General features: G+C 40.0%; 5 protein-coding genes across 8 annotated transcripts; 3 read left to right on the forward strand and 2 right to left on the reverse strand.

The window, feature by feature from the left end:
* Positions 1 to 266: 266 nt before the first annotated feature.
* Positions 267 to 9,206, forward strand: LOC144708328 (protein RRC1-like). 2 transcript variants are annotated; one of them, XM_078581572.1, is made up of 18 exons: positions 267 to 470; positions 730 to 839; positions 910 to 1,045; positions 1,188 to 1,233; positions 3,492 to 3,552; positions 4,131 to 4,268; positions 4,447 to 4,566; positions 4,698 to 4,863; positions 5,100 to 5,212; positions 5,343 to 5,414; positions 5,733 to 5,954; positions 6,039 to 6,097; positions 6,231 to 6,312; positions 6,792 to 6,929; positions 7,169 to 7,393; positions 7,791 to 8,488; positions 8,555 to 8,718; positions 8,829 to 9,206. In XM_078581572.1, the coding sequence occupies exons 2-18, from the start codon at positions 765 to 767 to the stop codon at positions 9,044 to 9,046; spliced, it is 2,733 nt and encodes a 910-aa protein (XP_078437698.1). In that variant the 5' UTR covers positions 267 to 470; positions 730 to 764; the 3' UTR covers positions 9,047 to 9,206. The 2 variants fall into 2 exon arrangements, with proteins under 2 accessions (XP_078437698.1, XP_078437700.1); XM_078581574.1 differs by lacking the exons at positions 267 to 470; positions 730 to 839; positions 1,188 to 1,233 and having other exon boundaries at positions 904 to 1,045.
* Positions 9,207 to 29,650: 20,444 nt separating this feature from the next.
* LOC144708456 (DnaJ/Hsp40 cysteine-rich domain superfamily protein) lies at positions 29,651 to 33,895 on the forward strand. Of its 3 annotated transcripts, none has more exons than XR_013582788.1 (4): positions 29,651 to 29,894; positions 32,439 to 32,588; positions 33,258 to 33,443; positions 33,510 to 33,895. XR_013582788.1 is itself a non-coding variant. In XM_078581787.1 (3 exons), the coding sequence occupies exons 1-3, from the start codon at positions 29,715 to 29,717 to the stop codon at positions 33,342 to 33,344; spliced, it is 417 nt and encodes a 138-aa protein (XP_078437913.1). In that variant the 5' UTR covers positions 29,651 to 29,714; the 3' UTR covers positions 33,345 to 33,481. The 3 variants fall into 3 exon arrangements, 1 of the variants encoding a protein (XP_078437913.1); XR_013582787.1 differs by having other exon boundaries at positions 33,526 to 33,895; XM_078581787.1 differs by lacking the exon at positions 33,510 to 33,895 and having other exon boundaries at positions 33,258 to 33,481.
* Positions 33,896 to 41,476: 7,581 nt separating this feature from the next.
* On the forward strand, positions 41,477 to 45,362 carry LOC144708380 (Serinc-domain containing serine and sphingolipid biosynthesis protein). The gene is made up of 6 exons (XM_078581650.1): positions 41,477 to 41,817; positions 42,756 to 42,995; positions 43,215 to 43,326; positions 43,529 to 43,703; positions 43,791 to 44,031; positions 44,946 to 45,362. Exons 1-6 carry the CDS (start codon positions 41,634 to 41,636, stop codon positions 45,251 to 45,253), a joined length of 1,260 nt encoding a protein of 419 aa, XP_078437776.1. The 5' UTR covers positions 41,477 to 41,633; the 3' UTR covers positions 45,254 to 45,362.
* Positions 45,363 to 53,736: 8,374 nt separating this feature from the next.
* On the reverse strand, positions 53,737 to 69,459 carry LOC144708779 (DNA-directed RNA polymerase 3, chloroplastic-like). Its single transcript, XM_078582216.1, has 21 exons — positions 69,290 to 69,459; positions 67,595 to 67,792; positions 66,076 to 67,084; positions 65,798 to 65,971; positions 65,564 to 65,697; positions 65,112 to 65,178; positions 64,943 to 65,001; positions 64,415 to 64,532; positions 58,828 to 58,941; positions 58,617 to 58,748; positions 57,243 to 57,659; positions 56,548 to 56,598; positions 56,391 to 56,461; positions 56,230 to 56,314; positions 55,985 to 56,137; positions 55,829 to 55,903; positions 55,664 to 55,753; positions 55,430 to 55,477; positions 55,220 to 55,334; positions 54,368 to 54,471; positions 53,737 to 54,281 (listed from the first exon to the last, which is right to left on the reverse strand). Exons 1-21 carry the CDS (start codon positions 69,457 to 69,459, stop codon positions 54,171 to 54,173), a joined length of 3,495 nt encoding a protein of 1,164 aa, XP_078438342.1. The 3' UTR covers positions 53,737 to 54,170.
* LOC144708561 (uncharacterized) lies at positions 62,126 to 64,175 on the reverse strand. The gene is made up of 2 exons (XM_078581947.1): positions 62,628 to 64,175; positions 62,126 to 62,289 (listed from the first exon to the last, which is right to left on the reverse strand). The coding sequence occupies exons 1-2, from the start codon at positions 63,760 to 63,762 to the stop codon at positions 62,261 to 62,263; spliced, it is 1,164 nt and encodes a 387-aa protein (XP_078438073.1). The 5' UTR covers positions 63,763 to 64,175; the 3' UTR covers positions 62,126 to 62,260.
* Positions 69,460 to 70,732: the final 1,273 nt, after the last annotated feature.

The following is a 70,732-nucleotide window of genomic DNA, read 5'->3' on the forward strand; positions in this document are numbered from 1 at the left end:
TACATATAGAGAGAGATACATACACATAGACATACATATAGATAGGAAGAAATACAGATTTATATTGATAGATACATAGAGAGAGATACATACATACAAATAGACAGACATATAGACAAACAGAAAGATATATATATATATATATATTGGATAAACAGTGAAACGGATAGATAGATAATAGATAGAGAGATAGATAGCCATATAGATAGAGAGATGGATGAGTAGATGGATAGATTGAAGAGAGTTTTTGGGCCAGGCAAGAAAGCCCACAACAAAGGTAGGAAGGATTGCTCTCTACAGGTTTGTTCTTCTCTGCCGAGAGAGAGCGATCGAAGACTTCCCGGCAGCGCGCCGAACGATCCCTTTCGCGCTCCTGCTCCACAAATCTCGCCCCTCTGATCATCTTCTCTCCATTAATTGCGTCGTTTGAAGCTCTGTGATCCGTGAAATCCACCTCTTCATTGTTTAGGGTTTGTTCATGACCCGGTTTATATTGATCCTTCTTTCGGTTCATGCTGATTCTTTTTATGTTGGCCTTTCGGGTTAATTTAGGTTATTTTCACGGCGTTTTTTATTTTTCATTCTTCTTATGTTTGTCGCTCGATTCAATTTAGTTTTTGTTGATTACGTGGATTATACTGGTTCTTCTTGTATTAGGCTTCCGATTTTTGGTTTCTGCGATGAAATATCCACGTTACTGAGCTGTACCGGTTCTGTTTTTGTGGCTAGATCTTGCTCCTTTATAGCTTTTCACCGGAATAAGGATGAGCTCTTTTTCGATTACCCGGAAGAAAACTCCTTTTCAGAAACACAAGGAAGAGGAGGAGGCGAAGAAAAAGGTGCGGAGTTTTATAATCGAAAATTTCTTATTTTTTTGTTGAAACTGTTCAAATAATGGGGTTTCTTCAGAGAGACGAGGAAGAAAATGCTAGATTGTATCAAGAGTTTGTGGAATCTTTCCAAGGAGATAGTGGACCTGGGTCCAAAGCGTTTGTCCGAGGCGGGTTGATAAACCCTAATGACAGGCACAAGGAGGACTCTGAAGGTGCGTTAATGGAATATTTTCTCACTCTTTTTCCTTATTTTTCGGATTATTTTTTTATAGTTTTAGAGGATATATGTTGTTTTCTGTTTATATGAATAATTTAATAAAAGAGCGGGCCTCTCTATTCATTCGACAATGGCAGGTGGAAATTCAAAAGATGGGATATCTGTTCCAAAGAAGGGCAGTAGGTAATTGAACGCAGTTGATTTTGAAGAGAGAAGTCCTCATGCTTGGGTTATTCCCTTCATAGAGTTGCCAGCTTCCTGTTATATTTATTATCATTTTTGAAATTGAAAGTGTTAGCTGTTTTCCATCACATATAAGTTGCAGATCTGTAATTGTTCATAAATGAAGTTACTCTTCCATACTTGTTGGTACTTTGTTCTCTGTTATATAATACTTGCCTATAAAAAGTTGGAATTCACTCTGAGGATTAAAGACAAAGCCTCATGATCTTAATATGTCTTAATTTGTTTGGGAATCTGGAAAAATCTGCGTTCAAGAATCGTCTAGGTAAAGTAATATTTGTCATATACTTCTTTTCGATCCATTTTTACACTTATATACTTAATTTGGATAATACTTATGAACATGAAATTACACCAAGGAGGTATAAGCATGGTGAATACCGCAGAGGCTGATATTACCGAAGGCTTTTTTGCCATTCATTTGGCGATTTTGGAGTGAGTTCTGTGTCCAAATAAACATTTATTTTGTTATTCTTTGTAGAGGATTTCTCAGAATATCTAATGTTGAGTCGCTCCTTGCTCTATGTTCCCAAAAGAAGCAAGACTTCTTGCCACTCATCATTAACACAGATCCTGCGACTGAGAAACTTCTGTAGAGTTTTTTTTGCTTTCAATAATGAAAATTTTCAAATTAAGAGTATTCCAGTTCCCTCTTTGGTCATATCTTCTTCAATTTAATCATTTCTACGTTCCCCCTTTTGTGGGCACCCTTGACTATGTGAGTAAGGCCATAACAAAACACGTACCAATTAAGCGATGCTATTTATGCTTTTCTCAAGTCTGGAGAATTACTTTTTGAAAGTCGGGAGAAATATTTTAATTTTCTTTTCGATGTTGTAATCAAAACGACTTTATTTGCTCAGTTTTAGCCATAATTCAGGGGACTCCCTATGGTGAAATTGCTAGATTGATTTCCGACTGTCCAATCTACTTGGACCTGTTTCCGCTCTCATTGGATGTCTGTAATCTTGATTGAGGATAGCCAATTCTGCTTTAAGTACTTCTAAAGACCGACACAATTGTGTAAACAATGTTGAAAAAGAATAAACTATGTTCATTACATCTCTTTATCGATAGAAGAAGGGTTCAAATCTGTCGCAGTTGACATCCCGATTCCAACCTTTGCATCGTAGTAACTTGGACAGACCATGGTCTCCCACCTTGCTTACTTTTTCAAAATAATTTGAGATATTTGTCCTCATTTTCTCTTGGCCGTTTTACCTGTTCTACTGTCAGAGATTTGTCAAATGGTTCTACTTTGTCTTTTTGAATTCTACTATCATGTTCACTAGGCAGTCATAAATAACTTTCATGATGAACCAGGACACAGCAATTCTTTTCAGATCGCCGTTCTTCTGAATGATGTTATTACCACAATACCAAAGTTTATTTGGGTCGATCACTGATTCCAGGTGATCTTTCCCATTCCTTTCAAAAAAATAATCAAAGTTTACTCCCAAGCCCTATTATGGTGACAATTGAATGCCAAACTGTAATGCGATCCTTTCATTTGATTGCACCCACACTAGTGAATTTCAGATGATGAGATATGTCCCTGATCGGAGTCTTGAACAATCTGATGTAATTAACGATATTCCTTGAAGAAACCATAGTAACAATATGATGCCACAATCCTGTACAATATGAGTACCTTGGAGATGAACCTTTTTTATGCCATCAGCTTTAACCTTCAGATTAACTCTGTGGTTTATTTTATCCGTTAAACCATTCATATAATGATGCTCTAGTCATCCCTATCTGTCATTAATTTGGAGACCAGAACAATCTTTTCAGTTAATAGCTAATCGATTGTTTTTAACAAGAGTATGATAACTGAATCATCCATCGTTTAGATGGTTGAACAACCGTAGTAATGCATTGTAAAAAAATACAGTTATCAAGAATTCAGTCTTTTTTAGAAAATAATTGAACACCAATAAGAGAGTATCAGAGATGATTTCATGATGTTGTTTTTGCTCTGTGAAAAAAGCTAGTATTTTTATTCAAACTTATGTATCAAATCTTGTGTTAGTTCAGTAGATCATTTATTGACTCTTTTCTCTTCCTATGAGATGGTTTCAGTTTGCATTCGTTCTTTTCTGGCCGACTAGTGGGGCAAGTGTGCAACATGATATTTTTGTTTGCTAACGTTCGTCTTCCTTTTAAAACGGAATCCTGGTGGTGTATTGTTCTTTCAGATATGTGCCATCCTTCATACCACCTCCTTTGTCTAATAAAGGGAGAGAACCCGAGAGGAAGGTCAGTTCTGTATGGCATTTTTGTTAGTTCTCTCCTGATAGTCTTCTTTGACAGTATGTGCTCGTTTCTGTAAAAAATATTTAAATCGTCTTTCAATCCATTTCACTATGTTCACGTCATCATTTCATTATGTGGCGACGCATTACTTTTTCCTTGTGCCTGCAAATGATTTATTTTTTTATTTATTCTTACTCCACTTTTTTATTATCTGTGTCGGTATTTCTAGCTCAAAATATAAGAGGTTCGTTAAATTTTTTATGCTTTCTCACTGCATCATCATAAACATCAGATTATTAAAGCTTGAAGTTATCAATTTCCCCATAGTCTGTGTAGAAATAAGATTAAAACCCTAAGGAAGATGTCTTGAATGAAAGATACGGGCGAAAGCTCTGATTTGTTTCTTATTTATCCATTTGTAATTATCTTATTGGTGGTTTTTTCTCAAAATATAAGTAGCTCATCGAATCTCACACGTTTTCTTTCCGCACTCTTTATAGGGTTTTGTGTTTTGGTAATTTTTTTTTCAGTGAAAAAAAAACAAGTGCTTGAAATGGAACTACTTTCTCTTTTTTTTATAGAAAGAAGATGAGAAACCAAAGGAAAAGGACAAGGGAAAGCCAAGGAACATCGACCATTTCCTGGAGGAACTGAAGATGGAGCAGGAGAGGAGGGAAAAGCGTGATCAAAAACGTGATGGGCGGCAGGACATTTCCGTTGTAAGAAATCCTTGTTAAATTTTGACCTCAAGAAATATTGCCCTTAGATATTGTTATTGTTTCCCTTGTGCTCTGGTGCATTGGTGTTATGATTGAAGTATAGCTGATCTCATTGTACTCATGGGCTGTATAGTTTACAACAGTGTGTATTGAACTCATTTCTTTGTTGATTCTTCAGCCGGTCAGCCGTTTTGATGAACTCCCAGATGAGTTTGATCCGAGTGGAAAGTTTGCTGGATCATTTGATGACGGAGACCCCCAAACTACAAACCTTTACGTTGGGAACCTTTCACCTCAGGTAGTGATCTCTTGTTTAATACTTAGCTTGTGCAGACATTTATAATATGAGATTTAGTTTGTTCAAAAAAATAATAATAATATGAGATTTAGTTGTATTGTGCTGGTTTTGATTTATTCTTTTGTTTGTAGGTGGATGAAAACTTTCTGTTACGGACTTTTGGTCGATTCGGGCCCATCGCAAGTGTGAAGATAATGTGGCCCCGAACCGACGAAGAAAAACGGAGGCAAAGAAATTGCGGGTTTGTTGCCTTCATGAATAGGGTGGATGGGCAAGCTGCCAAGGATGAGATGCAAGGTTTGACTTTATTGCTGTTTTTTTAGGATTTTTAAATTTCGCAGCCAGTTTGCTTTTATCAAGTTCATTAATTAAAATCATTCACATTTTGTTCAGTTCATTATTTATAAATTTCTTGGCAAAATGCCATCTTCATAAATCTTTTCATTAGAAATTGGCCCGGAGTACTTATAGTTATCGATTTATACTTTCAGTCTTCTTATATTTTATCTTTTATGTGATTTTTTTTCCTTCAGGTGTTGTGGTTTACGGCTACGAGTTGAAAATTGGCTGGGGGAAGTCTGTATCTCTTCCTTCTCAGGCCCTACCTGCTCCTCCTCCCGGGCACATGGCTATCAGAAATAAGGAGGTAGTTGTTGGTCTTTTTATTATTATTCACTCCTGTCCTATTTATGAATTTTATTGTATTTTGTCGCATGCAGAGTTTTTTGGGTTTTTTTTCTTATGTCTTAAACGGCTAAATATATGTTTAATGGCAGGGCAATACCGTTGTTTTATCTGGTCCTGACGCTCAGCCAGTTACTGCAGTGGCGACACAAAACTCTGAGCTGGTACATATTTCTTGAATTATTAAAAAATTTAGTGTTACGTCCCTTACTGAACATTGTTTTTTCAAAGTTTCAACCAAAAGTTGTTTACACGTTGAAATTTCTGCACTTGTGAAATGATAATTGGTATTTTTCAGAATTAGTAAGTTTTCGTGTATTTCTTCAAGGAAAATGGCTCTTTATCAATATTTGCTGACAGAACTTCTGTAATTTTCTTGCTGCCAGTGTAAATACGCTTGTGATTTCCTATCGAGTAAGATGTCTTCGTTGTTTTTTCTTTGCCTGTGAGTTGACCATTTCTTATCTGTATGTTTTATGTAGGTTCTTACCCCAAATGTCCCTGATATTATAGTTGTACCCCCAGAAGATGACCATCTTAGACATGTTATTGACACAATGGCTCTTTATGTCCTCGATGGGGGATGTTCATTTGAACAAGCTATAATGGAGAGAGGTCGTGGAATCCCACTTTTCAGTTTTCTATTCGAACTTGCTTCAAAAGAGCACACCTACTACGTCTGGAGGCTCTACTCGTTTGCTCAGGTTATCTTTCTTGCTTTTTGATTCAGCTTTAGTTTCTTTTTAGGATCTGTCGTGAGCAATGATTTTAGTATGTTTAATATCCAGGGTGATACTCTTCAGCGATGGCGAACAGAGCCTTTTATTATGATAACTGGCAGTGGAAGGTACATTTTCGCATTGTTTTGTTTAGGAAACGTAATTCTTTTGGTATCCCCACAAAAAACCTGTCAGATAGAAAGTGATTTTCAATCTCATTTTTTTCACGTAGCAAGTTTCTGTTTTGGAAATTTTATTCAGGTGGATTCCTCCTCCGTTATCTACCCACAGTCCAGACCATGAGAAAGAGGCTGGCACAACATATGCCGCTGGAAGAAGCAGGGTATCTATCTCTTCTTTCCACACCCGATGTACCTTGAATTGTTTGATTGAGCTTTTATTGGGCTGGTCCAATAAGGGCATGTTAGTCATTCGGAGTCTATGTAGAGTCATAGATAAATAGATAGATTCATAGATTGATGTATGGATACATACCTAGATAGATTGATTGATTCATTGATAGGTAGATGGATTGCCAGATCGATAGGTATCTAGATAGGTAGATTGATTCATAGATAGGTACCAAGATAGATAGAACGAATCATAGATAGGTAGATGGATAGACAGACAGATAGTCACCTAGATAGATAGACGTATAGATCAGTAGATAGGGCTGTATGCACTGCTCTGGATTTTCGTCATCTCCTTCGTGCATCTAAACTCTATATTTCCTAAAGATGCCACTTCTGGGATCATAATTTTATTCTTTCTCATTTTCCTTAAGCTCTTTGTATTTATCAATTTGAGTTGTTATTCTTGCAGCGTGCTGAGTTAGAGCGCACGTTGACAGACCAGCAAAGGGACGAATTTGAGGATATGCTTCGTGCCCTGACGCTGGAGCGGAACCTTATAATGGTCGCCATGGGCTTTGCATTGGACAATGCTGATGCTGCTAGTGAGGTAAGTCAAGCATTCTTATTCCGATGATATTGGGTATGACAGGGGTATTTATATCATTTTCCATATTGGTAATTTCCCTTTAAATATGAGCCAAGATATCGTTGAATTTGGCAAGTGATCCTACCATTGAAATGACTTGAATATCCCTAATCGGGGTTGGGGATCCTTACAGCTTCCTTTCTTTGCAAACAGGATGATTTATGTTTTTGATATAAATATCTTTCTATTTAATTCTCCAGATTGTGGAAATTTTGACGGAATCACTGACGTTAAAGGAGACGCCTATACCAACTAAAGTCGCCAGACTTATGCTGGTCTCAGATATTCTGCATAACAGTAGCGCCCCAGTGAAAAATGCTTCAGCATATCGAACCAAGTTTGAGTCAACTCTCCCAGACATCATGGAAAGCTTCAACGATCTTTACTGCAGCATCACGGGAAGAATCACAGCAGAAGCCCTCAAGGTAGTTTTCTTAGTCTTTTGTCCCTAGTTGTGAAACTAAATCTGGAGTAAATACTGTTTTCCCCACCCTATTTCTGTGAAATACTAATGTCAGTTGTGAAACGACAGGCAACTAATGTCACGTATAGGACACAACTCCATAGTTCAAGCTCTTACTTTTGTCTTCCGTTCCCTATTAAACAGAATAAGTTGATTCTAATTCGTATTCATCTTTGATATTGTTCCTGATCCCAATGAAAATGATACGCTATCCCTTTTTGGGTTAGGAGAGACGAGAGATCCAAATGTTTGTTTTATCATGAGGAAGAAAATAAAGAATCGGTTGACACTATAGAAGAAAGAACTAGAATCAAACGTTAATCTCAGTTATAAAATAACATTTTCGCCTACGATTGCAGGAACGAGTTCTGAAGGTTCTTCAAGTATGGTCTGACTGGTTCCTCTTCTCCGATGCGTATGTGAGTGGACTACGATCAACGTTCCTCCGGCCCGGGAGCTCAGGGGTGACCCTTTTCCACTCCATCTGCGGCGACGCGCCCGATCTGAGTGCCCGGGTCGCGACTAGAGAAGAAAAGCTCAGTGGCATTAACAGAGTCGACCAAGATGCCGCATTGGCTGTCGGCAAGGGGGCGGCGATGAAGGAGCTGCTGGGCCTCCCGCTACCGGAGCTCGAGAAAAGATGCAGACATAATGGGCTCTCTCTATGTGGTGGACGGGAGATTATGGTTGCTAGATTGCTCTATCTCGAAGAGGCCGAGAAGCAGCGGGTCATCGAACAAGACGAGGAGTTGAAGTACGGGCAGAGCTACTCTGGCCGCAGAGGCGAGAGCAAGGCAGAGTCGAGCCGTGGACCTCCTCCTCCTTCCTTTAATGGCAGGCGCAGCGAGGAACGCATTCCGTTGCAGCCCGAGTCTAGGGTTTTGGGAGCGAAGAAAGAGAAGGCTGACCCCATTCTCGTGTCCAAATGGGCCGAGGACGATGTTAGTGACGACGATGGTAGGGGAAACGAGAAAGACCTCGGTCTCGGTTACTCCTCATCCGGGAGCGAGGGAGGCGGTACCGATCTGGCATCCGGTGTCATCACTGAGGAACAGAGGTTGGTAGTAGCTGGTCAATTTTTTTTCTTCCTCTTATTTTTTAAAAACTTTTTTCTTTTGATCAGGCAAAAATTGAGGCGACTGGAGGTGGCTGTGATGGAGTACCGAGAGTCTCTGGAAGAACAAGGCGTCAGAAACGCCGATGAGATCGAGCGGAGAGTGGCGCAGCACCGGCGACTGTTGAAGTCAGAATTTGGCTTGGCAGAATCCGGTGAAGATTCAAGATGCAGTGAGTGCTAATTACACGCTTTGTATAGAGATGGGGATTTAGGGTTTAAGGTTTAGGGTTTCGGCTGTTCTCTTCATAGAGGGAGGAATCTAATTTCTGTTGGTATGCAGAGAGGTCTTATGCTGACCAGAGCCGGAGGAGCGATGGCAGTGCGGCCAAGGTGGGGGAGCCGCCGAGGAAACGTCAACGGAGCCGGAGCCCTGGACGGAGGTCGGTGGGCCCGAGAGACCGAGAACGGGGACTAGAAAAGAGCGGGAGTAGAGAGAGAGATGACCAAGACAGGACCAAGGAGAGAGAAGGAAACAGGAGGAGGAGAGGATCAAAGTAGGCCCTCCGTCGTCTACGTGTCCATTTTTCTCAATTACTTGCATAGTTGACTTTTTGAGTAGTGTTTTGTTATTTCATCTTCTGTCTAAGACCCCTTCTCTACTTATGTAGAGAGAGAAACTAGAGAGATGGTATATGGCAAGAGTGGGCGTAGTTGCAAATGGAAGGTACAGAGAGAGATGAGGGCTTGAGTTTCTTATTAATAGCTGGGTTTATTTTATCTTTACATTAACCTCATAGGAGAAATTAGATTCCATTGGGTTCCAAATTACCTCCTCAAGACAACTCCGGCGAACAGACAACTGTTTTTCAAGGCACATAATCAGATGGTCAACATGAGAGAAGCATATCATTATCAAGTGATATTTGGGGATACCATAAGAGTATTTCAGTAGGCATGTGATGTTTTTGAATAAAAAAGCTTTGAAGAAAAAAACTTTTCCTGGAAGGGCTTCATCATAACCTTTTTTGCATCACCTAGCTTTGTGACAATAACATGAGGATGGATTTTACAATGAAGATGCAAGTTCTAAGGAAAGGATAATATAAAGATTTTTGTGGAGAAATGACTCATGAATAACTATGTGACTCAGTGAAATGATACTTGGACAGAAGTTCTTCTATGCCACTTAACATTAAAGAATGAAAAAAATGGAATATAATACAAGTGAATGTAAATTTAATAGTATTAAAGAACTAGCTGCAAGGGAGCTCAAGGACTATCCAAAGTCCTCAGGAAGTTTAATAATCCGTGGCGATTTATAAATTCAAAAAAAGTTATATGGATCCTTCAGTGATAAAAATGAAAAATCAACTTCTGAACCTTTAGATTTGCAATGATGTTTTCATGGATTTACAAGGACATTTAAATTAGGAGCACGAAACATTTTCATTTATGGTGTTTGATTGCTCAATGGCCACTTAGGTATCATTCCTATCTTTATATCTCAATGATCAACCTTTTCATTCTTTTATAAAATTGGAAAATTAAAAATCAAAATCTCTGAGTCCTTCAATTTTGACCTTTCATCATAAATTTACACAAATCAGAATATGAAATATTCCAATGAAGTATTCCACTACCATTTTAAAATAATGTATAATACATATACATATCTCTTTATATATTAAACTCAATGCATAATTATAATGATTCTATAAGTTGGAACATGGTTTCCTTATTCTTCAATTTATCCGGTTCCTCATGAAGCAAGATATTATATAATTAAATATATAAATATCTTACTTAATAGCGAGATTATTTATATATTTGCCCAAATATTAATGATAACATAACGAATCAAATAATTGACTTCCAAGTTCTCCAAAATCAATTTGAGCAGCTAATTCAATGATTCATAATATTATATTTTGTCACCTTTTAAGAATATTTATGTCATGAATTTCCCATGTGAATCATGTCACATATGATGCTTTCATTGGTGGACAAAATCAAAGTTATCCAAAATGATTTCAAGGCTTGAGAGAAAGAATTTTTATTTTATTTTGTATTCTTCACTCTTATTCCTACTGATTTGCTGAGCTTGTTGAAAGCAGATGAGAGTCCCTGAATTAAAGTTCACACTTACGAATATCCCTGATTCCTGTTGATTCTAAGAACATTCTTGACAATTCACACTCAACTCCAGAGGTGAGCAAACCAATGTTTGAAAGTTAACTCTCTTGAAAGATATTCATTTTTTGTCATCTGTTTTGGTAATTATTTGTTGTTGTTATTGTAGATCTTGATGAAATTTATTCAATTCAGAAGAATTATTTAATACCCCGTCAATCTAGTATAATAAGGAGCTTATTTTGTGTTGAAATAAAAACAATCAGTGGGTTGAAGATTCACATCGTCGATCTACTGACAAGTGAGCTATCTTGATACTTGAAGGCAAGACCAAATATTTCCCTAAAGTTTGTCACTGAAGCTAAGTGTAATGATATATTCAGTAAGAACTGAAATCTTACTGAATTAAAGAAACAGACATCACTTGAAGGTATTTATTCTTGTCCAATAAACAGGAACCAATTTAGTGTACTGTTAACATGATTACAGTGAATCTATCATTGACCAAATCGTACGGCCCTTAAATCTAGTAACACTTTACAATTTTCATGGAATTTGCTTTGTGTTATTTCCAAAGTAGAAGATGTTTCCTTTGATAGTTAATTCTTGTCACCTAAAACAAGGGGACTAGCTGAGGTGAGTTGAGTAATAGGGACTAAATTTGTATATTTTTCTTTCTCTCACTCATAAATTGGTTGGAAATTTAGGAATAGGAGCGGAAGTGAATGTTCACCAAGATAATTAAATTCGGGACTGCCTAAATTAGTTTCAACTGAGTCAAACTACGTTAAAATCAAACAGTTAATTATGTACATGATAGTTTATGAAAACTTAATTGGAAAACGGATGCTAAAAATTTAGTTTCTATTGATTTTTTAGAACTCCAAAATCCCAATTGTGAAAATTTTGTACATGCATTCACTTTGAAGTTTTTGATGCTTAAAAATTCATATTAGTGTAGTGTGAACTAATGACCCAGGTATGCACAATTCAGGCGTCCTAACTATTTTGAGGCCTTTACATCAGGATCAATTTTAATGTGATTCTTTTCCACTTTATTTTCATGTAAAATTTAGCATACATAAGTTAGAAATTAATGGATATAAGTTGTATTAAACATTTTTTTTTTCTATGGCATCAAGTAAATGCCTCTAAGGATTTTAATGGATAGCCTAAGACATATAAGTTCTATACATGTGAAGTTTTATACACAACATTCCTCACAAAACATTCCAGAAAGTTCATAGCTAACACTCATGAACAAACATTAAATTTACGATTGCATTGGTGCCATAGAATAAAATTAATGAAAATAAGTTGTATTAAACATTTTTTTATTCTATGGCATCAAGTAAATGCCTCTAAGGATTTTAATGGATAGCCTAAGACATATAAGTTCTATACATGTGAAGTTTTATACACAACATTCCTCACAAAACATTCCGGAAAGTTCATAGCTAACACTCATGAACAAACATTAAATTTACGATTGCATTGGTGCCTAAATGAATTTACTTTGGGCCTCAATAAATGAATTTACTTTTATTAATTTTAATGATTCTAAATTTTAAAATGTTTTGTAAGCTTATGATTGCTTACATTTGAACCTTAAACTATGTTCAATTTTGTTAAAAAAGTGAATATTTTTTAGTAATTATATGGCCTCTTACCAATCACACAATCCACATCTCATTCATACTTAACTAATATGTCATATTTATAATTATTCATGTGTAATATTAATAATGAAATCTAAGGACATAGTCAATAATGACCTCTAAAACAAATATTACATAAAAGGAACTCCTATTTGTTAATCCAAACGCTGAAAATTTCTGTGCATAATATTTGAGAAGGATATAAAAATGTATGGACAGAATATCATTATGTACACTTTCTCATTTGATGAGGGTGGTTAATTGTGTGACCATTTGTGTTGAGACATTAAAGAAAGATTGTAGGTGCTCTTTAGGGAAAGAATTTGCTTAGTTGATTTGTATGAATTTCTGGCTGGAATTTCCTTGACTCATAACAAAGTTAACAATGTAAATCATGGTATAGATTGACTCAATCTGAACTTGATTGTGTAGGAGCAGACTGAATAAAATGGATATTAAAACCAAAAACTTACATCCAAACGCCCTTGAACAGATCAAATCAATAATTTCTTGCTTCCTTGAATGAGTACCTTAAACCAGTTTAGATATCTGGGTTCTAGGTGTATCCATGAAATCTTCCGAGCACTAGAACTCCTCTTCGCTCCCTCAAATTTCTGGAGCACAGTTAGAGGAATCAAATAAGAGATCTCGTTCTCTTAAAAATCTGTGGATAAGTCTAATGAGAAAATTTTAAGTACATGACTCATAATGACTTATGACAAAGTGTATTCTATCTTGACTTTGTTTTCACTCTTTTGATGGGAATGAAGAGTGGCCCATCTATTTATACTTTCCATGTAATTTTCTTCAAATTCGTTGAGAAAATTTCATAGAACTCCCCAAACTTAGAATATTAATAACATCAAATTAGATCCACAAAATTATGATTTTTACTTCTCTTTTAACACATATTTTTATATTTGCACTAGAATTATTCACCATTTAAGGATAAAATGATAAATTTATGATTTATTTTCCTAAGCTCTATTTTTTTATATTTTATTGATTTTTGAGACTAACCCTACTCGACTCTTAGAGTCAAGTGGATTTCTAACATTGTCTTGGAGTTTTATTTGAAAAACAGGACTTAGGTAAATACAATGGTGAATTTGAGATACAAATGGGAGGAAAATAGAAACATAATCCATCTAATAGATAATAAGAGGTGGCCCGATACACAACAAGCCCATTCAAACCTCCACAAAGATCGGATCAACTAATGGCAATAATTGTGGAACTAACCCAAAATTTAAATTTGAAAGGCCTATTTTCAAATCTGGGAGGGAGGGAACGTGGGTTCAGGTTGGAAATCAAAAGATCCTAGCCTCCAAACCCCTTGAATTAAATCCAACGACTGGGAGAGTTAGGGCACTTCTATTTATTCCCTTATCCCCTCTCTTTGTATCTCATCTTGGATTTCTTCTCTCAACTTATTTTTAAAGGCCTAGGTGCATTAGATTTATTTTATATATTCTTTTCGTACAAGATTATGGGAGAGAGAGTTCAAGGGTGATCAAGATTCTGGACAAAGATCACCACTTTACACTTGGTGGAAGTGACTACAAGGTTTGTGTGATCTCCTGAATTTTTGATTTAATTTTTTTCACATTTTTTTATACTTAATTTAGCCTAGACTTCAAGCTTTCCAAAGCATCAAATGACACTGAAAAATTCCTCTTGTAGCAAAAATTACAGTTTTTTCATTCTACTACCCACCTATAGGAGCACCACCACCCAAAAATTATGGCCAAAGGTTTTATTTAATGTTAAATCTTATTTTTTGCCCTAAAAATTCCCTAATAATTCCTAATATAAATTATATTTAATTATTAGAAGTTATATAAAAATAAATAAATATGTCTTTCATTTATTTAGTAGTTTTGACTAGTTTTCATTTATTTCATTAATTTTTCCTATTTAAAAATACTTAAAAATCCATAAAAATATAAATCATCTAAAATAATTATTTTCAAATATATTTTAATTAAAATTTCCTCTCTCATTACCTGCTCCTAGTAGATTCGACCCTTATCCTATTCTAAATAAGGAAAATTTGATAAATATTGTTGCATAAAGCAACAATATTTAACCTAAATTATGGAGTATCAAGTATATCCACCAATGTTAAAAATCATATACATATGACTGTCTAGGTCTATGTTTCAATGTAGCTAATAACTCTAATAGCTGAATCACCTGCATTGGCCAATGTTAATAGTTAATTATATCAGCAAGTAGATTAATTAATGAATGATTAATTTAACTGAATTGATGGGTTGAGTTGCCAACACTTGGGTTGCCAAGATATGCCTTGTGCTCTACAAGATCCAAAGGCGCATGTTGGCTCCTGATCATTTGCTATGTACTTCTGTATCTTCATTTGTGTGCCACTCAAAAATGACTTAGGTTATGATCAACTCTCAAACCCTAATTTATCATTCTAATAATTACTAATGTGTGGCAGAAATAAGGTGAGCACCTTATTTGATATTTCTATTACCTTGGCAAATATTTAACTACATATTCCTCCTCAATTCAATCTCTTATGGGAAAGTTAAATGATCCCATTTAGATCATATAACGACATTGTAGACTTCTTTCTGCATCTGAGAAAAATTATTTAGAGACTCATGGTTAGAGAATCATATGTGATAATCAAAACACAACAATCACTTGATAATGCCTTTATTTTAATATGCTTAAAGACCATTTACAAAACCATGAGATTAATCAACCTGATTGATGTTAGGTTTATTACCATTCAAGAATTTCCCCAAAGATCACCAACTATCTATCCTTAATGTCTATTGGATCGGCCATACTCATTACATGAGCGAGACTAGAAAGAAGCTCATTCTTTCTAGATATTTTGATGTCTTCCTCGAGTATATTTCTAATAAAAATACTTAAAAAATTTGTTAAAAGACTAGTTATCGTCATATTTTTTAATCAGTACATATATTCATGGACTTTATTTATAAGCATCAAGTGTGTATTAAAATTTATATGTGTTATCAATACAATTTTCAAATAAGTGTGAATTGTACGATTGGCTTGATGGCCATATAAATTTCCAAAATTTTTATTATTAGTCCTGCTAAAAATCTCAGTGGAGAAGGAGAAGAAGAACTTCCATTTCATTTCACATGGAAAAGTTACATCGAGGACCCTATTTAGGGTTTTCATAAGGTTCCAGAATCGAGGAGAGAGAAAAAGACCTAGGCCGATAATGGGTCATAAGTAATTACAGCATATGGGCCCAGGAAGGAGAAAGGACTTAAGTAAAGGCCCAATTCAAGTTAAACATAAAGAAACAAAAGAAAAGAAGATAAAGAGGGAAAAAGGAAGAAAGAAAGAAGAGAGATGGCGAGAGATGGGATAGTGAGGGGCCGATCTCCCACTTCCGACACCCCCCCTCAAGCTGGTGCACAGATGCTTCTAATGCCCAGCTTGCTGGTCACCTGTCTCAGGAGAGTGCCCGAAACGCCTTTGGTCAAGATGTCGGCCCGCTGCTCAGCTGATCGTACATGTTCTAGCTGTATTATGCCACTGTCCACCTTCCTCCTTATGAAATGCCTGTTGATTCCAAAGTGCTTCGTCCTGTCATGGTGCACTGGGTTTAGACAGATTGCAATAGCAGCACTGCTGTCACTCTTCATTTCTGCAGGCCCTTTGCTAGGACAACCAAGTTCAACGAGGAGATTCCGTAACCACACGGCTTCGCAGATTCCTTTCAAGAGCGCTCTGAATTCAGCTTCTACGCTAGAGAGAGCAATCTCCTTCTGTTTTTTGCTTCTCCAGGTTACAAGGTTTCCCCCCAAGAAAGCACAATATGCTGATGTCGAAATCCTGTCGACCAACGAGCCTCCAAGGTCAGCATCTGTATAAACCTCCAGTTTCATTCCCCCATGCTTCTTGAAGAACAGTCCATGTCCTAGTGTAGCTTTTGGATATGCTAAAACTCTTTGCCCAGCTTGCCAATGAGACTCCCTTGGACTGTGCATAAACTGACTGAGAACTCCCACAGCATAAGCAATGTCTGGCCTCGTATGATTCAGATAGATGAGTCTTCCTATCAGTCTTTGGTACCTCCCTTGATTCATCGGTGGGTCCTGATCATCCAACTTCAGTCTTGTATTTGGATCCATCGGAGTAACAGAGGGCTTACAATCACTCATCCCCGTTTCCTTCAGTAAGTCCAGGGTATACTTATGCTGTGAAATAAATATTCCATCGCTTGAATATGCAACTTCTATGCCCAGAAAGTATCTCAGTTGTCCCAGTGATTTGATCTCAAATTTAGTAGCTAGTTTCTTGCTCAATGCCTGGTTTGCGTCCTCATCATCACCTGTAATAATTATATCATCCACATAGACTAACAAAATTGATACTTTGCCCGATTTATCCTTCTTGACAAATAGTGCGTGATCATTATAGCACTGATGATAGCCCATGTCTATTACTGCTCTGGAGAATTTCTCAAACCAAGCCCTTGGGGACTGTTTCAGTCCATACAGACTTTTCTTTAGCTTACAAACTTTATTCTTATCCTCCTCATAGTAACCTGGCGGCAATTCCATGTAAACTTCTTCTTCTAGGTCTCCATGAAGGAAGGCATTCTTTACGTCATACTGTTGCATTTCCGAATCAAAGTTGGCAGCTAGGGCTATTAATACTCTTACTGTGTTAAGCTTTTCCAATGGAGCAAAGGTCTCTTCATAGTCTATACCATATTCTTGCGTGTAGCCCTTTGCAACTAGTCGTGCTTTAGCTTTTTCTTGTCCAGTGTCCGAATTATATTTCTCTGTATAAACCCACTTGCAGCCGACTGTCTTCTTTCCTTTGGAAAGTTCTACTAGATCCCACGTATCATTCTTTAGTAGGGCCTCCATTTCCTCGTCCATGGCTTTCTTCCATCTCCTTTCCTTCAGCGCTTCTCTCCAACTCCGTGGAACTTCCCCCCCTTGGATCAATGAGAGGAAACCCTGGTATTCCTCACTAATCCCTTGATACTCCAGGAAGTTTGCCAAGGAGTAACCTCCTAGTTTTACACAGGCTCTTCTTCCCTTCCTCAATGCTATAGGATCTGTGTAGTCCATCACTCTAGATTCCTCTGTCCCTTGTCCTTTTCCTCTCTGGTCATTTTCTGTTGAAGGTCCCTCAATTTGCATTTCCTGTTCCTGAAGACTAACGTCAGCAGTAATGTCTTCACTTTCCCTTGCGTCATCGTCAACTTCATGTCTTTCTAATTCTCCCATTTCCTCAAGCGCTCCTTGTTCTTCCAGTTCCTTCTCTATTGGTTCCAAATCAGTTTTCTTAAACCATCCAAGTGCAGGTAGATAATCCTGTTGAGATTCTTCATTGTTCTTAATACTTGCTGAATTTTCCTGAATCTTGAAATATCTCTCATCCTCATGAAAGGTTACATTCACGGAGACAAAAAATCGCCTACTAGGGGGGTGGTAACACTTATATCCTTTCTGAGTTTGAGAATATCCAACAAATACACATTTCACAGATCTCGGACTGAATTTATCTCTAGGCCTCTCTTCATGAACAAATGCAGTACAACCAAATATTCTTGGTTGAAGTCCTGTTCTGAAGGACAGATTTGGAAAAAATGACTCCAATAGATCTACTGAGCTTCTTTCTCCCAGTACATGTGAGGGTAGTCTATTGATGATATGTACGGCAGTACTTATAGCTTCACTCCATAGATATTTAGGCACATTGTTATGAATTAGTAACGCTCTTGTCATAGACATGATGTACCCAATTTTCCTTTTTGCTACCCCATTTTGTTCAGGAGTATATGCACAAGATGATTGATGTACTATCCCCTTTTCCTTAAAGAACTCTGATAATATTCTGTTGAAAAAATCTTTAGCATTATCCGATCTGAAAATTTTAACCTTGGTCTCAAACTGTCTTTCAACCATCCTTATATAGTCTTTTACTACTTGTGTTACTTCTGATTTAGACTTTAATGAGTATACCCATGTCGCTCGAGTACAATCATCTACAAACACTATGAACTACTTTCCTCCATTAATAGATACAGTAGCAGATGGCCCCCACATATCACAATGAACCAGTAGAAAGGGCTGTTTCTTTCTCTCACTTTTCCCATTATATGATGATCTCTTATGTTTTGCCAGTTGGCAGGTTTCACATCTAAATTTAGATCTCAAACTAGACTTCCCAATGTTTGGAAACATTTCCCGCAAGAATTCAAAAGATAGATGTCTAAGCCTACAATGCCAAAGTCTCACTTGCTCCAATGCTTCTGCATCATCCCGTACTTCATCTCCTTCCACTTGTAATGCCGCTCCAACCATGTCCCCAATTCGCAGCAATCCATTCTTCACTTCAGAAACTGAAATCCTCCTTCTTGCTCTCTTATCAAATAGAAAACTTCCGTCAGAATCAAGATAAAACCCACAATTTACATGTTTTACTAGTTTTTGGGGACAAATTAGTTGAGCCTTCAATCCTGGGACATGTAATACATTTTTCATAAACCCCAGATTTCCAAACTTAATTTCACCATAACCTGAGACAGATAGGATTTCCCCCCTGCAGTGTAAACAACTTTATATCGTGGGCAATAATTATAAGTATGGAACTTACTTTTGTTTGGGGTCATGTGATCTGTGGCCCCTGTGTCAAGGATCCAGTCATCATTAACTAAAGTCAAATGAATAAAGGACTCACCGGTTCCTGCAAAGGAGGTAAAACTGATCTTCCCTTTCAGTTCTTCAATTTCTTCAAATTTCTTCTTCAAGGCCAGAATTACTTCTTCATTATTCTTTTCCCTTTTTTCTTCTTCATCTTTGTGACATTCTTCTTGATCCGATTCTTCTCCTTTTGCTACATATGCCTTCTCGAATTTGGGTCTTCCATGCTTCTTCCAGCATTTCTCTTCAACATGCCCCTTTCTTCCACAATAATTACATTCCACGTTGAGTCTTCTAGGTCCTCTCCATTCTGATCTTTCTCCTGAATCTTGATTTCTTCTATGCCCAAGTCCCTTTTCATCACTTTTTACGTTTCTGTTTTTGGTGTTGGCCAACAGTCCAACTCCATCTCCATTTCTTTCCTCTGATCCGAAGCCACGCAGCGATTCTTCGTCCAACACAATCTGAACTGCCTCCTCTAGACTTGGAACTTTCTCCCGATTGAGAATTTGGCTCCTTAATGCATCATATTCACTGTTCAGACCTAAAAGAAACTTGAATAACCTGTCCATATGGATATACTTCCACTCACTTGATTCTTTAACCGGTCTGAGATGGTCCAATTCCATCCACAGAGATTGTAACTCTTCATAATAATCAGAAACTGACCTCTCCCCCTGACGGAGGGTCCATATGCAGTGAGTTAACTCACAACTCCGATATGTGGTGCTCTTCTTGGGGGCACTTTTCTTCAAGAATGACCATACCTGAAATGATGTCTTCATATATCTCATCTTAGGTCGCTGATCGTGTTTCATGCTACCTAAGAGAGACACAAGAGCAAGTCTATCATCCCTTCTCCACTTTTCATAATTCGGATCAGAGGGTTTCATCTCTTTATCCAGATGATTCTCCAATCCTCTCAAGCTTAGGGTCAATTCAACCAGTTGGCCCCAACCCTCAAAATTCTTCCCATCAAATTTAAGGGACTCAGACACTGGGGGAATCAGTACAGTGCTCCCACTGCCTTCTTCCATCTCTTCTTCTTCACCTTTACTACTTCTAGGGTTTTCAGAACCCTTACTAGCCATACCAAAACCCTCGAACTTCTCCTCAACAGCTTCGATCGCTCAAATCGACCGCAGCCTGTCCGGAAAATCTCCCTGGTCGGCAGCAGATCTGCGACCTACCTTCAGCAGCAGCAGTCGACGCCCTTGCTCCCGCTCGTCCTGCTACAGGTCCGACCTTGGCCCAACCCGGCGCTCTAATACCATGCTAAAAATCTCAGTGGAGAAGGAGAAGAAGAACTTCCATTTCATTTCACATGGAAAAGTTACATCGAGGACCCTATTTAGGGTTTTCAGAAGGTTCCAGAATCGAGGAGAGAGAAAAAGACCTAGGCCGATAATGGGTCATAAGTAATTACAGCATATGGGCCCAGGAAGGAGAAAGGACTTAAGTAAAGGCCCATTTCAAGTTAAACATAAAGAAACAAAAGAAAAGAAGATAAAGAGGGAAAAAGGAAGAAAGAAAGAAGAGAGATGGCGAGAGATGGGATAGTGAGGGGTCGATCTCCCACTTCCGACAAGTCCTAGTATGTGAGATGTCCATCAAACCTTGCAGATGTATGGTTTAAGTTAGATTTTAACTGATAATAGGATTCAAAGCAGTCCTTTATGAAATATAGTAACAAGTCCACAAGATCAGATACATTAAAAATAACAAATATGATTAGATCACAAGATTGGATTTTCCTCCCATAAGTTTTAAATGAAAAAAATTCATTAAGCCTAGAGGACATTAAGTCCTAAGTATTAACCACCCATGAAACCCTTCTATTTAAGAGACCCTCTTATCAAATACTCTTTTCTCCTTTGGCACCTCCCTTCCTTGTATGAACGAAAATTCTGAAAATAGCCACAAGGATCTTTGGTGTTGTTGATATAAAAGAAGATGAGGATATTTGACATGCTGAGGACCACCTCAATAGGACTAGAGGCTAGATATTTGTCTAGTTAAAAAAATACTTGATCAAAGAGCCAGCTAGTTTCAATCACATGCAAGGCAATGATAATAATATATTTATTTTAAAATTTTCTCTAAGGTGCGATTTAATTTGTCTCTAATGTTGCTGTTGTTGAATATTGAATTGTTCTGATTTCTCTTTCTACCCACCCATATTTCTATACATATAAACACCTATTTGATTATACATCTATACTCAATACACATGCACACACACATATAGATATTTATTCAATACACATATTTGCTTACCATGGATTCAATATCAAAAACTTTAATGCAATATCTAAAAGAACAGTCAAATTCATCATATTGTTGAGGTACACACCATCTATGCTGGTAAAAACTACTCATTGATGCATTATTACTTTTGCTTAGAGGGACTTTGATAATTACCTACTAAAATAAAAATATAAACAAAGTCTCTCTGCAAGATATATGCTTCGTGAGAAGCATGCATCAATCATTTTCAAATAAAATGACAGGAAGATTCATGTTTTAAATGTGGGTTGTTGAAGATCCATTTTTGAAATTGCTTTTTTGCGGTGACTAGGGCTGGCAAGTCAGAGATCCTCGTATGACTAGAGGAGACAATGTCAATCTTACTGTCTCTCCATGCTCTTACCTCTATCTCTATCTGTCTACATGTACCTTCTCCGTCTCCTTTATATTTACCATTTCCGGGAATGAGTCGTTACTGGATAATATAATGTGTATATACACACATTGGAGTGGGATTAAAATGACACACAATTAAGTCTAAAATAATTCAACACTTCAAAGGTTAGCCCTCTAATAAAACTCACCCTCTTCTTTTATGCTCCCCTTATTGCATTAATGACTAAAGAAAAAAATTAAATTAAAAAAACTAAGAGCCAGGAATTACAATCCACCTTCCAGGAGCATTTGCAAGATTTTTTTCTCTCCTCAATTACTTTCCACATCCCAGATTCTCTCTTCTTGCCTATGCTTCACCATGTTTTGATCCACCCTCTCAAACTCATGAAGCTTAATCGAATGGCGCAAGAGAGAGAGAGAGAGAGAGAGAGAGAGAGAGAGAGAGAAAATAAATATTTCATAGATAGCTATTAGTGACCGTTTCTAACATAGAGTCAACCATAAATTAGTGAGAAAATTGATGATTTAAAGACAAAATACCTTTTATCCATCAAATGACTTCATATTTAATCAATGAAGTATAACATCTTTTTTTCTTAACATATAAGCCTCTAAATATTCTCCTAATGGCTTTTCATGGGGTTGGCTTGGTCACACAAACATTTTCTAAAAAGGAAAATGTATCTCAGTATTCATCCATCAACACATAAACATCCCACATCCACTATAAACATTGACAGGTAAAGCATGTTAAGAATTGAACATCTCATTCCTCTTTGTAATGCCTTAACATCCTTAACCACAAAACATTCTCTAGAATATCAGGATCCAAATGGAGTAGGAAGAAAATATTGATGATGAAAATGGATCATAGAACCATCATAGAATCATTACTTTCAAACGAAATGTTGATTACGTGATATAGAAATATTTTCAGCATTTTTTTATACTAATGGAACATTGAAGCATAGAAGGAGACAAGAAAAGGCTGAGGTTAAGATATCCAAAGGAAAAAAAATTAAAAACATGAAGAAAAAATTCAGCGCATGGTATTTGTTCACCGAATGAATAATAACAAATTGGCAAGCTTACAAAAGCTATAAGGGAATACCACTTACAGTGAAGCCCTCTTTGTGAGGACATGTAAATCAACAACCATTATTATGAGCTATCTTAAGGAATCAGCCTACCTTTATGATGGCAACTGATTCATGTTAGATATTATGTGGCCATCAAGCCAATCCCACATCTATATTATTTTAATGTTTATTTAACTAAAATGGTATACATTATCACTAATGTGTGATGTTTATAATGAAGTCCTTAAATACATGCAATGACCTAGTGAACTATGACCTGATCGTGATCACTAGTCTTTGAAAGGGTATGCTAAATATTTCCATAAGGATTACTAAAAAAGGATATTAAACTATCTAGAAAGAATGACATGATTTGGTCCCACTTATATGATAAGTATGGCTGATCTAGTGGCCATTGCTATAAAACCATTTCGGACAGAAAGTGGGTGCTCTTTAGGGAAATAGTTCACTATATTTGATATGTATAAATCCATGGGTGGTATTGTACCTAAACATCAACCAGGTTGATTCATGTCATGATCATGCAAGTACTCCTTAGCCTTGAGATGTCAAAGACATCTTGTGACTGGACGACTATCTTTTGATTATGATTCAGGAGCCCTTAATCAGATGATTCAAATAAATATTAGCTCAGATAAAAAAAGAAATTAATATTACCAAGATGGAATCATAATTTAATAATAAATGGGGACACAGACTCGAGGAAGAAGATGCATCAAATCATGGTCAAGTTAGTGGACATATTGAAGAAGACATTCTCCAATGATCCTTGTTATGCATTAGTAATAACTGGAATGATATATGAGGTTTTGATGATTAACCAAAATCGAAGGTTTCTGATAATATCATGTGGATGAATGACGATAAATATATGTTAACTGATAATGATAAGAGAGTTCATTTACTACTCTATACCCTCTAGAGCACAAGGTGTTGCTTGGCACGTCATGAGCTGGCAACTTAAGATAAGAATTGGATAAAATAAATCCTTGATTAATTAATCTATATGCCAATATATTTGATTAATAAAGTTGGTCAATATGTGTTATTGGTCCATTAAAACTATTAATTAGACTAATATATGGGTCTAGAGGGTGACACACACAAGATGTATGAACGTTGATGGATATAATTAACTTACAATGACAATTAATATGTATTAACAAATGGGGCTCATTTTAGGTTCCTAATGGAAACAAATCATGCAGTCATTCTAACACATGATTCTTCAATCAAAAAAATAAAACTATGAACTTATTTATATTTGTAAACATAAGTATGATGATGAGTACGGGTCAAATCCCAAAAGAGCAAGGGTTGAATTGTTTAGAATGGTAAACTGGGTTAAACTAGGTCAAAGCAGAATGCAAATAGAGGTAAGAATTAATATAATATTTATCAAAATAAATTTTATAATTATTCTAATCCAATAAAGCCAAAATATCTCAATATCAAGTTAAAAAACCAATGATCAAGACAACTCATGTGACTCTGTTGACCAAATTAACTCATTAATTTTCAACAGAAACTTTTCAAAATTATTATATTTTCAGAAAGAGGATAATGTAAGTATTAATTAAAAATTTTGTAATTTTTAAATAAGAAGAAAATAGATGGAGAATTCAAAGCATGGAATTTGACCAACTCATTGAGTTTAGGTAAATTTTGGGTTAAGATGGTTACATAATTTTATGAATATTATATTTTGAGAAACTACAGAAATAAAGGATAATTATCATGTGAACTGGGAATTTTTTTAGACCATAGAAATTAATATTAATTTTTCAAAGTAAAGGCTTTATCATAAAAATTAATATTAATAATTAGATGATGTAATTTGGTGGTTTGAATACCATACTATGGATCTCAATGGAATTCTTATTATTATATATCAAAGTAAAGAGGACTCAAGGCTGCGTCTGCTAAGACCAAAAGTGATAGATTTGGTTAACTGAGGTTATCAAAGTGACCAAATTTGGTAGAATGCATCTAGAAAAATGTCACTGAAGGTTGGTGCAAAAAAATGTGGCAAAACTTGATGAAAAATTGTGAAGATTCAATCAAAATCTCTATTTTTTATAATCTAATTGAAATTTTGGCTCATTCTAAATCAAAACAAAAAACTACATCTTTCCAACCCAAAACCCCAAAAATTCAGCCATAAATCAAGTTCAAAGCTTTTCAATCTCCTTATTCTTTTCTTTTGATGTGTTATGACGTGTTGATGATGATTCTCCATCTGCTTGTGATAGATTGCCAAGAACTTTTCACCAAGACAAGCATCAACAATTCAACAATACTAATCACTCTATTCTTAACAAAAGAAACATGACTACACAATCGATCAATGATTTTTTAGGAATCTCTCTAATAAAGAGAGAAAAAAACTTAAACATACTCATATGGATGTGAGAGATCTTGGTCGTTCATTTCTTGTAACAAAACTGGACGATCTAGATGATGCCACATGGCATCACACAAGAGGCATCATCTACATCATGTGGTCCATATTGAGGTCCAAGTCTTGATCGTTAGATCATCATCCAATGACTCGTGTTCTTCCATGGTACCAGCATAGAACTTAGAAATAGTAATCCCATGTATAAATATTCAAATTTCTGGAAAAGTATAATACTAAAATCAGTACAAATTAAATCATCTTAGCCTCCTACCCTATGCCACATAGGTGATGCACTGGGCTCATGTAGTTGTGTTGGCTGGGTAGAACGCCTCTGCATTGCTATATCCACGTCAGCTGCTGCCTTTAACTTTTTAAAAACTTTTTAGGCCATAAAAATCATTTAAAAAGTTCACAACTTTTAATTTATAGGCATTTTAAAAATGAAATTGTCTCCATGATACCTGAAATAAATAATTAAAAATAAAAATAATTAGTTTACAGTAATCACCAGTTTGAATTGAAAACTCAAACTAGAACAACTTTTATTCTTCTAATCTTCCCTTCATAGAGAGAGGCTATGAGAGAGAGAGAGAGGATATGAGAGAAAGATAGACTATTAGAGAAAGAGAGAGAGAGAGAGGATATGAGAGAAAGAGAGACTATGAGAGAAAGAGAAAGAGAGGGAAAGAAAGAGACTATGAGAGAAAGAGAGGGAGAGAGAAAATCTATGAAAGACAAAGAGAGAGACTTAGAGAGAGAGATAGAGATATAAAGAGAGAGAGCGATAGAGAGACAGATATAGAAGGGGAGATAGCGAGAGATAGAGACAAAGATGGAGAAAGAGATAGAGAGAAAGATACAAAGAAAGATAGAGAGAGAGAGAGAGAAAGATAGAGAGAGTTAGAGAGAGAGATAGAGAGAGAGAGAGATAGAGAGGGAGAAAGATAGAGAGAGAGAAAGATAAAGAGAGAGAGAAAGATAGAGATAGAGAGAGAGAAAGATAGAGAGAGATAGAGAGAGAGAAAGATAGAGCGAGCGGTAGAGAGAAAGATAGAGAGAGAGATAGAAAGATAGATAGAGATAGATAGAGAGAGATATATACAGATAGAGATAGATAGATAGAGAGAGATTGAGAGAGAGATAGAGAGAAAGATAGAGAGAGAGAGATAGAGAGACATAGATAGATAGAGAGAAAGATGGAGAGAGAGAGATAGATAGATAGATAGAGAGATAGAGAGATAGAGAGAGATAGATAGAGAGCTGATAAGTCAAATTTTAGGGCTTTTATGTCGTTTTGATTCAGACTTAACCAACAATATTTATGAAAATTTTCCGCTTAAATACTCTATAATTAATATAGGGAAGTAATGGGTCGATCCACAGAGAGGAACAAATTTAATTTTAGAATTTCTTCTCAAGCTTGGGGTGAAGACAATGATTTTAAAAGTGGAACATATAATTTCTTCTGGGATTTTTTTAGATTTTTATGTAACATTTATAATTTCCTATGATTTAAGTTGAAGAAAAAATACAAAGAAAAATACAAAATAATATTTTTGCACTATTTTTCATATTTTTTCTTAACAAAATAAATAAAAAATAAATAGTTTTAGAATTTTCTGGAATTTAATTTACACCAAAAAACCACTATAAATATTAAAAACGAGATTTATAGATTTTTTAAGAATTGTCTTAGGTGTTGAAATGACTGTAAATTGATTGTATGAATTTTCTGGGTTTTTTCTAATTTGTTTTGAATTTTTAAATGCAGAAATTAATTTTCTTTTTATTTCTCTGATTTTTACTATTTTTTATAATTTTTAAATACTAAAAATATGCTATTTACCTACTACGGCGATCACTGGCGACGGTGGCGGAGCGGCGGCGGCAGCGGCGGAGTGGCGGCGGCAGCAGGCCAGATGGGCCGGCGGGTCAGCCCACTAAGGTTAGCCCAATTTGGCTAAGTGAAGACTTAGCCGAATGGGGTTAACCCCTATTGGGCTTAACCCTATGGTCAGGACTTAGCCGATTTGGCTAAGTCCTGCACAGGGCTACCCTGTGCCCTGCGGTCGTGTCCGATGCCCGCGCGTGGAATGGCGGACAGAGGGTTGTCCCTGCCGCACGGGCACGACACCGCACAATGGCGGCTAGAGGACAGACATTTTGAGTTTTGAAAGGATAAAAATGATATTTTAATGCGATTATTTTTTGGAATTCGAAGTAGAGAATGTTTGAGGATCTAGAACGAGAAAGGAAGATATTTTAGAGGGAGAAATAATCGTGTTTAGAAAGAGAAAAGGTTGAAATGAGAGGATAGAGAGAGAAAATGAAGAGATGGTAAAGAGAGAGTTTGTGAGGGAATTTGAAGGTGTAAATGAAGGAGTTTTTTAATAAAAATTTCAGGGGATGAACTATGGATATGGATGGTCTATAGAGAGAAAGAACTAATTCTAGAGAGAGAACAGACAGGAATGAGGACATAGAGAGAGAGAAAATGAAGAGAGAGTGTAGGAGTTAGATAGAATTTGAAAGTGTAAGTGAAGGATTTTTTATGAAAATTTTAGGGGACGAACTATGGATATGTATGAAGGACTAGAGAGAGAGAAAACCTATTCTAGAGAGATAAAGTAGAGAAAATGAGTGTTTAGAGCGGGAAAGTGATGAATTTTAAGGGTAAATGGATGAGAAATGATGGAGAAAGTAGAAATCTAAGATCATAAAGCCTCAAATGCAAGTTTACTGACCCTCAATGCTTCTTCTCAAGTATATATCCTTATATTTCACCAGGATCAGGCGTTTTTCAATGCAAACAAGAGATGAGATTAAGAGAAAACTTCTGTAAGCTTACATTAAGCAGGTTGAACAACGGGGATTCTGAAAAATGCCTTGTCCTTCTGGCCAGCCACTTGCTAGAGCATGTCCAGAATGAGGGGAAATGGAGAAAAAGTCTATTTATGTATTTGGAGAATTACTAAAATACCCTTTGGGCATTTTCTATTATCTTTTCCTGCCATTTTGCATCTTTTTCTCCATTGATTGGGAGTTTCCCCTTTTAATATTTAGCTTCTTTCTTTATAAGGCTTTTGAGAGCCCAATGGACAGGTCAGATGGTGGCCCATCTTCCTCAGATTTCTCTTTTGAAGGTCAACAACTCCACTTGATCCTTTCAAGCCTCTTTGTAGAATCACTAAGGTCACATAAGTTCTCCAACTCTTCAAGAGTTACCATCTTCTCATTCTTGTAAATTTCTGTACATGTGAAACTATAGAATACTCATCAGTACTATAATTGCTTGACTTCAAAGAAGTCAAGGAGTTAAGTAAAAAATAACCATGATGTGCAAAAATTAGAATTTATAGCTAGTGCATAAATATTTAGTTAATTAGAGTGATAACATGATAAATTCTAAATTAATAATACCAAACCATATAAAATCTATAAAAATATACATGTAGTTATCATGTTATCAAGAGAGATAGAGAAAGCTAGAGAGAGATAGAGAGAGATAGAGAGAGATAGAGAGAGAGATAGAGAGAGAAAGATAAAGAGAAATAGAGAGAGAGAGAGAGTTAGAGACAAGGAGAGAGAGAGAGATAGAGAGAGTTAGAGACAAAGATAGAGAGAGATATATATAGAGAGAGAGTTAGAGACAAAGATAGAGAGAGATATAGAGAGAGATAGAGAGAGTTAGAGACAAAGATAGAGAGAGATATAGAGAGAGAGAGATAGAGAGAGTCAGAGACAAAGATAGAGAGAGATATAGAGAGAGAGTTAGAGACAAAGATATAGAGAGATATAGAGAGAGATAGAGATAGAGAGAGTTAGAGAGAGAAAGAGAAAGAGAGAGAGATAGAGAGAGATAGAGAGAGATAGAGACAAAGATAGAGAGAGGGAGAGATAGAGAGATAGAGAGAGATAGAGACAAAGATAGAGAGAGGGAGAGATAGAGAGAGAAAGAGAGAGAGAGAGAGAGAGAGAGAGAGAGAGAGAGAGAGAGAGAGAGTTAGAGACAAAGATAGAGAGAGAGATATAGAGAGAGTTCGAGAAGATAGAGAGAGAGAGATAGAGAGAGAGTTAGAGAAGATAGAGAGAGATAGAGAGAGAAAGAGAGAGAGAGAGAGAGAGAGAGAGAGAGAGAGAGAGAGAGAGAGAGAGAGAGAGAGAGAGAGAGAGAGAGAGAGAGAGAGAGAGAGAGAGAGAGAGAGAGAGAGAGAGAGAGAGAGAGAGAGAGAGAGAGAGAGAGAGAGAGAGAGAGAGAGAGAGAGAGAGAGAGAGAGAGAGAGAGAGAGAGAGAGAGAGAGAGAGTGTGTGTGTGTGAGAGAGATAGATATATATATATATATATATATATATATATATATATATATATATATATATAGAGAGAGAGAGAGAGAGAGAGAGAGAGATATATATCTAATTCGGTCCCCAACTCGGTCTGACCGCTGACCGCGTTTTTCCTACCAAAGATCAGGACTCGGTCATTCACGACTCCCCCAAAAAAAACAAAAAAACAAAAACAAAAAAAAGCAGAATAAACGCTTTTTATTCCGCCCGAAACGCCGTCGGAAGCAAAGATTAAAGATACCAGAGCACCTCTAAGCTTCAGCCCTTCCTTCAATGGCGATCTGCTGCTCCTGCGGCCGCTTCCCCGCCCGCTTATCCTGCCCCCGATCTCCATCTCGCGTCTTCCGCCGTCGGATCCCCATTGCCGTGGCCGCCAAGGGCTCCGTTCTCGACTCTCCCGAGAGCCCCTCCGAGTTCGTCAAGAGGATGGAGCAGACCTGGCTCATCTCTCAGGTTTGATTCCCCCTTTTTTTGTCTTTTTTTTTCTCCTCAATTTGACCTTTTTTGGCAGTTTTTCTCCCCGAATTGAAGAACAATCGCTTTGTGTTTGTTCTTCATTTTGATATTATATCCCGGGTTTTAGAAAATATTTGATTTCTGGCTCATCTCTCAGGTTTGATTTTCCCGTTTTCTGTCTTTTTTACTTGTTGATTTGACGCTTTTTTTGACAGTTTGTCTCCCCTGATCGAAGAACAATCCTCGATTGATGTTCTCCTCTTTCAAGAGTTTTTTTTAAAAAAATTTCTCCCGTTCGAAGAGCTATCGCTTTATGGTTATTCTTGGTTCCGATGTTATATCCCGGGTTTTAGAAAATTTTTGATTACTGGCTCTCTCTCTCAGGTTTGATTTTCCCGTTTTTTGTCTTTTTTACTCGTTAATTTGACGGATTTTTCTCTTCTGATCGATGAGCGATCGTCGATTGCTTGTTCTTCTGTCCGACAGTATTCTCCTTGTTCAAGAGTTTTTTTGTTTAAATATGTCCTGTTCTCAGAACGATCGCTGTATGTTTGTTCTTTATTCCAATATTGTATCCGGGGGTTTAAAACTATTTGATTTCTGGCTCTCTCAGGTTTGATTTTCCATTTTTCTGTACTTTTTTCCTCGTTAGTTTGACCTTTTTTGACAGTTTTTCTCCCCTGATCGGAGAACAATCCTCGATTAATTGTTCTCCTCGTTTAAGATTTTTTTAAAAAGAATTTCTCCCGTTCGAAGAACAATCGCTTTATGTTTGTTCTTGATTCCAATATTATATCCCGGGTCTTTGAAAATAGTTGATTTCTGGCTCATCTCTCAGGTTTGATTCTCCTCTTTTTGTCTCTTTTTCTCGATAATTTGACAGTTTTTCTTCCCTGATCGACGAACGATTGTCGATTGATTATTCTTCGGCCCGAGAGTATTCTCCTCGTTTTAGAGTTTTTTTTTTCTTTGAGCTCTTCTGTTCGAAGCTCTATCGATGTATGTTTGTTCTTGATTCCTATGTTTTAAAAAATTATTTGATTTCTGTTGATCGAAGAACAATCGTCTATTGGTTGTTCTTCGGTTCGAGAGTACTATCGGCGTTTTACAGTTTTCTTTTATTTCTTGTGTTCGAAGATCAATCGCTATATGTTTGTTCTTGATTCCGATATTATTTCCCGGGTTTAAGAATTATTCGATTTATTAAAGAATTGTTTGGTTTTAGAAATTTTCAAATACAGTCGTCAATTGGGTTGCTCTTCAATCCAAGACTATTACCCGCGTTTTAGAGATTTTTTATTCGTCTTTATCGAAGAACAATTGTCAGTTTATTGTTCTTTCATCCAGGAGTATTAACCGCTTTTATAATTTTATTTTATTTCTCTTGTCCGAAAGAAATTCAATGTAATTTTTTTTCGATTTTAGTTTTTTTATGTCTTGATCGGAGAAAATCATCAACTGATTGTTCTTCAATCCAAAAATAATTGGGCGAATTTTAAAATTTTGTGTCCTAGATAATTCAATATTCTAACCGGCGAACAATTTGGGCATTATGCTAATATTAGTATTCCTCCTCGTGCAGTATGAATATTTTTTTGATGATTTTCCACTAAAATACCCAATCCTTTTTCTCTGTTATATTTATTATATTCAAATTGTGTCGTTTTTAAATAGTATTTAGAAAAAGGCTAGGAGAAATCATCAGATCAAAATGTGGTATTTTCATTTCTGTGGAAAATGGATTGGGAAACAAACAATGAGCCAGGCTTTAGAAATCAATGAGAGATGGGGACTCTACTGAACTAGAAATATGAAAGAGCCTAGAAATAAAAGAGCAAATAAAGAAATTGGGAACTTTGCTGAATTAGAAAATGGAGAAAATAAATCTAATCATAAATAGAGATATAGATATAGATAGAGATAGAGATATAGATATAGATGGAGATAGAGATAGAGATATAGATATAGATAGAGATAGAGATAGAGATAGAGATAGAGATAGAGATAGAGATAGAGATAGAGATAGAGATAGAGATAGAGATAGAGATAGAGATAGAGATAGAGATAGAGATAGAGATAGAGATAGAGATAGAGATAGAGATAGAGATAGAGATAGAGATAGAGATAGAGATATAGATAGAGATAGAGATAGAGATAGAGATAGAGATATAGATAGAGATAGAGATAGAGATAGAGGTAGAGGTAGAGGTAGAGGTAGAGGTAGAGGTAGAGGTAGAGGTAGAGGTATAGGTAGAGGTAGAGGTAGAGGTAGAGGTAGAGGTAGAGGTAGAGATAGAGATAGAGATAGAGATAGAGATAGAGATAGAAATAGAGATAGAGATAGAGATGGATATTAGGAACTTTGTTGAGTTCAAGATCCTGCCTAAGTCCAGTAAAGGTTAATAGCACGCTTGCTATTGATTATAGCTTAACAATGTTTACTGGTTTGTTAAACGTTAATTTTTCTCTTGAGTTTTCATGTAATGAACTAGATTATCCGATACATAAAGTTAGATTTTTATTCTGATGGGTGGTAATCAGCAACCGGGGCCGATTCCGTGTTCTTCGTGCGCGTCGAAGGGACACATGGAGTGCAAGTGGTGCGGTGGGACCGGGTTCTTCATCATCGGCGACAACATGCTATGCGAGTTTCCGTCGAGGAACACAACCTGCGTTATCTGCGCCGGCAAGGTTATCTCTCTCTCATCTCTCTACCCATTATTTTGTTTCTCTATCTATATTTCTCTTATGGTGCAGGATTTCTTCCACTCAGTATCCCTTTTCTCCTCTTGTGGATCTCTCTCTAGCTTCCAATCAGTTTCCATCTTTCTCTCTCTACCTCATTTACATCCCCATCTATCCTCCCTCTTCCCCCACTATGTCTGTCTCTATTCTTGTTCCTCTCTCCTCTTTCTCCTTTAATCTCCATTAGACATGGTCGTTCTGTTCTTTTTGTGCGAATTGTTCGTTCTATTCGGTTTTACGAACAGAAAAACAAATTCGAACAGAACATCGCACAGACCCGTGTGCAGTTCTTTTGTTCGCTTTGTGCAAATTTTGTTCTAGTTTTGTGCGAATGTGCAAATTTTGTTCGTTTTTGGGAAAAAAAGACCAGAACAAAGAACGAGGACCTGTGAGGTTCTTTTGTGCTAATTTTTTGTTCGTTTAAAACGAACAGAACAGAACAACCATGTCTACTCTCCATTGATTTTCTCTCTCTTTGCATGTGAAGTCACTATTTCAATCCATTCACTTTCTCTCTCTATCTCTCTCTAGATCTATTTATCCCGCTCTGCTCTTTCTAGTTACTTCTGGGAAATGTGTTAAAGTGGGTAAAGTTTACCATGGACTCTGTTGCAGGGTTCAAAATCCTGCCCAGACTGCAAAGGAACAGGATTCAGAGCCAAGTGGCTCGGCCAGCCCCCCGCGAAGCCTCATGATGTATGAACATCATCTATACCATGATATGACATGTACATCATCTCTCTCTCATGTACACACGATGAGGAGTACCGCCGTGCCGGGAGATTTATACTACATTCTTATGTAAAGTTAACTTTGAAAGTTCATTTTTACACTTTGCACTGGTGTCTTTGCTCTACAATGATACAGATCCCTATGTATGTAGGGATGTCATGGCGTTCTTCAAAGCTAAACCCATATGCATGCACGGATATCATGCCAATCCGAAAGCTAAGGTACCCATAAGTATGATAAGAAGCAGAGCTTTCTTACCATAAAAGATAGGGATAGAGAACTGGCAGTAAGATCATCTTCAGGAACTCGGAGTGGGAGGAAGAGAGCATCACCAGAGGAGATATGAGAACCAACAACTTACATTTACAGGGAAAATGACTAAAATAATGAAGAGTGGAAAATAATTAAAATACCCCTCAAGGGTAAAATAACGAAAATGTCCCAAATATGATGGGGATTGTACCAAAGTACATATAGATGTCATTGCGATAGTAGAAACCACTCATATGTGTTATTATCAAGTCATATATGGATATTAATGGCTGTGTATGAATGTAGCCATACATCATTGTTCCAAAATTATTTTATCCATACAACCTATGGATATCATGGGGCTCTTGGAAACTAATCAGATGTTCATATGGATATTATCAGTTCCCAGAGCCATGTATCCGCATGAATATTATAAGATGTTATAAAATTATTCAGAAGCTATTTGCTTGTGTATACATACATATCATCAAGTCACTTCACAAAGTTATACGGCCAGATTAAACCATGGACGTCATATCTGTTCCTAAGATCAAAGTATGATGGGCAGAGAGAGACATGAAGAAAAAAGAGAACTTTAATGCCCCATCATAAATCTCTGACATATTACTTCCTGGGTCATCATGTTTGAATCACGTTTGCAAAAATGCGCAAGTCGGAAAAAATACTCGCCAAGATTATAAATGATAGAACCATATTACATAGAATTACAACAAAGAATAATCCATTCAATGCTGAAACAGTATCCAGGAAAAAAATTAAAGAAACTTGAAAAATGAGAAGAAATCATACTTGAATTCCCCAGATTGGAGTGTTTATAGGAGTCTGAGCTTCCCTCTTTGAGAAGAGTATCTGGCCTGGCACTGGGCTCTCGCGACGCCGGACATGGCGGCGCAAGATTCGGCGGCGCTGCCATGAGTAACAGCAAAGTAGAGATAGACAGAGCAGACAAAGGCCAGAAGAACGAGCATAATTAGAAGGAAACGGTGGCGGTTGATCAAGATCGACCAGCTTCCTAGATCATCTTTGATGATCGATCTCTTCCCCAGAGTGTGAAATTGGGGGTTTAGAGATCTCCGATGAGGAGATGACACTGCATCAAGAACCATTTCCCTTGATCTTGATCCTGCATTTATAGATTTTGCTCGGCGGATCAGTAATTGAAGGATCAAGTTGAAGTTAATCAGCATAATCGAATGATCAATTGAAAGAAATCCGGCAAAAAGAGGACCATTCCACCCAATCTTGATCCTGCACTAAAGAGATTAGGTCCAGCGGATCAATAATGAAACGATCATGTAAAGTTAATTGGAGTAATCGAACGATCAATTGATAGAAAAATCCGGAAAAAATAGAGGACTATTCCTCCTAATCTTGGTCCTGCATTTATATAGATTGTGCTCCGTGGATCCGAAATCTAACGACCGGCTGAAGTTAATGAGCATAATCGAAATTTAAACAGAGACAAATCCGAAAAAGAAAACAATCTATATAAATGCAGGACCAAGATTAGGAGGAATAGTCCTCTATTTTTTCCGGATCCGAAATCTAACGACCGGCTGAAGTTAATGAGCATAATCGAAATTTAAACAGAGACAAATCCGAAAAAGAAAACATCGAGAATTATCCCCCATAAACTTGATCCTGCGTTCATATAGATTGTGCTCGGTGGATCAATAATCGGACGATCAAATTGAAGTCAATCCGCATAATTTTGAGAAATCCGGAAGGCAAGAGACCCGAAGAGGTGAAATAAATATACGAATAATTGATCGTGTTTAGAAAAGCGCCAGAACGCGGAAGAAGAATCGAGAAATTTATACGCTTTATCTGTTTCTAAATCTTTATTGAGAAAAAGTGAATTTCTGGCGCGAATCCAAGCTTGATCGGTGTCTATTAGATCGATTATTTATTCATTTCACAACCTCTAAATTCGTCCTCCCTGCACAGATGGGCAATCGCGTCAGAGAAAAGGATGAATTTCGATAGATCCGGCGAATGAATCTCGTTTGCCGAGCTACGATATCTTTCACGGGTGAATTTGAACGCTGAATCGAAAGAAAACGAGGAGGAGAAGAGGGAAAACTGAGCTGGTATTGCGAATTGGAGAGATTTGGGGTTAGAGTGGAAGTGAAGAGGGCGCACCTTGACAACGTCGTTGTGGGGGGCCGGCAGAGACGGCCACGGGCCGGATACAAGGAAGACCAGCGAAGACCCTTGTCTTTCCAAATTTCATGTATATATTTCTCTCTCTCTCTCTCTCTCTCTCTCTCTCTCTCTCTCTCTCTCTCTCTCTCTCTCTCTCTCTCTCTCTCTCTGTCTCCCTCTCTCTGTCTGTCTGTCTCTCTCTCTCTCTCTGTGTCACTCCCTGTCTCTCTCTGTCTCCCTCTCTCCCTCTCTCTCTCTCTCTCTGTCTCCCTCTCTCTGTCTGTCTGTCTCTCTCTCTCTCTCTCTGTCTCTCTCTCTCCCCTCTCTCTAACTAGCCCCTCTCTCTCTCTCTCTCTCTCTCTCTCTCCCCTCTCTCTAACTAGCCCCTCTCTCTTTGTCTCTCTCTCCCCCCTCTCTCTCTCTATCTAGCTGCACACACACATTGTATCTCTCTCTCTAGCTTTTATCTCTCTATCTAGCCACACACACACTTTATCTCTCTATGTAGCCACTCACACAACTCTCTCTCTATCAAGCCACACACACTCACACACTTTCTCTCTCCATCTACCCACACCCACTTTCTCTCTCTATCTAGCCACACACATACTTTATCTCTCTATCAAACAACACACGCACACTTTATCTCTCTATCTAGCCACACACACCTCTCTCTCTAACTAGCCTCTCTCTCGATCAAGCCACACACACTCACACACTTTCTCTCTCCATCTACCCACACACTTTTTCTCTCTATCTAGTCACTCACATAGTTTATCTCTCTATCTAGCCACACACATATTTTATCTCTCTATCTAGCCACACACACTATATCTCTCTATGTAGCCACACACACTCACACACTTTCTCTCTCCATCTATCCACACACACGTTCTCTCTCTATCTAGCCACACACATACATTATCTCTCTATCAAACAACACACACTTTATCTCTCTATCTAGCCACACACACAACTCTCTCTCTAACTAGCCTCTATCTCTATCAAGCCACACTGATGCAGAATGAGTGGAGAACAGATGCAAGATGACGAGGTGTAACTAGATATCAGGATAATCTAGTGTAGGAATATGATAAAACAGACCACAAATCACGCGTTCGAATCCGAGGATTTAAATTCGACAAAAAATAATGATGGTGCAGCCCCTTTCCTCGTCGAGGGCGGGAGTATTGTCTTACAACCACCGTGGTGATGCAAAGCACCAAAATCAATAAATTCGAGCGGCAATCGCTAGAAGATTCAAGACCTACTCAATCTATTCGCTTGAAGATTCAAAATCCAAAAACAAATCCGACGGCGGTGGACGAACACTCGAAGAATACTGGATGACGAACACGGGACACCACAGAGTGCAGAAGTACCTCAGCACTAGATAGTGTGTGACGAGGTTGCGGGGAATTCTCGAAGCGTCGATGACGAGCACGAAGATGAGTGGCCAGGCGAGCACAAGGGCGCAGGTGAGCGGCGTGAATGCCGAAGTAGATGGTCGTGATGTTGGGTGCGGGTGGCTGTAAGGGCGGCGCACGCTTGACCGGTGGGCAATGAGCGCAGGTGGGCGGCCTGCGCAGGTGGGCGGTCTGCGAGGGCGGGCGGCCTGCGCAGCGGGCAATGAGCGAGGGCTGGCGGCCAGCGAAGGCGGGTGGCCTATGCGGCGGCCGGCCTGCGCGAGTGGGCGGCCTGCGTGCGGGCGGGTGGCCTGCGCGGCGGGCGACCTGATAGGGCAAGCGGCCTGCGTGTGGGCGGATGGCCTGCGTGGTGGCGGTCTGTGTGGGTGGGCGGCCAACGGTGTTAGCGGAAGAACGTGCACGTGGGCACAGATACAGGCAGCGCAGACGATCAAAAATTCTTCTCTTGGCAGTGGTAGCGGCTGCGGCGGCGGCTGCGGCGGCGGCTGCAGCGGTGACTCTAAAGGAAGGAAGGTTAGGGAAAATCTCTCAAGAAGAAAACTTCAATTCTTGAAATAAAAATCATCAAGTGCTTCTTGCGACATTTGCCTATGTATAGGCCTTAGAGGAAAGAGAAAATAAGATTAAAGATAACCATCACGTGGACGTAGGCGATGTGTCAACTTGTCACATCAAAGGGTGGCTCTGCAATTGGCATTGACGACGTGTCATGATGGGGGACATCTCGTGTGTAAGTGGAGGTGCGTCCGATGCCGTTGTGTTGACGTAGTCGCCATCAGGACGGTTCTGTAGTTGGCGTTGACGACAAGTCATGATGCAGGATGTCTCGGATGACGGTGGAGGCGCGCCCGAAGATGGTGTGTTGATGTTGCCACCACCACACACACGCTCACACACTTAATCACTCCATCTACCCACACACACTTTCTCTTTCTTATCTACTCACGCACATACTTTATCTCTCTATCTAGCCACACACACACTTTATCTCTCTATGTAGCCACTCACACAACTCTCTCTCTATCAAGCCACACGCACTAACACACTTTCTTTCTCTATCTAGTCACACACACACACTCTCTCTCTCTAACTAGCCACACACACTCATACAATTTTTCTCTCTATCTAGCCACATACACACATTTTTCTAGAGCCTCTATATCTCTCTAAAAAGTCTCTCTCTCTATCAAGCGACTCTCTCTATCTAGCCTCCCTCTCTCTCTATCTAGTTACTCTCTCTCTAGCAAGCCTCCTTTTCTCTATCTCTAGCTTGCTTCTTTTTCTATCCATAGCTGGCCTATCTCTCCCTCCCTGTCCTTCACTAGCTCGCCTCTCTCTCCTCTCTCCTTCTCTTTCTCTGTCTAGACGTTCTCTCCCTCCCTCTGTTTAGTAGGTCTCTCTCTTCCTATTCTCCCTCTCTTTCTCTATCTAGAACCTCCCTCTCCGTTCCATCTCTCCCTCTCTCTCTCTTTCTACCATCTCTCATTCTCTATCTATCTAGCCTCTTTCTCTGTCTCTCGCTGTCTAACCCCTCCATCTATCTTTCTATCTACCTATCTTCTTTCTTTCATATTCTCTGTTTATGTATGTATGGAGTGTATGGTATGTATGTTATGTATGGTAAGTACATATGTATGTTATTTATCTTTGTATGTACGGTGTGTACGTTATCTATGGTATGTATGTATGTAAGTTATGTATGTTATCTATGGTATATATGGTAAATATGTGTGTATGTTATGTTATGTATACATAACAAACGTAGCATACAGAGGTACATACAAAAAATACGCACATATGTATATAAATACCATACATCACAAAACAGAACATGCATGCATATGTACAAATGTATGCTACTTTTGTAATGTGTTGTATGTATGCTATGTATGCATGTATGTATGTAAGTGTGGATGTACATAAGTTGGTATATGTGCGTATGTAGGCATGCATGTATGTAGGTATATGTATATTTTTATCTATATCTCTATCTTTCTATCTATTTATCAATGTGTGCTATGTATGGTATGTTTGATACGTATGTTTTTATCGTATGAATGTATGTAAGGATGTTTATATGTATGTATGTAGTTATATGTAGGCACGTAGGTATGTGTATACCTAGTAACATATCTACCTATCTGTATATATATAAATATATATCAGTATGCTTATCTATGTATGATATGCATGTGTTTCATATGAATGTATTATGTATGTATGCATGTTGATATGTATATGTAGGTATACATACACATGTAGGTGTATATGTACTTAGTTAAGTATCTATCTATGTATCTACATATCTCTCTATTTATCGCAGCAAGAGAGTTGACCTCAGAAAAAATACTCCGATAAGGAGATAACTACTTTATTTTCTGATATATCAATCGATCTCTCTCTATCTATCTTTTTATGTCTCTATATATATCTATATGTATCTCTTTCTATCTTTCTATCTATCTTTATATGTCTCTATTATAGTGCAGGGACGCGGACGGGACAATTTTTCGTCCTGGGATTGGACGAAAACCGGGACGGAAATTCGTCCCGAGACTAAGTGGCGGGACGGTGTTAGTCCACTCGAACAAAAAAAATCGTCCGGTCCGGAGGTCTCGGACGGAAAAACCGTCCCGTACGTATCCCTGCACTGATTCCGGATGTTAGACGGGACGACCTTCGTCCCGTCCCGTCCATCATCCACGTCCCAGAGGATCCGAAACTATAGTGTCTATATAGATCAGGGACGCGGACGTGACAATTTTTTCATCACGGGACGAAAACATCATCCCCCCCGAGGATAAGGACAGATTTTGGAACTAAAATTCGTCCGGGGACCCTCCGAACGGTACGGTTTTCATTCCATGGGACGAAAAAATCATGCGTCCGGAGGTCTCCTGACAATGGACGGAAAACCGCTGGATTCACATCCGGCGGTTGAGATGTTGCCACGTGGCCTTGCAAGGACAATTTATAATATATTATAATCTATTAAATATATAAAATGTGTTTTTTCGTCCCGGCTAGAATTTCGGGACGAAAAATCGTCTCGGGAGGACTGGATGGGACGAAAAATCGTCCCAAGATCATTGCACGGGACGGATTTTTGTCGGTGGACAAAAACCGTCCTGTCCTTTGTCCCTGAGCTTATGTCGGACATAGGATGGGACAAAATTCGTCCCGTCCGTCCTTCGTCCACATCCGGGACAGTCCGGAGCAATAAGTCTCTATGATCTATTGTTAGGCTCCTAACTAGGCGGCATTCCCTGCTCAGAGGCCTACGTGCTTATTGGGAGGGCGTGTCCGTTGTATTTCGGCTCACAACATTTTTAAGGACTGAGTCATAATGGGTAGCGATGCCCAATACCTGATTATTCAGGCCATTGCCACTGTCGATGGTGATTCACTGCAGACTGTGCACGTGCTCGTCCGCGCCCAAGGGGCGACGGATCAGGTACGGTCCGTGCGTGCTGGGCACGCGGGCTGAACGGTGTGTGCGCACGCGCCCCAAGCGCTGCGCACCAATGCCAAGCGCCACGCGTGGGCGCCAACGCTACCCGCAAGCGCCGAGCGCTGCACGCGGGAGCAGGAAGCGCTGTGCGCGGGTGCGTCAAATGCGGTGGCGTCGCGCAGACTGCGCACTTGAGTGTCGACACGGGTGCCGGTGGCGTGTGTGATCGTCAAGGCAGGGGTGGCGTGCGTGATCGCCAGGCCCGCGGGCGCGCGGCGCCTGGCCCGACGCACTTGTGTAGCGGCAAAGCGGGCGCGCAGGCGGAGCGGCGGCCCTGAGGCCGTGTGGCGACATTACCTTGGCGCAAGGCGCCTCGTCTTGTTCCTTGTAACACCCCTCGTCTTCCCCCATGTAATTATCCCCAATGATGATGTACTCTTTATGATATAAATGCAATGACCCTATTCATTGACGGTGCCTAGCACCACCATCTCTTCTAACCCCTTCTAAGCGATCTTAAGCAATTGCAAAAGCTTCCGCTGCAAGAGATCAAGGCTGCTCAGTGTTCGGCTCTAAGCACTGATGGTGATTCAACTAATTCCGAGCAAGAAACCTAGCTTGAGATTTCACCAATATATATATATATATATATATCTCTTTCTATCTTTCTATCTATCTTTATATGTCTCTATAATCTATCTATTTATGTATCTATTAATTTATCTCTCTATATAACTATATATTTCTTTATCTATCTCTCTATCTCATCAAGAGATTGACCTCGGAGAAAAATACTCCGATAACTACGTTATCCTCTCATATAAGAAACCTGTCGAACTCTCTCTCTTTCTAGCTCTATCTATCTATCTTCTCGCTTTGATTGTCGAATTTCTAGGAGAGGATCGAGGAATTCGTTGGGATTTCAAGCGATTTTGTTGCTTGTTTGATCTTGATCGTGATAGGATGTGGGCAGCATCGTGCCTGGCGTCGTGCTGCGCTGCGTGCGCGTGCGAAGCTTGCCGATCTGTGGTTGGGGGGATCAGCCGGCGCTCCGCTAGAATCGCATATTGTGGATTGTTCGCACTTTCGCTCATCCTCTCATGGATTCTCCGTGAGGTCGCCGCCCCTCTCATGGAGAAGATTCCATGTGCGTGTTCTTCCCTAATTTTTTGGATTTTTTATTGATGGGTGATCGTGGATGTTTCATTTGATTTGGTCTAATCAGCCCATCAGGGGTTTCGTTGAAGTGAATTTTGGTGGGCTTTGGGGATTAATCGCTTCAGCATGCGTGTTCTTCCCTAATTTTTTTGGATTTTTCCTTGATGGGTGATCGTGGATGTTTCGTTTTGATTTGGTCTAATCAGTCTCTGTGGTTTCGTCGAACTAAATTTCGGAGGGATTTGGGGATTAATCATTTCAACGTGCGTCTTCTTCCCTAATTTTTGGATTTTTTTCTTGATGGGTGGTCGTGTATGTTTCATTCGATTCGATCTAATCAGCCCATCTGGGGGTTCGTTGAACATATTTTGGAGGGGTTTTGAGGATTAACCATTTAAATGTGCGTTTTCTTCCCGAATTTTGTTCTTTTGATGGGTGATCGTTATTATTGTTTGATTTGATTAAATAAATCTAGGGTTTCGATGAACTGAATTTTGGGGTTTTTCGCCGTTGATCATTTCAGTTCTCGTGTTCTTCCCTAAATTTTGTTTACTTGATTGGAGATGTTCTTGATTGGTTTGATTGATTTTTTTTTCTGAAGAAAAGAGGGAAGATCATCTGAAGATTTTGATTGAATTAGTCGGTCAAGGGTTTCAATGAACTGAATTCTGGCGGTTTTCAGAGATCAAACATTTCACTGTGCTTGTCTGGTTTGAGGATTTGATCGGAGAAGTTCTTGTCTGGTTTATTTGAAATACTCGATCAAGGGTTTCAAAGTACTGACTTTTTGAGCTTTTAGGGAATAATCATTTGAGTGGCGCCTTCGTCCCCCCCAAAAAAGATTATTTGGTCGGAGATATTCTAATATGGTCTGACTGAATTAGTCGAATGTGGATTTTGATGAACTGATATGTGGGGTTTTTTTAGGGATTAATCATTTCCACCGGACACCAGATCGCGAATGGTTCGAGACAGATGCAGTCCTACGCGTCAGTCTGGGAAATTTTGTGTTCTTCACCATCCTTGCAATAATCATGATGGGAATCAAAAACCAGAAAGATCCAAGGGACAGGATTCACCATGGTGGGTGGACGGCAAAGATTGTCTGCTGGTTCTTCGTGGTGTTTTTAATGTTCTTTGTTCCAAACAGCCTCGTCAGCTTCTATGGTATGTTTTTCTCTCTCTTTTCTTATAAACCTTGCTATCTCTGATAACATGATACACAAAAGATGAACAGCTTTCTTATGATCTAGTAAATTGAATGATGGTTTTGATATTCTTCTTTTTCAGTAATTGCCTTCTCATAATTTCCTTTTATTCTCGTTGCCCATGAAAATTAATCAGCGTCTGGATTGTAAAATTACTCACCAATGTTTTCTCTCGCAGAGGGTATCTCTAAGTTCGGATCAGGGCTGTTTCTCCTCGTCCAAGTGGTCCTTCTGCTTGATTTTGTTCATGGTTGGAACGACAACTGGGTCAACAGAGATGAACAATTCTGGTTCTCTCTAATTCTCTTCTCTCTTTATCTCTATCTATATCTCTCACTCTCTATATATCTATCGATATATCTTTCTCTCCCTCTCTCTCTCTCTCGATCTCTATCTATCTATCTAAATATATCCAACCATACGTCCATCCATCGATCCATCCATCCATCTACTCATCTATCAATCTAATATTTCTCTCTCTTTTAATGGCAGGTATATGGCGCTGTTGATCGTATCACTGGTCTGCTATTTGGCCACCTTCTCCTTCTCTGGGTTGTTGTTCTACTGGTTCACTCCATCAGGGCAAGACTGTAGCCTGAACATGTTCTTCATCGTCATGACCCTCATCCTTGGGGTTATCTTTGCTATTGTAGCTCTTCACCCAAAGGCACAAACTCCAAAGACTTCTACTCAAACTCCAATCTTGTTGCACAAGTCTGAATAATCTCAAAATTGTCTCTCTTTTTTTGGGCAGATTAATGGGAGTCTTCTGCCAGCATCTGTTATTTCTGTGTACTGCACCTATCTCTGCTACAGTGGACTGTCCAGCGAGCCGAGGGAGTACGAGTGCAATGGGTTGCACCACCATGCAAAGGCTGTTTCCACTGGGAGCATGACTTTGGGGCTGTTGACCACCATTCTTTCAGTCGTCTACTCAGCAGTCAGAGCTGGCTCCTCGACCTCGCTCCTCTCTCCGCCCAGCTCTCCCCGCGAAGGTCACCCAGCTCGCCCATCTCTGAATGTTTCTGGACCATTCCATTTCTTCCAGTCTTTAGGAATTGCCGACGACGAGTTTGTCATCTATGAGGACGAATTATTCGCCTCAGTCTAGCCACAGAGGAATGACAAATGAAGATGATGACTCATCATCGTCCTCGTCATCTGAAAGAGTTATTAATATCCAAGCGCTTACCAACTGTGCCAAAACCATGGCTAATAGCAAGGGCACTACTTTTCCTATTTGGTAGGATGTTGCTCTTTGACAAGAGTAAAGAGATAGAAAATGACGAGAGAATGATGATGAGTCATCATCATCGTTGATCGTCAATTCGCGGAAAAAGAATGATGTTGATGATGAAATCATTATTGGCATCGTCGTTTCGATGAGAACAAATGGCAAGGAGGACAATATGTCACTCTTGTCCTCGTCCTAGTAGACGTGGTCATTCTGTTCTTTTTGTGCGAATTTGTGCGAACTGTTCATTCTGTTCGGTTTTCTGAACAGAACAAAAAAAAATTCGAATTGAACATTGCAGACCCGTGTGCGGTTTTTTTGTTCGCTTTGTGCGAATTTGTGCGAATGTGCGAACGTTGTTCGTTTTACAAAAAAAAAGAACGGAACAAAGAACAAGGCCTGAACAACCATGTCTACGTCCATGTGCGAAATTTGTGCGAATTTTTTATGGGAATTCGCACAAACCATGGCGAATTCGCACAAATTCGCACAACCATGTCTACGTTCTTTTGTGCGAATTTTTTGTTCGTTTCAAACGAACAAAACAGAACAACCATGTCTACGTCCTAGTAAGTGGGTACGGCTGGCTGTACATCGGATCAAATTCTTAGAACTTCTTGAATCTTTGGGTCAACTTAAAGGTGGAGACCGTTTACGTCATTGAGGATGATGCAGGGTTGCGGCAGAAGCCACTGCTGGCATTTGACAAGATGGAGGCAGGCGGGGAAGAGGAAGACGGGAAGAAGGAGGCAGCGAGGCCGGTGAGCTACTCGTACTCATTCTTCCACTTGATATTCTCACTGGCTAGCATGTACTCTGCAATGCTGTTGACCGGGTGGTCGACATCGGTGGGGGAGAGTGGGAAGTTGGTGGATGTGGGCTGGCCCTCTGTGTGGGTACGTATCGTGACCGGGTGGGCCACTTCAGCCCTCTATATCTGGTCCCTTGTGGCCCCTGCCCTCTTCCCTGATAGGGAGTTCTAAGCTGCACATACTTTTCTAATCTGTTTATGTCTGGGAATGTTAGCCATAGCTGGCAAACTGGAAGTTTGTGTGTGATATAATAAACTGTTTTTTAATTGCTTCTTCCTGATGATTTGTGTTGCTGTGGAAGCTTTTTCTTTTGTTTGTGCAAGCAAACAAAGCCTAAACTTATGTTGGTCAAGTTTAGAAGTTTGTGTGGAGTATGATTATTTATCCACTTTTAAAAAAAAAAGGATTATCTTTTATCTATTACTAACTACTTCTTGGAGATTTGTGGTGGTGGGAGAAGAGTCTAGTTTTTGTTTTTTGCAAGTAATCAATCTTAGAATTCTAGGGATCCATTTTAGGGATCCCTATCAGAGATGGTTCCAAACTGTTTTTTAATTGCTTCTTCCTGATGATTTTTGTTGCTGGGGAAGCTTTTTCTTTGGTTTGTGCAAGCAAACAAATCCTAAACTTATGTTGGTCAAGTTTAGAAGTTTGTGTGGAATATGATTATCTTTTATCTATTACTAACTACTTCTTGGAGATTTGTGGTGGTGGGAGGAGAGTTTAATTTTTGTTTTTTGCAAGTAATCAATCTTAGAACTCTATAGATCCAGTTTAGGGATTGCAATCTAGTTTTTTAATTTCTTTTGTTTCCTGTTTTTATGCATGGGATTTGAGGATCTCCAAATTACTTTATATTTTCTTAGGGGTGTGTTGTTCGGTAAGCTTTTGCTTTGGTTTGTGCAAGTACGCAAGCCTAACCTTGTAGTGATAGAAAATTAAAAAATTTAAGCTTGTGGAATATGATGATAACAGTTAACTATATATTATCGGGATTTGTGTGGGTAAGTTTTTGCTTTGGTTTGTGCAAATATGCAAGCCTAAAAAAATATTTTTATCAGTTAAATGAATGTCTTCGGGATTTGTGTTAAATGGGAAGTTTTTAGTTTTGTTAGTGCAAGGAATCAAGTTTAAACTTCCTCTGATCAAATTTAGAAGTCCCAATCAGTGATAGCAATTTGAGAATCATTTCAAAAAAAAAAAATTCTTGGAGAAGCTTTTGTCTTGGTTTGTGCAAGTAACTAGTCTTAAACTACTAATAATAACGTTTAAAACTCTTTACATGAATTATGCCCCTATTATGTGAAGTCTGCCGATCATATTACAGACATTTTCTCACGGACGAGCAGTGTTTATTCTTTGTTCCACCGGTTATTTTAATGTGTATTTTTTTCTGTAGAATCGAGCCTTAAGACTAGGGAGAATTGAGGTAGTGTAGAGATATGAAGAGAGAGAAAATGTGTTTATGGAGAGAGATAGAGGATAACAGTTTAAAAAGAGTCGATGAAGAGACAGAGAGATGATAGAGTTATATAGAGACAAAAAAAGAGAGATAGAGGAGGTACATAAATATGGTGAAAGATAGAGAAGATAAATTTATAGATTAAACAATAAAGATATGTATAAAGATAAGATAGATAAAGACTAAAGAGAGATGTGAAGACAGATGAGAGATAAAGATAAGGTAGATATAAGATAGACAAAGACAAGATAGAGTTAGAGATATAGAGAGGGACTGAGGAGAGAGGGGAGTGTTTATATAGAAGAGAGTTGAACATATAGAGATTGAATGATAATATATCTAGAATAGTTGATTATCTGGGCATGTGTTCAATTGTTTTTTGTTATTTGTTAAGTTAGGATTAAGGTTTGCTGATGTGGCTGCTGAGTCGAACTCCCCAAAAATCTGAGACAATAGAGATAAAAGCCTATGGAGGATGATCCCACTCAGATAGTGAAGGATGTGTTTTAGAGCTTTCCACTCAGCATCATTTGGGCATTGCATTTTCTGTCTGTCACAATTGATGGAGAATGCTATATTGGAGGGGTTCGTGTGGCATATTGAAGAGGACCCACAACGCTTCGAGACCCACAATAATGTTTGAATTGAAATATACTCTCTCATTACTTTCTTTTTGTGGATTCAACCCTTTCTCTATTCTAAATAATAATAGGGTTGGTTCGGAGTGACAGGCCAATTAGCAGGAGGATGTTTGTTGTGTTCTATTTGGGTGCAATGGAGAATAATAGAATTATACTTGGACTGGGATGGAATATAACCATTGACTTGCAGAATCATTTCAATATCCAAGAAGTAATGTGCAGGGCCCAGATCCCAAATAGCAAATTCAACAAGGAGATTATATAGGAGAGTTGGAAAAAAATGGATTTGGAGATATGATTAAAATATCATTAACACAAATTAAGCAAAAGGTGGGATTTGTTGAATGAGCTTAAAAAACAAGGAAACATCAGTTTCCTTGTTGGAGAAAGGTGGTTAGCTCCAGGCTCTAGGGGGCTGTTTCAGACCATAGATATATTTCTTTGAATAGCATAAATAATCATGATGATTCAGATATTTGAAGCCAGGTGGCTGTTCCATACATATATTTTCATCAAGATCACCATGAAATAAGGCATTCAAGACATGTAATTGGTGGATTTTCCAGTGATAACTGATGGCAATGGAGAGGAGTAGACAAATGGTTGCACATTTAAACACGACTGAATGTTTATATCCTTTTTGAGTCTAGCCTTTAGCCACAAGACATATTTTGTGTCTGTCTATCTCTCCACTGGGTTTGTACTTATGTAAATCCACTTGTGGCCAACATTATGATAGTTGTTGTGTTGAGGTACTGACTGTGATGTTTCATTGTTTTGTAAGGCATCAAATTCATTTTGCATCGCTGTCATCCAATGTTTATCTTTGGATGCAGCATTCAATGAGGTTGGTTTAGCAATGTTGGACGCGGCTATGAAAAAGTGAGGCATTGGATGACCGGTAGAAGAGAACATGGATTTGGGATATGGTTGCTGCTGAATGTTCTTTACCAGACTATGTGGATGGTATGAATGATGCACACCTTCATGAAGTTATACGACATCAAGAGATTGAATTTTTTATTGGGCGTGATGTTAATAATGAAATATCAGGTGACAGATCAGTTAGAGAGGTGACTAAGAGTAGCAGTGTTGCGGCTGACACTATCGATGGTGAATATGACAATACGAGGATCATAGGGGCTTCTTTGAGGCATAGTAGTGGTGGGTGGAGGGTGATGAGATGGAGAAGCAGATGTAAATGGATTGAGACCAAGAATGCCAGATGTGTCATTCATGTGAGAAGTTGACTCCAGTGGGAAAACATGCTCAATAAAAAACATGGTGAGATATAAAAAATTATCTACATGGAGAAACAAGTACGTGTAGCTAAGGTGCAGCGAGTTATACCCAAGTAACACACATCATTATGATTTTCATCTATTTTACTCTGGAAGAAAGGATGCACGTATGGATAGCATAGGTAACCACAAAAAGAAAATTGTAATCAGGTTGTAACTTAAAAAAGCATCTCATATGGGGACTTATTTTTAAGAAGGGTGTTATCATCTGATTAATAAGAAAGACAGCAGTAACGCCCCCATGATCCCCACATTTCTTGAGTATACTAGCGTGATGTAATAGAGTCATGGAAGTTTCAAAAATGTGCCTATGTTTTCTTTTCGTAATTCCATTCTGCCCTTGCGTTTGTGGACATGAAACTTGATGAACAATTCAGTGCATTTAAAAATGTGAATGACGAGTTTGATACTCTCCACCCCAATCAAATTAAATATATTTAATTTTAGTATCACACTAATGTTCAAAATGTTTTTCAAAAACAGTGAATTTAGAATATAGATAAAATATCACTTTTTCATAGACAGATAAATACAAGTATACTTTCTATAATTATAGAAAGTTTAAACTGAGGATGTCCCAGATGGGCATACCATGATCCAATTGATACTCATTCCCCAATGAATGCAGCAGGAGATGGGCTGTGTGGTTGTAGATAGTAAAGTCTATCCTTGATTTTTTCTTTCAGAATGATTCAGTGGGTTATCTTGTCTTTCACAAGACAATATAAATCATGAAATTCCACAAAAAATATTATCAATGGTCAATTTATGAATTGACAATAAAGCCTAATGAATATCCTGAACTTGCAATGTATCTTTTAGGTAGATATTCCTACCATAAGTAGAAAATTTTGAAGCACGAAAGGAGAGGATTTTCAATCATGTTCTGCTAAAGAGGTCCAGCCAATCATTGCCAGTGATAATTGGCTTGAGAATTGATATTCTGCTGCTCATTTTTTACTTGGTGGATCTCAACAAAGTAAGTATACCAGCCTCATTTTTTTACTATGTTTGTTAAATTGACCATATATGCTTGTGTTGGAACCTATGATGCCCTAGAGGACTTTGTGGTGATGGTTTCCATAACTGATGTCTCTGGCATATCATTAATTACATTACCTCACTCTAAGTCCAAATCGTGAGCAGACCTGGCACTGAGGCTGGAAAATTGTGTTGATCCTTTCCCTCCCTCATCCTTGGTTCTGATGATAGCTTCGGTTATAGTAGCCCTCCCTCCAAGGAATGTTCCGTTGGATGGGTGAGCTTTGACCTTGTACATTGTGAGCCATGGGAGGGAAGATAGTTGAAATGGCATTGTGTTGATAGGAAAAAGCATGCATCATGTGCTTTTAGGTTTATCCTTATGTCATCAAACTTCAAGTGGTTAATATTTGCATTCATGCTGACAACAAACTGAGCAAACTCTATACCGAATCCTTAAATGAACGTGAAGATTACCGAAGTTTCACCAATTTTTTGTCCAGCTAGTTCCATTGAGACAACAATGGAGCTTAAGTGTGCTAAATATTCATTGGTGGTCAAGTTTATGTCCTTCATGTTATGAAACTACTGATGAATTTCCATTACTCTCAACTGTTTTTTTTCAATTTTCTGTTCCTAATACATGTAAGCTTGGCTAAGAGAGTGAAGAGTGGAGGAAACCAATAACTCGTTAATCTATCTTCCACCATTTACTGCAGCCACAATTCAAAACTATTTTTATGCTGATCAGCAATAGAAATCAGAGGAGATATTCCTTCGATTTACTGAATTAAATATGATATTAATTTTATAAAGAATATATTTCATGTCAAAAAATTATATTTATTTTATGGAAAGATTTTCATATTGAAATTGTGATTTCCCATGATATTTAGGAATTTCATGAATTATTAACACTAAATTCATGATGAAAATAATTTTTATAAGTCATAAAGTAAAAATTGAATTTATTTTAATATTATCAAGGAGAATTTTGTTTTCTCTATTCTTCTTAAAATTTGTATGTCACTCTGGAAATACAACTCAACCGAAATAGCGAAAGATGACTAATCGGAGCTATCCACAAGCACCTTGGGGGTAGGTTCTGAAATAAACTCTGATGGGCCCGAACTTTTACTTCGTTTCTTTCATTTATCCATTGGATAACCTCTCTATCATCCAAACAGATAAATAGACAGATAGGCCAACCATCTTTTCCTTCTTCTTCAAGGAATTTAACATAAAAGCCAACCCCCGCAGCAAAGAAGAGGAAGATTTCTTTACGATGGAGAGAGAAAATCAAAGGACGGAGAAATCAGATGGCTTATATTGCCCCAACTTTAAATGAGGACATCTAAGTATCAAAAAGAAATTCTGAGCTAAACTTTTTGGACTAGTTATTTCTTTACCTTCTATGTCCATACACCCTTGTGGACCTATAAATAGACTCCTTCCATCTCTGTAAAAAGGCAACCTAAAATTTGATTCCCAATTGTGATTAGTGGAATAGTTTTCTCATTATAAGCTTGTTTGTGATCATTCTTTCATTCTTAGAGCAATCGATGGAAGGATTGGCATTTAGGTAAGTCTTCTCAATAGAAAGTGCCATTTGGCCCATTGCATGTGATAATGATGTTAGTGTGATCTTCGTCTTTTTCTGAATTATGAATTTGTTCTTTTTCACCAATAGCGTAGATTTTTACCATTATGCTTTCTACCTCCAATTCTGCCGCTCATCAGCATGTATCCTCCTCCTTCTTTTGCCACAAGAAACTGTAAGATCTTCACTTATCACCCCACTCTATCACTCACCAGTGATGGTTAAATTCCATTATGCTCAATTGACTCCCCAGATTCCCATCACACGACAAACCTAGGGTGCCATTCAGAGTAACTTGGATAGATTTAATTATTATTTATCATTGTAAAATTCCATTAAACTTCTGACTTTTAAAAAATATTTAATAGATTATATTTAATTGAGACAATGATTTTCAAAATATTTGGAAGTGAATTTATTCTACTTTGATTTGATTAGATTATGTTTAATTATTAAAAATATATAATAATCTAAAAATAGAAATAAAACTTAAATGTAACTTATATAGTATAGTCTCCAAGTATATTTGACCCTTAGTGGCACTGTGCTCATAAAGAAAATTATAAATATTATTTTATAAATCAGAGGCTTTAAATGAAAAAAAGTAAACCTAATATTGTTTATCATATGGTTGTTCACGAAGCATATCTTAAGTCACAGTATTATGCTCCTTGTAGCTTATTCACTCTTGAATCAGAAGGGAGTATGTGAGCCTATATATTCTTATGAATCTTTGAAATAACATTTATTTTTAATAAAAACTACGAAAAAATTCCTATAAATGATCTTAAGACAAAGACCACTGAGGCTACAAATTCTGGGCCACAACCTTGTTATCCTTGAAATTTATTCAAACATGCACCAAAAATTAAGATTAGAAATCATAAGGATTTGGGATCATGTAAGAAAAAAATGTGTTCAACATTTCTCTAAAAAGGCCTATAAAGTTCTGAAACAGGCCATACTTTAGTCTAGCTCTTTGTAGTTCAATTATTCTCCAAGGGAAAGAGAGTGGGAGACTAGAGGAGGTTTGAAATTAGGGCTGTGGGAATCAAAAATTTCAAGGAAAAGTCTATATTGTTACAGAGCCAGTGGTAAAAATTATTTAATATGAGATATGAAAATAATACTTACCAACTGCTTTAATTTTAAATTGGCATAATTACAACTTGCCATTCACTTCATAAGCCATAATATGTAAAAGAACAATTACATTTCCTCATGGAAAACTTTGAAATTTTATTCAAGAGTTACATTTCCTCATGGACATAACTTTGAAATTTTATTTAAGAGTTACATTACCTCATGGACTTAACTTTGAAATTTCATCTTCTTAAGAGTATTACAAATAATCAATTTTGTTCATATATTTTAATGTTTATAAAGCTAATTAAATAATTCATGTATAAAAATCTAATATATGTCTATAAGTCCACATTGGCCATCATGTTTGTCTAGGAAAATGGAATCTAATTCATAACAATATAGAGTCCTAACCCAATGATTTGTCCTATTCATTGGATTGTCAACTATCACGTCTTTTAATAGACAACTATAGGCATCCAAAGTCTCTAGCAACAGCTTTAGATTGCTTGAAGGTTGAGGAGAGAAGGTAAGTAGACGAGGCGCAATGCATGCCTAAGTTGTGGCGCTCTTGCACCTTGAGGCCCACATCCCCCCCATGCGCATGCCGGCACCGCCACTACATGCGTGGCCCCAGGCTGGGCATTGCACGCCCGTGAGTCATGGCCCTCGGCACACCACCCAGTCCATCCCAGCTTAAGCGCTCCACGCGCCACCAACACACACACCACTACGATTGGACTGCATTGGTGCTGCAGTGCTCTGTGCCCCAAGCCTTCGCGCTGCGCGACGCAGCACTACTCATAGGGGCTCCCAGAAGCCAGCTCGGCGCTCTCTACACCAATGCCTTAGTCTCATGGCAGGATATCTCTCACCCCGCACATGCAGTGCACACGGCCTGTGCACGCATCCTACGGTTCGTGGGCGTGCACGGCATTTAGTGCTCGTACCCACGTGCCCATACAGCTCCCGTACCTCTACCACCCAGCCTGTGCATCCTGCGCATGTGCACTGCGCTTTGGGGTCGTGCATATGCACCTAACGGGCATTAGCTTTAAAGATCAAGGTCATGTGTCACCACCCATGATGTGTGTGGTGTTCACACTTCATGACTTGATCCCCTATTTTGAGTCAAAGTACACATACATGTTCCCACATTAGCATGCAGGCCTCTGTGCAGGAATGCCGCCTACTTTGGGACCTTCCACTTTATGATACAATCAATACAGATTCCATTTTTCTCGTCAAGTGTTAAAGGTCTTCAATAATACACAAGCTGAATCAACTCTTTTGCCTACGACATACTAATTGAAATTCAAGAAGGTTATTTTTACTTGGTAAGGGCATCTTCTAAAATTAATACGTGACTTTGCTGTAGAACTCTGAATCAATAAAATTAGATCTAAAAGATGTTTATGAAAGTTGGCTACTTATCCTAGGGGAGTACTAAACACAAGAATACCAGTTTTCAGGCATATGATGTAATTTTGAGCAACCATTTGAATGATGAACTATAATTATCAAAATAAAACATGTCAATCTGATACTATTCATGTTGCTAAGAAAGCAACCGAAAAAGCCACCGATAAGTTTCTTAAAAAAACCAATTGGATTTGAGCAAAGAATACATGTTACTATCATAAGGCATAAAGCCATGTCTGGATACAAAAGACTCTTATACACAACAGATGTTCACCCCTTGGACAAAAAAAATTGTAAAACGAAATCAAGAGTACTCTGGGAAAGTCACCGATTTGTCAGGTGATCATCCCATTACATTGAAAAAAAAGGAAATTTAGAAGTACAAACTGAACCCATCTCATTTTGTCCTTCAGAGTTGACTTGGGCAGTTTATTTGAGTCAACTGTACCTCCATAGGAACAACTTTCTGGAAAACTTTGTCCCTGAATCTACGGATATTTACAAAACTACCCAGAACTTCCATCTGTCTAGATTTCTATAAGCCTTGGATGTTATTGGAGGCAGGAGCTGATAAGGATGAAGCAAGACAACCCAAAATTCAATTGAAGAAATAGGTAGACGTCAGAATTTCACGCAGATCTAACTCTCCTCGGTCAGGCAACGGTGGAAATGTCAGTGCTGGAAACGAAGACTGGAAGCTCTCTAGCAACTGTAATAATTAAAAACCATTAAATTTTAACCTTAGGTTTAAAGAAAACAAAATCATAAAACACCAAGTTATACAAATTGGCTTACATTTTCAAGAATTTGAGTGTTGTAGAGCTCCACAAACTGCTCTCTCAATATCCGATTCATCTGATCAACATCACAGGCATGTGTCCAGAACGAGTCGTGTACACCTGCGCACAGATTTGTGTTCAGCTCAGATTAACATAATCATATCTATTTCTTTCACGAAAGGAAAGATCTCTAATTCGGCAACTATATTTGCAGATAAGACTTTCCAAGGCATAGAAATATGAGCTAGATAGAAGGACTACGATTCTTGATATCTGGGCAATAGAAATAAATATGTAAAAAAATATGACATTTCACATTGGGGGACCCATCTTAACATCAAATTTTTAAAACAACTGTTTAGAAAGATTTATACAGTTATGCACAAATAATGATGATGAATGAACTCATTAACGTAATCATATCCAGACCAATTTAATATATTTCTTTCAGGAAAAAAAGCTCAGACTAACAAACCTGAGGAGCTTGTTTCATTGCAGATAATAATTCTTATGGATAGAAATGTGAACTAAAAATGCATTCTTTCCTTGACAGAAGATCATGATTCTTGAAATTCGGATAATATAAAAAGATGTAACACCAAACTATTTCTTTCAGGAAAGGAAAAAAATTTAAGAAACCGAGCTTATATCTTTGCAGATGACAATTTCATGTGGATAAAAATATGAGCCGAGTCACGAACAAGTTTTCTCCATATAAAATGAACATGATCTTTGACATTTCGATAATAGAAAATAAACACATTAAACCAAAAATTTAATGGCATTTTCATTCCGGAGGCGCTATATGCCTATCGAATCCCTAATTGTACTTATTTTAATATAATAAAGCAGAACCAGAATTCCAAACCTGCAAATTCAAGGCCCGCATTCCTGCAAGCAATAGCAGTCATCATCATATGAGATCCATCAAGGGAGTGCACAAAGTTGGGCGGAAATGCAGTTGCCTGCCGTTTGACAGCAACCTGTGCGGGCAGAAATATTCCAGTCAAATTCTCCTCCGCGAGAGAGCTAAAGATGGGGAATTAGTTTAATCAACTAATCAAGAAATGAATCTCACTGTGTCACTATCACGCTGCAAAGAAAGAACCTGGAGAGAAGTTTTGATCTGCCGAAAAAATAACCAGACTGAATTGTAAGTTCATGATAGTTCAATACTAAACTAAATTATAAATGATAACTTACAATTAATATAAAAAATAAATAATATATACTGAACTCAATTAGAGTTCACAAAAGAACACGTTTAGATTCAAATTTCGTAGCAAAAAAACTCAGGAAACAGAGAACATACGAGGTGTCTCTCACTCTTCACGTAAGGCTGAACAATGGGGAGCCCAAGAGGGCTTGTCCACCTCACCGGCTCATTCTGAGAAGCAATTATCTGCACATAGGCCAACAAAAATCAGTTTTCCTTTTAGGGTTTAGGGTTTAGGATTGAAGTTCCAGATGGCTTCACCTTCGCACAAGTGGTCAGCCAGCTCATTATCCCACGAGCAGATTGGAACATTTCTTCCAAGGCTGCCAAGGTTACCTAATAAAATTGGATAAAAATTATAACTGTACTAAATAAAATCCCATAACAGAATGTTGACTCAAATGAAAGGAAAGATACCTTTGCCGCATAGCAAGATACCCTGTAAAGTAATTTATCATCATTAATAAGCCCTCGTTCTTCCAATCTCCTCTTAATCTGTTCCCTTGCACCGACATAGGTCACGCCATAAACTGATGTCATCACTGTTTGTTTGACCAACTTCCGGTCAACCTGAATACTACCAATATCCAAGATCATCCATTGAAATGTTAAAAAATAATTAAATGGATCAAACAATTGCTGCCAAGAGGGGAATCGGAAACCTGATTGAGTAAGATCCGGGCCAGGGAGGCAACAGAGTCCGTATCAGGATCCTTTTCAGAATCTCTTCTGATGGTTTCAAGAACTCTTCAAAAGAATGAATAAAGAAGATTTAAATTTTTTAATATATTCAGATAAAGATATCCAGTCAAACTATGAATACCTGGAAGCTATCCTTGAGTATACATCCGCAGGCTTCTCCCCATCTACTAGATTAACTGCAGCAGCCCCTGGCTGAAAATCAAATACACGATCAGGAAAAGAGAAAAAAAATCTAGATGCAATCAAAGAAAGAACGACTACAAGGAATGAAAGCTTACACAGTCCCGTCCCAAGGCAGCATAATGCTGCAAACCATTACATGATCCGTCCTGAAACAAATAACCCGTGTTAAATAAGACTACTGTTAGGATCCCCAATTGCTGTTAAGGGTGTTTAGTCATTTTTCCTTGGGATTAATTTCCCTCCAAATTGATGTATCTAGACTTTGATAGGTCTTTGACGCAAGATGCATCAAGACTACCTGCAACCCGACTGGCATCTGAAGATAGTTGATGAGAAGTGGGACACATCCTGGGACACGAATTTCCCGTCCCGTGATGCATGCATCCTGTTCCATTCGGTGCCCAACAAAGGCACACAGGATGCGGGGACACATCCCAGTTGGGACCAGCACTAAACTAAAAAATATAATATTATCTGATAACTCATATTTAGACAGATGTGACCCATCAATATATACTAAAATATCATGATATTCTCAACATTTATCTCGCCAATCTTCTGTCCTAGGCCATGGGACGGGACATAGTCTAAGGTATCACATCCTGTCATGTGTCTGTGTGTCTCATCCTGTCTCGCGCTCTAGATGTTGTCAACCATTAGTGAATAATCTTTAGCCACAAAAAATTAAACCACTTTAAAGGAATGCCTGGTTAAAAAAATTGATCTCGACTTAGGGTCGAGAAGGTTGATCACAGACTTGGAATTTAAGTTGCATGCATCGAGTTGGTACCTGATGAATGGGCAGATGAATGACAGCCTCTGAGGGAGTTGGGCTTTTTAGAACATCAGAGAGACTGAAACAAGCTGCCAGGCACTGTAAGGGGTCTTCTGCCTTCAGCCACCACCTCCGCCCTTCTAAAGGCTTCTCGGCTGAATCAAATATATCATCTATGTGACTATCCACAAATGCAAGACGCCCACTATGGGAAAGCTTTTCTACCCCTCCAGCATATAAATTTGCAATATGGACCTTCAGCCAGTACAGGCCTGACATTCCAACTGCCCGCCCTTCTGCAAACTCTAACAACCCTCGGCACAAATCTGAGCCAAAATGGTTCAAGTGTGGGTGCATGGGGTATGCCCTGCCCCTGAAGTCGAGGTTATGGGGATAATAGAAACCGTCCTCGTCCCTCATCTTTCTAGCAACCTGAAAAGTGGATAAAGATCATAAAACTGAATATCAGAACTTTCTGGACATAGTCCAATGAAGGGTTTGGCATCCACAATGGCGATCTCTCGTGAATGATGCCAATCATCGTTCTCATCATGAACATTGTCCTTTTAGCCGAGGTCAAGCCCAGATGACAATGAAAATATGCGAGAATGACGATGCCAACTTGTCATCGCCCACAATCTTTGTGAGAGAACAGGAGTGACAATGATGAATGGACAACACCAATTAGGACAACCCTTTCAAATCATCATCGTCCATTACTTCATTATCATCAGCCGAAGATGAATTGACAACAACATCATCATTCATCCAAGCCCAGATATGGATGACGATGACAAGATTTGGGAATGACGGTGTCAAATTTTTCATTGCCCTTCAACCTAAATGAGAGACCACGAGTGCCGATGACGATGTCAAATCATCATTGTCTTTATCTCCATTGCCATCCATCAACTGACGACGAATCATCATTGTCAGTGTCATCCATCTGACTCGAAACATGGATGATGATGACAATGCTGAATTTGTGTCACCCGCCAACCCTGGTGAGAGAGCTGGAGTGATAGTGACGAATGAAACAATGCCAATGACGATAACCCTTTCAAATCATAATCACCTTGTCTTCATCATCCAACGGGTGGTGACGAATTGTCGTCGTTATAATCATTTATCAAAGCTCAAAGGTCTATGAAAATTTTGAGATTTCGGGATGACAATGAGAATTAGTCACAGGAAGGAGTGACGATGATGAATCCTTCATCGTCTTCATCTCTAACAATTATGTTGATTTCATCATAATCTCTTGTCCTAGTCATCCTTGCCTGACAATGGAAAATTTAAGGATGATTATGACAAAACCGAATTTATCATTGCTCCCTATCCAGATTCTATGACTCCATAGAATTTTCTTTTAGTTGAAATGAGCTTTACCGAGAGTTTGAGCTCAATATCACAACGCTGGGCATACATCTCGCTGTTGGCCTTCTTCACCTTTCTCGCCTCCCATCGCCACTTCTGTATCTCATTCGGGTCTTCTGTATCAGGTTTTTCAGGCAGAGGGAACTGTGAAGAAACAGAATAATTAATTAACAAACCTATCTATTCATTAGATATTAATAAAAAAATTTATAACTTAACTTACATCTTTACAGTCTACTAAACCAGCAATCCGTCCTCCATCACTCCAGATGGCTTCCACGATCCTAAGGACACGCTTATTTATCCGCCATTTAGTAGTTCCTAGCGTATCTAATGCCTGCATGCGAGGATCAGTGGGGTTTCATAATTAGTTTAAGGAATTAATTAGCTATTATCAAGTTCATAAGTACCAACCGAATGTATATTCTAGTCAGCACTGAAGACAAGAAGAAAGAACAATTCTTGATACACAAACAAAGATATTACAAGGGGTTTTATAGGGAGCCCTAATGGGCTAATAATAGAAAGGGCCCTTAATGGGCTAATAATAGAAAGGGGCTAATAATAGAAAGAAGAAAAGAAAGGAAAGGAGACAATAATGTCAACACTCCCCCTCAAGCTGGAGCGTGGATGTTTTCCACACCCAGCTTGGAACAGAGCTCCTCAAACCGAGGGGCATGAAGCCCTTTGGTGAAGATATCTGCAAGCTGTTCAGCTGACGGAACATATGGCGTGCAGAAATTTCCCGACTCAAGCTTCTCTTTAATGAAATGTCGATCGATCTCAATGTGTTTTGTACGATCATGCTGGACGGGATCATGAGCAATGCTGATAGCCGATTTGTTGTCACAGAACAGCTGAACAGGGGAAGAAACCGGACACTTTAGTTCACGAAGCAGTTGGGTAATCCAAAGTGCTTCACAAAGACCATGCGCAAGGGCACGGAACTCCGCTTCAGCACTTGATCGAGAGACCACTTTCTGTTTCTTACTCCTCCAAGTAATAAGATTGCCTCCCAAGAAGGTGCAGTACCCAGAGGTCGACCGACGATCAACCACAGATCCTGCATAATCGGCATCAGTGTAGACTTCTAGACGCAGACCACTGTGACGACGAAACATTAAACCACGGCCAATGGTGCCCTTCAAGAAACGGAGGAGGCGATGGGCAGCATGAAGATGACTCATTCGAGGGTTCTGCATAAACTGACTTAGAACACCCACTGCATATGCAATGTCGGGACGGGTGTGGGTGAGATAGAGCAGTTTGCCCACAAGTCTTCGATATTGTCCGGGCTCAGCCGGATCTTCATTCTCATCCGCACCAAGTCGATGACTCACATCAATCGGTGTCGAAATAGGCTTGGAGTCTTCCTTTCCCAGCTCGCAAAGAAGATCCACTGTATATTTCCGCTGACAGATGAAAATCCCACTCGAAGAATAAGCCACCTCAATACCAAGAAAATATCGTAATGGGCCAAGATGACGTATGGCAAACTCCGACGACAGATACATAGCCAGCTGAGTAATGGACTCCGTATCATCACCCGTGATGATAATGTCATCCACGTACACGAGAAGAATAGCCACTCCCCCGGACGTGGAATGACGGTAGAAAAGCGTGTGATCTCCATTACACTGACGGTATCCCCGGTTCTTCATGGCCATGGTGAAACGGCCAAACCAAGCACGAGGAGATTGCTTCAAACCGTACAGCGCTTTCTTCAGGCGACAAACAACTGAACTCGGAGTAGACGGCACTAAGGAGGCATATCCAGGAGGTAAGGCCATATAGATCTCCTCAGACAAATCACCATGAAGAAAAGCATTCTTGACATCATATTGCTGCAATATCCAGCCCCGATCGGCGGCAAGAGCCAAGAGAATCCGGACAGTGTTCATCTTGGCCACAGGGGCAAACGTTTCCTGATAATCAATGCCATACTGTTGGGTGAACCCTTGCGCCACAACACGTGCCTTGTGTCTTTCAATAGAGCCGTCGGAATTGTGCTTTACAGCATAAACCCAACGCCTGCCAACCAAGTGCTTGCCCGGCGGTAGTGGAACCAGATCCCATGTGTCATTTAGGGCAAGTGCTTGTAGCTCCTCCTCCATTGCCCGACGCCAATGAGGAAGAGAGAGGGCTACGTCCACCGTCTTTGGAAGGGAGATAGTGTCAAGGGAGGTGAGAAGAGCGTGGTAGGATGGGGAAAGACGATGAGATGAGATGGATGCGGCTAATGGATACAATGGAGAAGGATGAGGGCAAGACACAAGTGCTAATGAAGGATTTTCAAGAGGAGTGGATGAGGAGGATGAGGGAACTTCAGGAGTAGGAGGAACAAGAGGCTTGCGACGAGCAAGAGTGATACCATAGCGTTTTTCTGGCGGGCAACGGCGTATAGGTAAAGGGGCACAACATAGTGGGATAGAGGGATCCGATGGGGACTCTGCAGGAGGGTTCGATGAAGCAGAGGATGGATCTTTAGTAAGGACAGGTGGATTTGGGATTGGTGCAGGCAGAGGATCAGAGGACAAGGTGTTCATGGGAATATCAGATGGAGGCTCTTCGAGAGGAACAGGCAAGGAAGGACTTGGGACTGGTGACGAGGGAGATGAGTTAGGAAGAATAAGAAATTCAAGGGGATCTGATTGAGGTGGTAAAGAAGGAGAAGGTGGAGAAGAAGAGGGGTATCTGGAGTGAATTCGTCAAAGGTAGCATCCTTGGTGACAATAAATCGACGAGAGGGTGGATGATAACATCGATAACCCTTTGAGTAGAAGAATAGCCGACGAAGACACATTGGATGGCCCGAGGATCAAGCTTGTCACGACCAAGATGGTGGTTAGGAGCAAAGCAAACGCACCCAAAGACACGAGGGGTAAGATTGGTTCGGAGAGAAATGTTGGGGAAGGAATGCTGGAGACAATCAATGGGAGTAGAGTAGTTAAGTACGCGAGACGGAAGACGGTTGAGAAGATGAATGGCAGTTAGGACAGCTTCAGCCCAAAAATACTTTGGCACATGCATGTGAAATAAGAGGCTCGAGCCATTTCAAAAACGTGATTTAAATTTTCGTTCTGCCACTCCATTTTGTTGGGGGGTGTAAGGACATGTGGTTTCATGGATGATGCCTTTTTCTTGGAAGAAAGTACTTAACGTGGAATTGACATAGTCTCGGGCATTGTCGGAGCAGAGGCGACGAATAGAGGTGCAGAATTGAGTTTGAATGAGAGAGTAGAACTGAGGAATAACAAGGGAGATCTCTGATTTATTTTTCAAGAGATAGGCCCACGTGAAACGAGTAGCGTCATCAATGAATATACATAACCACCGAGCACCGGACGTGCTATGAACAGGAGGGTCCCCACGCGTCGGTGTGAGCGAGAGCAAAAGGAGTCGTCAAATGGGAAGAAGAAATAGGATCGTGAATGCGATGATGTTTAGCAATTCGACAAGCATCACAAACAAAGCGGTCCACAGAGTGGCCTTGGAAAAGTTTTGGAAATAAACGATAAAGAGTAGCAAAGGATGGATGGCCGAGGCGTCGATGGAGAAGCCACAAACGCTCATGAGACACCGAAAGGGGAACTGCAGCGGCAGCAACAGCGAGGGGAGACAAGGGAGATCGAACAAGATAGAGACCCTCATGCTCCTCAGCAATGGAAATCGTCCTCCCCGACACCTTATCACGATAAAAACAGGTATTAGGAGTGAATGTAAGATCTTGGTTCAGATCACGAACAAGGCGGGATAAAGAAAGAAGATGATGAGCAAGCCGTGGAACATGAAGGCCTTTAGTGAGGTTCATCGAAGGAGAGAGAGACACACGACCATTCCCAGCCACAGTGAGAAGATCACCGGAAGCTGTTTTAACTTTGGAGGAGCCGGAAACGGGTTCATAGGTCACAAAAGCTCTAGGATTGGGTGTCATGTGGGCAGTGGCACCAGAGTCAAGAAGCCAAGTGGATGATGATGACGACTGAGATGGTGAAGGAGAAGGAGAAGGAATGGTGGACATACCCGCGTTAGCTAGAGAGCACGAGCCCACGACTGGAGGGTCAAGCAATCGCCGAAGACGTTCCACTTCTTCAGGTGTAAAGCCGGGAAGAGAAGCACTCGCCGAAGACGCTCCACTTGGAAGAAGACCATAGGACAGAGGCACTTGACCAGGCATCGGTACTTGGTTTACAGAAGGTGCAACCGTAGCGAGATTGCTCTGTTGTGTTCGCTTCCGTTGAAGCTTAAAGCACGTCTCCTTGGAGTGACCCCGCTTTTTGCAGTAATTGCAGAAAAGGGAAGGATCACCTTTGGAGGATTCCTCAGTCCGAGTAGATGGACCACGAGACGAAGCTCCTGCTCCAGTCGATGTGGTCGTCACCAAGGAGCGTGTGGAGGAAGACGAATGTGCTACAAGTGCAGAAGCCGGGGTCTGGGACTGCTGAAAGCGAGATTCTTCAATTCTCGCGCTGCGAAGCGCATCCTTGAAGGAAAGCTCTTTCTCCCGGTGTATAAGCTGAGCCCGTACCGCTTCATATTCCGGGTTAAGTCCTATAAGGAACTGAAAAACCCGAAGTTGAAGAGTGTACTTGCGATCCACCGAGTGAGGGTCCGGAGGCATGTAGTGATCAATCTCATTCCATAGAGAAATGAGTTCTGTGCTGTACTCCATGATCGTCCTGTCTCCTTGACGCAGATTGGCGGCCCGATGCACTAGCTCATACAGTGTGGCAATATTATTTTTCTTGGAGTGGCTGTCAAGGGCCGCTTCCCACATGGCCCGGGCAGACTCAAGAGACAGAAATTCACCCTTGATACTCGGTGAAATACTATCCAAAAGCCATCGATGGACCACCCCTTCAACGTCTAGCCAGTCATAGTACTTGGAGTCTGTCTTGGAAGGCCCTTCTTCAAGTAAATGACGCATCAGTCGTCCCTTGAGAGTAATCTGGACATATTGCTGCCAGTGAAGAAGGTTAAAGCCGGTGAACATCCCATCTGGAGGCATCCGAGGCAGAGAAAACGGTCCAGGTGAAGCCGACCAGTTCCCCGACTCAAGAGGTGCCTCCGAAGCATTTGACGTTTGACCCACACTGGGTGGCGTCGATGCTGGCGTCGATGCTGGCGTCACACCGGAAACCGATACAGGCTCCGTCATCTTGATCACAGAATGAAGTGTCGCACGAGGAGCACACGGCTGCGGGAACGCCCGCGGCTATTGGCTGCGTGCGCGGCTGAAGAGTCGAGGAGGGAGCGCGGCCGCGGCCGAGAAGAGAGCGCAGCCGAGGAGGGAGCGCGCTGCCGAGGAGCGCGCGCGCGACCGAGAGGAGAGCGCGCGGTCGAGAGGGAAGCGTACGCTGCCGAGAGAGAAGCACAGCCGAGGAGGGAGCGCGGTGAGTGAAGCCGGAAATGTGGCCGGAAAGAAGCTGAGCCGCCAGGAGCAGGTAGCCAATCGGAAGGAGAGGGAGCTCAAGATCGTGGCGAATGTAGAAACGCCAGAGATCGGAGCTACGGTCGAGCCCAGGAACCCGGATTAGGGTTAGGGTTAGGGCTCTGATACCATGAAGACAAGAAGAAAGAACAATTCTTGATACACAAACAAAGATATTACAAGGGGTTTTATAGGGAGCCCTAATGGGCTAATAATAGAAAGGGCCCTTAATGGGCTAATAATAGAAAGGGGCTAATAATAGAAAGAAGAAAAGAAATGAAAGGAGACAATAATGTCAACAAGCACTATAGGATTTTCTTTAAAAATTATTATATGAAAAATGATAAATTCAGCATATATCATAAGGGGGGTTTCTGACCTCAAAAACCTTCTTCAATTGTTTCCGAGGAACACTTCTAATAGCCTCTTGCTGTTTTTTTGCCCCATGAGTTCGCATCACATAAGAGGGTAAAAACAAGTGGCCGCCTTTGTCATAACTGCATTAAATAAATACAAGATCAGTAGGTAGAAACTTGAAAATCCAAAAGTCAATGACAGATCATTAGAAAAACAGGATTGAAGAACAAAATTTTGACGAAACAAATGTGACGCCCAATCATTGACTTTTTCTGAAAATTTCAAAATATCAATAAGAAGAAACAGACGTCTTATAAGAGCTCCAAAATTAATGCTTCACTTTTGCCTGGGAATATAAAATCATACTGAAAATGCACGAATACTAGTTGACATGTTGTACCGATGAATTGCCACAGTCGATAATAGAACTATAATTTTTGACAGAATTATAAAAAGAAGATCAACAAATGAATTTTTTAAACGAAGCACGAAGCAAGGAGGGCTGATTCTCTGAAGGTGAATTTCTAAAGAATACAAATTGTCCCCGTACCCTTCCCATTTTGTCGGCTTTATCAACATTGGCATGTAGGGAACCACCATGTGCTTAGCCTGAAAATAATAGCAAAAAAATCAAGTAAAATGCAAAAATGAAAGATGAGAAGCCATACATCACAACAAAGTAAATATTAAGAATGCACATGATTTTATGTCTATCTTACAGTGCTATCAAGACCCTCATGGACAAGAACATCGCACTCAATAACGCCGTATCTCTTTCCTGACTTCCTGCACAATGTAAAGAGGGTTAGGATTATTACAGTGCTACAAGACGTAACGAAAGAATAAACTGACCAGCATTTGGGACCCTCGATGACAAAGTCATTGCCATAATTGTCATTAGCACTTGTCCACGACTAGGATGCCACTGATAAAATCATCATCACCATCATCATCATTTAAGTGGAGGATGATGACGATGACGATGACGATGACACATCCTTATTCAAGATAACAGTGATGAATTGTCATCATCGCTCATCCGCAACAAGGATGTTGATGACAAAGTCATCACTGTCATTATCACACATGCTTGTGACAAGGACGACGACGATTCCTGGATGACGACGATGACTTCATCCCGGACGACGAACACTAGGATTGACTTACTCACTTGTCTTCCTTCGAGACAGGTCTGAAAGTGTGCCTAAACGCAGGCCGGATGTTGGGAGGGAAGTCCACAGACTGAACAGCGGGCGGCTGAACAAATGCAGTATCCATCAACAGTTCTAGCAAGCAACTCCCCAGCTAACCAGAAAACAAGAAGAAAATCAAAACCCAAAATCATGCCAACGAAGAAAGATAAACAAGCAAGAGAATTTCCATAATTGAAGGAAGAGAAGCAAACCTTGGCCTGTGTATCACGGCCCCAAGGTCTAATCTCACTGCTAGACCTCACCAACTTGTTAATCTCAGATGATCTACTCGCTTTCATCAGCTTCCTAATGCGTTTTTTCAAGATTTCTTGCTGGTCCACATCTTCCTCTGTCGCAGACTTGTTGAGAAAATTATGAATCCTAACCTGCAAGCAAAGACCAATTGAATTTTTTTTTTTTTTTCTTGAAAGAAGTAAAGATCAAATGATCAAAACGGAAAGATGAAAATTCAAGGAGAAAAAAAACTTGCCTCTTGCTCGATGGCTTCTCCAATATGAATGGCAGCCTGGACAACTCTCACACACCCATCTTCCTGGCCAGTCATCAGCAAACCCATCATCTTGTGCATCACAATCACAGCCATCTTGTTGGCAGGGAGCAAGCCGATGAACGGCGCATAGGCAGCTCTCGTCCTCTTCTCCTTGAACTTCTGTAGATTCTGCTCTCTGGCTATGGCGTCTCTCAAGGGTTCAAACCAGCCCAGCATCAGAGACTTCACATATGGCAAATTGGGGGCGAGCTTCTTCTCCAACATCTCCTTCAGAAGCTGCTGATACTCCTCAGCGGCAAGCTCCCAGGCCTCAGTCTCCATCTTAATCTGCCTCCTGCGCAGAGAATTGTACCTCTTCTTCGCGTCTTCGCTCAATTGGAGGCCCAAATCCGGGGAATTGGGGGTGAATCCGAGGTAGAACCATGGCGGGTCCTCGTAGAAGACCCTCTTCGAGTCGGCGCCGGGCCAAAGGAGGGGAAAGCCGAGAACCCTCGTCGAGGTGGGCTCTTCCGAGTCCTCGGCCAGCAATGGCGGAAGAATCGAGCTCAGGTGGGAGAACACGGCGGGGAAGCTGTGGTCGGATTCGGGCGGCTCGGGGACTCCCGGGAAGGAAGAAGAGGACTTCAGGGATCTGCAAAGAACGGATCTTGGCGCTGCCCGGGAAGGAATTTCGGGGGGATTTTGCACTGCCGACCCATCTGAGCTCGTCGCCGCCCGGAGAGGGACGGGGGCGAGGAAGATGAGGGAAGCCAGGGCTGTAGAAGAGGAATTCAATGGCGGGTTCAGATTCCTGCAAGGCGAGGAGCCGGCATGGAGATTGAAGATTGGAGATTGAAGATTGAAAATTGAAGATTGAAGATTGAAGATTAAAGACTGGAGAGTGGAGAGTGGAGCTGGGAAGAAGAAGATGAAGAAGAAGAGGATAAAGCTTGGGTAGCGCTGGGAACCTCTCTTAAACCTTGTGGGAGAACCCAGCCAGTGGGAATATCTGCGGACCGTGGTTTAGGGTTGTTGGGCCTTAACGGGCCCTTTCCTTCCTTGGGAAGAGTCTGGAGTTTGTAGTGGGTATTTTTTTATTTCAAGGGAATGTCCATGGATGCTTTTTTAGGAAGACTCTCTCTCTCTCTCTCTCTCTCTCTCTCTCTCTGTGATGGAGGACCATTCGGAAGATCAAGCCCAAGCTCGTCAACAGCCGCATTGCAGAGCCCGAGCAGAAGTGAAGAACCCGAATTTCCGATATCAGGTTTGATGACAGCTTCCTATGGTCGTTTATTTCGTGCATGTATCATTTCCTTTGACTTTAGGGAGCCCCCCCCTCCCCTCCCCCCACATTATAAAGGGGAACGGTGATCGTAGGGTTTTGTTTGAAGATCATTTTGAAGAAAATGAACTCCCCTGCACTAGAGTGGTATTTGCTTTCCCTTCCCATGGAGGAGTGTTTCTCTTTTATTTTCAAGGTTATCGTTGAAGGAAGAAACTCCCGATCTACGGCTAGTACAGCTCCCAACTGACGGCTCGCCTACCCGAGTTCAGCTTGCCAACGATCAGATAATCATTGCTCTCGGCTTGCCCCAACCCACAGCCATTTTGCACGCATCTGTGATCATCCTCGTGCTCGCAACCTTCAGCCACCGTCAGCGTCTCGTCTAGAGGCTCCCCCCAATAGCGGCTCCAGCAGGTTCCTTGCGACGCCCAACTGCCACAATTACATTCCCGGCTCGCCCAGCTACCCTACGACGACCGTCAATAGTGTTCGCTCCCCTTGGTCACCCATATGTGACCTATCGACGCCTGCCGCGGCAGTCGTCTCTGCTCATCTTGGTCGTGAGCGTTCACGCTCGCGGCCTATGCCCGCAGGTGCGATCATTGGCCTCCTCCGTCAGAGACACTGGTTTTTCCACTGACGTTTCTCTGCCCGCGATTGAGACCTCCCTTGCCTTGGGGGCTCTCTCATGATCTACCGACGGTCGTGACGCCTCGAGTACTCGGACCACGGTCCACAAGTCTCATCCTCTACCCCCTCATCTTAGTATTATTACGTCCCTCAGTGCCGACCTTGACTGTTCATTGACTGTTCATAGGATTAGCCACAGAAGCTCGAGTTAGTGATTTATTCTTTGGTGTCGGATCTGCATGGTTCTCGGCGACGGTCGGGACACTTAGGGACAGTGATTGTCCCCCATCCTGTCGGCCTTCAAGTTGATCATTCGGGTCATTGGGAGCTTGTCCATGTCATGACCTCTCGTGTCGTTTACCTGTACTATCGTCCCGAATCAATAGGTTTCCATCATACTACTCGTTGGGTTTTAAAACTTATGCTCATCTATCCACAATCGCATCACATACTGTTGCCCTTCTCCTGTGGTGTGACACAAGCCGTTTGATCCCGGCCTTCGTGTTACATCATTCTGTCTCTATCTTTCCCTCTCCCTCCATCTCTCTCTCTTTCTCTGTCTTTGTCTATGTGTCTCTCTCTTTCTCTATCTGTCTCTATATCTATCTCTCTCTAGTGGCGATGATGTTAATGCATCGACACCGGACGCGTCACCATCGTCATCTGAAGTCAACACGACCGCTGAAGACATGCTGTCATCGTCACCGGATCAAGTCAACAAGCCAGCATCAGGCACGTCTCCACCCACGCACGCCCCTTCACGCGTCCTGACACGTTGCCAGAGGCAGATCCAGAACTGCCCCCTGACGTAACTCAAAACCACATCGTTCGTCAAGTCGCTCATCTTTATTTTTATTTATTTTAACTGTATTTTCTCTTTCCTCCAAGGCCTATATGTATAGGCCAATGTTTCAAGAAACAGCTAGGCAAGTCATAATTCAGGAATTGAGTTTCTTTAACTCTTCTTGGAGGACTTGCCCTAGCCTCCCCTTCTCCCTCAGGTTGCTGCCGCCATCGCCGCCATCGTTGATGTCGCCTGCTACCACCTCTCTCTCTCTCTCGCCCATCCTCTCCCTCTTCTCTTCTTCCTCTCCGTCTGCACCCATCTCTCCAGCGCAGGCCGCCCTTGCCCGGGGCCGCCCACACTAGACGCCCGGCGCTGACCGCCCGCACCAGACTCCAGCACTGGCCGCCCACCCAGGGCCGCCGCGCCAACGCCTAGCGCAGGCTGCCCCTGCCAAGGCCACCCGCACCGGATGCCGGCGTCAGCTGCCCGCCCAAGGCCGCCCACGCCAACACCCAGCGTAGGCCACCCGCCCAAGGCTGCCCGCGCCAACGCCCAGCGTAGGCTGCGTGCTAGACGCCAATGCCGGCTGCCCACCCAGGGCCGCCCGTGCCAACGCTAGCGCAGGCTGCCACGCCGACCGCCCACGCCCCGGACGCCCGCGCCGCCACAAGTCATCGTGCATACCGTTTAGGTTTCGGGGCACTGCCCTGAACCCCGTAAGGGGGCGACTCCCCCCTTGACCGCCCCGCCAACTAACCGCGCAGTTGGATCCGTGAGACCCTGTCGAAGCGCACATAAATCGTCCCGCCAACGACGCCCCACGCCCAAGCACTCCGACCACTGAGCAACCAGGTTTAGTCTGCCCATCTCATTGCCAGGGCCACTCAATGCCCAGAACGCCCAGATCTATCATCCAGTGGGTCGTGCAATGCCCGGATTGCGCAGTTACGTCTTGACCTGAATTTCCCACAACCTCATCACGCACTCCGGTGCCAAGGTACGCCTGAACTCTTTGGTGTCGAGTGTTCTTCGTCTAGTGTTCCGCAAGGATTCTTCCACCACCATTAGATTTGATTTGAATATCTCTTTATTTCCTTAAAATTCTTCCTTTCGTGAGATTTCCCATGAACGTGAATTTGAGTATTGGATTTGGTTCTTTGGCATCGTCGCGGCGGTTGAAGACAGTACTCCCACCCTCGACGAGGAACGGGGCTGCACCACCATTATTTCATCAGTTTTAGGTTTTCGAATTCGATTGTGTGAATTTTGCGGTCTGTTTTATCCCTCTACCCAAACCCGTCCTGCATTCTCCACCATCATTGACATACCCGTCTCCCTAGTTGTCTCTCCCCTAGTCATCCAGCATCTTCCACCCGTCGTCGTCATTCCCATCTCCTTTAGTTGTTCTACATCATTCTCTTTCTCTCTCTGTCTTTATATCTGTCTCTCTCTTTCTATCTCTATCTCTATATCTGTCTCTCTCTATCTCTCTCTCTCTTTGTCTCCCTCTGTCTCCCTCTATGTCTCTATCTATCTCTCTTTGTTTCTCTCTATCGCTATCTCTCTCTTTCTCTCTCTCTCTGTCTATCTCTATCTCTCTATCTCTGTCTCTCATTTTCTCTGTCTCTCTCTCTATATATATATATCTGTCTTTATGCCTCTCTATCTCTCTATCTATGTCTCTTTCTATCTGTCTCTATCTGTCTCTCTCTATATCTCTGTCTTTGTTTATCTCTATCTTTACTTGTCTCTCTCTTTGTGTCTATCTGTCTCTCTGTCTCGATCTATATGTCTCTATTTCTCTGTCTCTGTCTCTATCTATCTATCTCTGTCTGTCTCTCTCTCTCTATATATATATCTTTGTCTCTATCTCTTTCTCTATAACACTCTCTCTGTCTCTCACTCTCTCTCTCTATCTGACTCTATCTCTCTCACTCTATAACACACACTCTCTC

Source organism: Wolffia australiana, chromosome 10 (assembly GCF_029677425.1).
Source record: "Wolffia australiana isolate 7733 chromosome 10, ASM2967742v1".
NCBI lineage: Eukaryota > Viridiplantae > Streptophyta > Magnoliopsida > Alismatales > Araceae > Wolffia > Wolffia australiana.

Excerpts from the sequence above, each read along its gene's own strand:
- LOC144708328 (XM_078581572.1), top strand. The coding sequence starts at position 765 with ATGAGCTCTTTTTCGATTACCCGGAAGAAAACTCCTTTTCAGAAACAC. Across the intron at positions 840-909 it reads AGGAGGAGGCGAAGAAAAAG|AGAGACGAGGAAGAAAATGC; the intron begins GTGCGGAGTTTT and ends GGGTTTCTTCAG. Across the intron at positions 5,213-5,342 it reads TGGCTATCAGAAATAAGGAG|GGCAATACCGTTGTTTTATC; the intron begins GTAGTTGTTGGT and ends GTTTAATGGCAG.
- LOC144708456 (XM_078581787.1), top strand. The coding sequence starts at position 29,715 with ATGGCGATCTGCTGCTCCTGCGGCCGCTTCCCCGCCCGCTTATCCTGC. Across the intron at positions 29,895-32,438 it reads AGACCTGGCTCATCTCTCAG|CAACCGGGGCCGATTCCGTG; the intron begins GTTTGATTCCCC and ends GGTGGTAATCAG. Across the intron at positions 32,589-33,257 it reads GCGTTATCTGCGCCGGCAAG|GGTTCAAAATCCTGCCCAGA; the intron begins GTTATCTCTCTC and ends ACTCTGTTGCAG.
- LOC144708380 (XM_078581650.1), top strand. The coding sequence starts at position 41,634 with ATGTGGGCAGCATCGTGCCTGGCGTCGTGCTGCGCTGCGTGCGCGTGC. Across the intron at positions 41,818-42,755 it reads TCTCATGGAGAAGATTCCAT|GGATTAATCATTTCCACCGG; the intron begins GTGCGTGTTCTT and ends GGGTTTTTTTAG. Across the intron at positions 42,996-43,214 it reads CAGCCTCGTCAGCTTCTATG|AGGGTATCTCTAAGTTCGGA; the intron begins GTATGTTTTTCT and ends TTTCTCTCGCAG.
- LOC144708561 (XM_078581947.1), bottom strand. The coding sequence starts at position 63,762 with ATGACGGAGCCTGTATCGGTTTCCGGTGTGACGCCAGCATCGACGCCA. Across the intron at positions 62,290-62,627 it reads GTGCTCTCTAGCTAACGCGG|GTGTCGGGGAGGACGATTTC; the intron begins GTATGTCCACCA and ends TATCGTGATAAG.
- LOC144708779 (XM_078582216.1), bottom strand. The coding sequence starts at position 69,459 with ATGCACGATGACTTGTGGCGGCGCGGGCGTCCGGGGCGTGGGCGGTCG. Across the intron at positions 67,793-69,289 it reads GGGCGGGTGGCCTACGCTGG|TTGGGCGTCGCAAGGAACCT; the intron begins GTGTTGGCGTGG and ends TAATTGTGGCAG. Across the intron at positions 65,179-65,563 it reads CCTGTCTCGAAGGAAGACAA|GAAGTCAGGAAAGAGATACG; the intron begins GTGAGTAAGTCA and ends TACATTGTGCAG.